Source organism: Pygocentrus nattereri, chromosome 2 (assembly GCF_015220715.1).
Source record: "Pygocentrus nattereri isolate fPygNat1 chromosome 2, fPygNat1.pri, whole genome shotgun sequence".
Classification (NCBI taxonomy): domain Eukaryota; kingdom Metazoa; phylum Chordata; class Actinopteri; order Characiformes; family Serrasalmidae; genus Pygocentrus; species Pygocentrus nattereri.
This window is the reverse complement of record NC_051212.1, coordinates 4,047,805-4,106,714: the sequence shown is the minus strand read 5'-3', so window position 1 is coordinate 4,106,714 and position 58,910 is coordinate 4,047,805. Positions and strand designations below refer to the sequence as shown.

The following is a 58,910-nucleotide window of genomic DNA, read 5'->3' as shown; positions in this document are numbered from 1 at the left end:
ATTGGTTGAACCTGGCGATATCCTCGACACATACACAGCAGAATATTGCGGTGTCATATTTATCTGTTTGTTTATTTATTCAATCGAAATTTATAGAATACCTTGTGCAGCTTACAACGTTATTTAAATAAACCGAACAGAAGAGTATTTCTGCTATAAAATACAGCAGATACACTTATGATAGAGAATAAAAATCCATAAATGAAAATGGATATAAAAAAAAAATAGCAAAAAGTATTATCATTACCCTTATCCTATTACCATTATAATGATCAGTAGTAAATATTATTATTACTACCAATAATAACAATATCCATAACATCATTATAATAGCAGTCATAACAAATAATTTACAAAAACTAATTCATAAGCCCATCCATCCATTTACTAACCGCCTCTCCGTCAGGGTCACGGGGGGATGCTGGAGCCTATCCCAGCAGTCTTCGGGCGGAAGGCAGGATACACCCTGGACAGGTCGCCAGTCCATCGCAGAACTAATTCATAAGTGAAATCTAAAATCAATAATAAAGGAAAACAACATAGTTTCAATGAATTCATACATTTGTCAACACTGTGAAACTTAATAGATGTACTTACTATTTTTGGGTTTACATTTGTTAAAATTACTAACACAAATCTAGTAACACTGTTTCTTGTCTAATCCTGAGTTACTGAGATAAATGTAGTTGAGACCAGTTCATTTGGATCAGTTCTACAGACTCAAGAGACTTAACAGTTCTATTGGTTCCTGTTAATTAACTCTTATTTTTCTAAATTATAAGTATGCTTATTTGTCAATCTCACATCACTGGTTGACTTTACATGTTTGTTATTCTCACCACGATGGAGTTTAGTGTTTATCAGTTTAGTCTGGAGCCATAAATGCTAACATCATGCATTAAGCTATTGGAGTCCTCAAAATGTCTGCATTATTAATTGGTTAAGATGTAAACAGAGTCATTCAGAGTGTTTTGGTGTGAAATGCACTGTTGTAGAGAAAATTACCAAGTCAGAATTGTTCACAGTGGTGGTGATAGGAACCAGACATCTACGTCACACTGCCTGATTTGTGAAACATTGTCATGATAACTTTGAGATACCATCATGGTCCACACAATGATCATCCCATCTTATTCAAGAACGCTTTGATCATTCCATCTGAAGATGCAAGAAGTCTAGGTGTGATTCTGGATGAACAGTTGCTCGTTCATTCTCACGTCATCTCAAGGCTCAATTGTTGCAACTCGCTCTTGGCTGGTCTTCTTAATGTGTGCCATCAAGCCTCTGCAACTCACCCAGAAGGCAGCAGCACAGCTCGTCTTCAATCTCCCTAAGCTCAGTCATGTCACTCCACTGCTGCGCTCCCTTCAGTGGCTTTTGTATATTATTAGAAATTAAGGTTCTGTGCAGGTACAGTTATTTCTTTATCAAGGTACAGACAATGTAAATGTGCCCTCAAAGGTTCTACGGTGATTATAAGGTCCAGTTATGAACGTTAAGTCAGTTTTTCCAGGTGAGAAGTTCGTATTTGTACCTTTTTGTAACCGAATGTTTTAAAATAGAACAGTAGAATAAAAGCCTGGAGGCGAGGCAGGGGGTGTGGAGTCAGTACAGCTTAGAAAACATCATTTTAGTGGATTATGGTTCAGTTATGTTCCCTGACTAAAGGTACTGAGATGGGCCCTTGAGGGAACCACCCCAGTGAGTTTACTACCTTTATTTCTAAGAGTGTAGATTTAAAACTCTGATGCCTACAAAGCCAAAAATGGAAATGCATACATGTATTGATGTTACAGTGTGGAGAGGAATAGAGATGTTCATCAGTTGGCAGGGCTGGGATGTAATCACATAAGGAAGAGTATTTAGTTTAAGTTAAACTGACTAATTTAAGAGGCGACAGAACAGGCGACAGAACAGCTGACTGTGAAGTGTCGTCCTCACTATCTGCCTCGTGAGTTTTCGGCGGTGTTTGTGATCGCTGTTTACATAGCACCGGATGCTAATGCTAACAACGCGCTGAAGGAGCTTTATGACAACATCAGCTCGCTTCAGAACAAGCATCCGGAGGCGTTCTACATGGTAGCGGGGGATTTTAACCACGTAGAACTGAAGAACACCCTGCCGAGGCTTTACCAACATGTCAACATCCCAACGCGAGGTAATAACACGCTGGACCGTGTTTACACCAATGTGAGGGACGTGAACAGAGCCTTCCCCCGCCCCCACCTCGGGCTCTCCGACCACATCTCCATCATGCTGGTCCCTGCATACCACCCCCCACTGCGTCGCTCCAAACCCACACAGAAGACCATCACTGTGTGGCCCAGTGACGGCGACGCTGTGCTGCAGGACTGCTTCGGCTGCACAGACTGGCAGGTCTTCAGGGAGGCTGCTGAGTGCGAGGGGGAGCTGGACCTGGAGGAGTACACATCTGCTGTTCTTGGGTACATCAGCAAGTGCACGGAGGATGTCACTACCACCAAGACTGTGACTTGCTACCCGAACCAGAAGCCCTGGCTGAACGCAGAGGTGCGTTTTCTGCTGAAAGCCAGGGATGCTGCCTTCAGGTCTGGGGACTCAGGTGAACTCAGGAGGGCTAGAAGAGAGCTGACTGTTGGAGTCAAGAGGGCAAAAGCTGCATATGCTCTGAAAATCCAGGGACACTTTTCCTCCCAGGATCCACAGAGTATGTGGAGGGGCATCAAGTGCATCACGGACTACAAATCCAACGTTGCACAAAGCTCCAAAGACCCATCCCTGTCTGAGGCTCTCAACAAGTTCTACGCCCGCTTTGAGAATCCTGACACCCCCCCCAGCACCAGACTCACACACTCACCAGGAGAGGAGCCCCTCAGCGTGACACCAGCAGAAGTAAGGAGGACGCTGAGGAGGATCAACCCCCGGAAAGCTGCTGGCCCGGACAACATCCCCGGACGGGTGCTAAGAGACTGCGCCGACCAGCTCTCGGACGTCCTGGCGGACACCTTTAACGCCTCCCTCATCCAGGCAGCAGTCCCCACTTGCATGAAGACTGCCACCATCATCCCGGTCCCCAAGAGCTCTGCAGTGACGGGTCTGAATGACTACCGGCCAGTAGCCCTCACGCCGATAGTAACAAAGTGCTTTGAAAGACTGGTTCAGACCCACATCAAAGCCACCATCAACGTCACTGTGGATCCACACCAGTATGCGTACAGGAGGAATCGATCCACAGAGGATGCCATCTCCTCTGTGGTCCACACTGCCCTCACCCACCTGGAGCAGAAGGATTCCTATGTTCGTATGCTCTTTGTGGACTTCACATCTGCTTTCAACACCATGATTCCTCAGACCCTGATAACAAAACTCTCCTCACTTGGACTGAGCTCTTCCATGTGCAACTGGGTCCTCGACTTCCTGACCAACAGGCCGCAGTCTGTGAGGATTCACAACATCTCCTCCCCCACCATAATCCTCAGCACTGGCTCCCCTCAGGGCTGTGTGTTGAGCCCCCTCCTGTTTACACTGCTTACATATGACTGCTCACCTATCCATCCAGGCTGTCATATTGTGAAGTTTGCGGACGACACAGCAGTGGTTGGATGCATCACAAACAGGGATGAGTCCAACTACAGGCAGGAGGTGGAACACCTGGAGGGTTGGTGCAGAGAGAACAACCTCTGCATCAACGTAAAGAAGACGAAGGAGATGATTGTGGACTTCAGAAGGGGCCATCATGACCACCTCCCTCTGCACATTGGAGGTTCTGAGGTGGAAGTGGTCGACAGCTACAGGTACTTGGGTGTGCACCTGAGCAGCAACCTCACCTGGAGCAACAACACTTCCACTCTGGTCAGGAAGGCACATCAGCGGCTCTACTTCCTCAGGAGGCTGAGACGAGCTAGACTCGGGAGGGCAGTCCTCACCTCCTTCTACAGATGTGTGGTGGAGAGCGTCGTGTGCTCCAGCATCAACGTGTGGCATGGAAGCTGCTCTGCTGCAGATAGGAAAGCTCTGCAGAGGGTGGTGAAGGCTGCACAGAGGATTGTTGGAGTCAGCCTCCCCAGCACCACAGACATTTACACCTCCAGATGCAGGAAAAGGGCTACCTGCATCAGGAAGTATCCCACCCACCCAGCACACGCACTTTTTGTCCCGCTCCCCTCAGGCAGGAGGCTGCGGAGCATCAAGTGCAAAACAACCAGACTCAGAAACAGCTTCATACCAGAAGCTGTAAGGCTCTTAAATTCCAACTAAACACACTGCACTGACACTTACAAGAACAATTACTGTTACAAACACTGTCACTGTCAAGCACTGAGACACTTTATCTAGACACTTTATCTACTGCTCTAATTCAATATCATGCTGCTATAGCAAACTTGCACTCTGGACTTCATATTGCTGCTAACTGCCTACTCTCCTACTCTCCCTCTCTTGTGTATTTACCTTATCTATTTTGTCTAGTCTTTATCTATTTTGCTCTATTCTATTTTGTGTTTTTTTTGTATCTATTTTGCTTATATTTATCTATTTTAATAACAGCTCTTGGGTGTAAACTGGACCATGAGATCTTAATTTCGTTCCACCTCATGTACCATGTGATGCGAATGACAATAAAATCTCCTTGAATCCTTGACTGGGCTGTTTGGGTTAAACTGGCTCACTGCAGAAGTGTAGATCACTGAACACTGGAAAGTAATACAACTTATATATAAAGATATTTAAGCTTGAATCTGTTAAGCAACTTTGCACAATTGTTTTAAGTGAAATAATTCAACTTTAAGTGTAGGTTGATGCATTTTTTTTGTTTCAATACACAAACCTGAACGATAAGTGGGGCAGATTAACACCTTGAGTAGATCACATGATCCTACATTTATTAATAATATTTTCCAAGAAGGCATAAAAGTTTAATGACATTATCTATCATAGATGCTCCAGAAACAAAAGCATTGCTTTTTTACTTTGTCGATCTGCTAAATGTGCTGTTGCCTCACATGCTATGTCATTAAAATCTCAGGTGATGATTTTTATCTAATATTGTACTTTTTTAAAATTTGGCCTTGTGATACCCTGCCTGTGAGGCATTAATCAATCCATAGGATACATATTATATACGCTAAAAACACTTCTTTGTGACTGTATTATTAGCTGGTATTTCAATTACGCATTTGGAGAATATTTCACAGTGAAGAACAGTAATGGAGCTTAGAGTAGATCAGTTTTCTTTCCAACATATTTTCTATTCTGAAATATTGTTTTATATCTTTTGTTTGAAATCTTCTGTGACTTAAATTTTGTTTTTTCTCTCAATGATATGGAGTTAAATTGCAGTCCCATTGAAAATGATCTACAGTGTGAAATGGCTCCCTCTGCCGGTGTGTTTGCTGAATGGACCCCCCCCAAAGGCACGCACACCAAGCCGTGCCAACCAAAAACAGAACACAGACACAAGGGACCAAAAACAAGGACAGAACCAAACTATACATGGACAACACACGGGACAGCACACGGGACAGGCACAGAAGCCGGAGCAGGAGAACTCAGAACAGGAACCAGGGGCACAGCAGAGGCAGAAATGGGCACAGGAGCGGAACACGGGAACAAACCAAAGGCACAGAAACAGAAGACACAGAGGCAGAAACAGGCACAGAAGCAGAAGAAGACACGGGAACAGAAATGGCAGACAGACACAGGAACAGACGAAACAGAATGAGAACAAAACACGGAGGGAGGATGAGGAGGCACAACACAAAATGACGCTGAACGAGAGATGACCAGAGAAACAGGACGAGGAAAACAAGAACGAATGACAGACCACACAAAAGACAGGGGAACAGGCACCAAGATAGAAACAGGCACAGAAACAAAAGGAGACACAGGAACAACAACAACAACAACAGGAACGGGAACAGACACAGATACAACAGTAGGAAACAAGACAACACCAGGGACAGCGGAAGGCAAAAAACAAAGGAACAGAGACAGCAGACATGGGAGGCACAGAAGGCCCACGAGGAAAAGATACAGGCGAGGGTGGGATGTGCGGGAACAAAGGGGCTGTAAGGTCCATGGGGGCAGACAGGCCCGCTACGACGTCCATGGGGTGCGGCCACGGGGTCAGGCTTGCCGCGGGGTGCGGCCACGGGATGCGGCCACGGGATCTGGAACTGCGGCTGAGGACAGCGGCTCCAACCTGGAGGAATACACAGACACGGACCCCATCGGAATGAGCCCACGGTACATCGGAACGAGCCGAGTACCACAGTACGGGTTTTCTGTATGTTGCTTCCGTCTGACCATGTCTTGCACTGCAGGTCGCTCCTCCCTGCAGTGGCGCTCAAGACGGGCAGACCCAAGGTGCTTACCTGAGGTCTCGTGGCCCGGACACAAGGCGTGAAGGTACTTCGCCCTTCTTACGGGACCAACGAGACGCTCGTGTTCCCTCAGCGCCAGGGGATTTGCTTGGTGGTGTTGGGACATGTCAAACACGGGCTACTTAGAAACAGCCGGAGTTTCATCCCAACGGAACAACCACTTACTGGAGTCTCGCTTACCTGCTGTATCCTGTGGGGGCCGGTCTTTCTGTAACGCGGAGCGATGAGGCGGACGCATGTGATGAGATAAGCGAGATTTATTAAGAGCAAATCCAGGGTCATGGTCAAGACTGTCTAGGTTCATAGAGCCAACACGGATAGATCTGGGTGCAGCCATGAAGAGAAACACAAACACCCTACAGATTCAAACAACACAGAGCTTCCAACAAAGACCAGTAAACACAAGGGGCAAACACAGGCCTTAAGTACACAGGGAAAACGAGGGACAGGTGCAAACAATCGGGGCGGAGTTACAAAACGAGGGGCAGGACTACAGATACCAAAAAACGCACATGGACTAAATCAAAACACAAACACATGGACAGGACTGGGAGGGGCCAATCGTGACAAGGATCCATCCATTCATCCATTTTCTAAGCCGCTTCTCCATCAGGGTCGCGGAGGGTTGTTGGAGCCTATCGCAGCAGTCTTCGGGCGGAAGGCAGTATACACCCTGGACAGGTCGCCAGTCCATCACAGGGCAGACAGACAGACACAGTCACTCACACCCAGGGGCAATTTAGCATGTCCAATTGGCCTGACTGCATGTCTTTGGACTGTGGGAGGAAACCGGAGAACCACGGAGGAAACCCACACTGTAAACCTTGACTGCTGAAGTATAAACGCTTCTAGGAAAATGACTCCTTGACTAAAGGTGATTTTCCTGCACAGAGTTCTGGTCAGGATGCTGTAATTATAAAATATTGCATGTTTGTATCGGTTTTCAACACTTTACTGCTGCTTGACGTTCTCCTGCAAAATGTTTGTGGTCGTGCTTTTTTTTCTTCAGGATTTCACAGCAAAATAAGTAAAAAGTAAAACAGTAAAACTGTCTTTAAATTCTGTCTGTCTGTCTGTCTATCTGTCTGTCTGTTTGTCTGCTGCAGTTTGTCCCCCTATCCCTTCATTAAACAGCTGGACAAGGCTTTGAAACCGCGTATTTCATGACTCATGAGAACAGAACATGTAGGCTATGCATGGATGCTCTCTGTATGAAAAGGCAAGTGTTTTCAGTGGGTGAAAAAAATGCCCCCGGCCCTTTTTTATTTTTTAAAGGAAACATTTACATTACATTTACATTTACAGCATTTAGCAGACGCTCTTATCCAGAGCGACTTACAAGAAGCGTCGGTCCAGTAGCCACGAAATATTTTCAGCGGCACTACAATGTTAAGAGGTTAATTTTGTGCCAAACAGTGTCAGTGACCACACAAACACTGTCATTACCTGTCTGTCTGATGCTGCGGTTCAGAGGAGAAGTGAGTGGCAGCGGTTTGACCTGGCGCTCAGCACTGCAGGGAGGAGGAGGAAGAGGAGTAGGAGGTGGAAGTGGAGGGCGGAGGGAAAGCTTGTACATGTAGCGGATCAGATCGGGGCAGAAGTCTTACAAGAACTCAAATAAATGCCTGTCAGATGTCAAAACACTTTTGGGGGGAAGTGATGACAGAGAGGGTAATTTCTATTTTTAAATACTGATGAATGAAGAAATAATTTGGGTTCCAGCAGAAACGGCACTTTTCTCATCCAGGGCAAAATGTCAGGTACTTGAGCACCACTAGGGGTCTATCTGTGCACGTGCCTGAGTGTAGCACATCCTAATAGGAAACTTGGTGGACAAAAATATCCAGAACGCCAGGTCTGTAGATCGGTTTCACTGTGTGGCCAGAAGAGGGAACTTAAAGCAATCAGTTGATATGCAGTTTGTTTCCAACTTCAAACATTACTAAATTAAATTATTAAATTAAAGCTTTATAAAGCATAATGTAATAAATAAATAGTACTATTGGTAAAACATAGTAAATATGTCAGTCACTTTGGTGTGATACAATAATAATAATAATAATAATAATAAACTATACACAAACACACACACACACACACACACACATATATATATATATATATATAATATATAAGATATATATATATATATATATTTTTTTTTTTTTACATTCCCTACTTTCCTAGCTTCCATGTTTTCTGGTATCTAGTTCATTATTTGTATCATATTTTATCATGGGTTCCAGTTTTGGGTGAGCTCTGACGTCTGGCTAAGAAAACTCCATGTAAAGACACAGTGCACCTACAATTATTTATTAAGTTTCTTAAGCAACGCCAAAAGAGATCATCCTTTTTGATGCAATTTGATTTTGCTTAAATAATAGGGTAATGATGTAACTACCATCATCACTGTACAGAAATGGCTGGATAGCAGGTCTTTAAGCAGAAAATACATGAGAAATATGAAATCAGATATCTCTACATATACATGACCTGAAACAAAAAAATGTTAATATGCTATCCTTGATTATCATTTTCAAAATTCTGGCTGAATAGCAATAGTTGCTTGGATGGCGTATCTTCTACTAAGTTTCAAAATAACAAAAAAGGAAAAAGGCAGGATGCAAAATTTTGGCTACCTTGTGTGGTCAGTCTCTCAGTGTAGTGCTGTATTCATTCAATACTGTTTTTGTTTGCATGTTAAATAGGAAGCATACACTCTACTTGGTAGGTGGTGGTAAGTACACATTGTGTAGCTGTAGTTCACATTATTTTTAAGCAAGAAGGAAAACATATTTATCAAGCTTCTGATTTGAGGCAGAGATTCTCCAATATAAGGGGCAGTGTCTCTGTTTGATAGCTGTGGCGGAAAAACGAACAACACAATGCTGCAAGCTTGGGTCTACCAAGATAGAGGAAGGTTTTACCACATTTCTTCAATATTACCTGCATAAGGAGAAAAAAACATCATTAACACAGTTAGTGGTAATGCAAAACTTAGTCCACTTAACGTAGATTCAGTCCACATTATTTTGACCAAGACATTTTCAATACAACAGAAATATTACTATTCTAACTATAATTTATAGTATGACCAAGATGGCGGCGCGTGAACAACGCGAGGCTCAGCGTCTCTCCAGAATCTGCTATTTAACATTTTTTTATCTACTTTTGACTGGACTATTCATCCCAAATTGCTCGGCGTTGCTGTTCTACAGCAGGCAAGAGCTTCTGGACATCAAAACTCAAACCTCCGACAGTTTTATCGCCGATCTCCGACTCATTCCAGAGATCTCCAGAACACCGGAGGCTGCACACTCTTCCAGGCCGGGCAGTAGTGCACGCAGACGGCGCCAAGAAGAGGCGGGGTAGGTGCGGAGGGCTACAAGCTAAGCTAAAGCTTATACCACACCGGCTGCCCTTACACAGCATTTTCCTCGCCAATGTCCATTCTCTGGTTAAGAAAATGGACGAAATACAGCTCTCCATCACCAACGACAGATGGATTATGGACTCAAACATCATGATTTTCACCGAAACATGGCTAAACAACGGCTGCCCGGACAACGCTATTGAGTTAGCAAGACCACACACACACCGACCTGATAGGATAGTAGAGGACTCCGGCAAGACCAGAGGTGGAGGTTTGTGCATTTATATTAACAAAGCTTGGTGCACAGACTGCTACTACCGAGAGACAATGCTCACCTAATGTGAAGTTTATAATGGTCAAATGCAGACCTCATTATCTCCCAAGAGAAATAAGTTCCATCATACTCACTGTCTGTGTTTTCAGTTCATCACTGCATTCACAAATGCAAGTAAAAACTCTAAATGCAAAGAAGAAACCATGTATAAATCGGATCCAGAAATGCTGCCACCTTCTCTGGGCCCAAGCTCATTTAAAATTGACTGAGGAGAAGTGGAAAAGTGTCCTGTGCTCCAAAAAAATCAAATTTTGAAATTATTTTTGGAAATTATGAATGAAGTTAAATTGAAGTTGACGAAGTTGAATTGACTTATTGCATTTGAATAGTTGTAGAATTAGGCTTGTAACATAAACCCTTAATGTTTTGGAGGTTTGGGTTGCATGTATGAATTTCCAGTGAAAAAAATGCTTTTGCAAATTAACCAGAGAACAATAGATTATACAATTTAAAAAGTAATATCTGCATAGCAAATCACCAGTAAGGTGTTTGTAAATATAAACAGAAAAAGTCAAAGACTAGTCTAGTCAAGATTCCTTGTTAGATGGAGTCTAGGCCAAAAAACAAAACAAAACAGAACATAAAAACTATCATGAAGTCATGTACTTTATTTTAAAAAACTACAGATAAAGCCATGTATTTATTACCATTTTTAAAAATATATGAAATAAAAAAGTATGTCATGGATAGGAGGTCTGTGTTGCACTCAGGTGAGAAGTGCAGTTGGGAATTAATAATGAATATCAGTTTATACAATAAATATGTGAATGTAAGATATAAACTGCTTTATAATATATTTCAACATAAAAAGGTCTAAAAAACTAGATATGCATTTCCTGTGTGTGTCTGTGTGGTGTGTGTACATGTGTGTGTGTGTGTCTGTGTGTGTGTATTTGTGTGTGTCTGTGTGTGTGTGTGTGTCTGTGTGTGTATGTCTGTGTCTGTGTGTGTGTCTCTGTGTGTCTGTGTGGTGTGTGTGTGTGTGTGTGTGTGTGTGTGTGTGTGTGTGTGTGTCTTTTTATCAGCTGCGATAACTGAAAAGGGTTAATACTCTGTGTTGGACCAAGAACACCAGTGTGATCAGAAAAGCACAACAGTTCTTTAAAGTGAAGGTCATAAGTGATGGTAATGCTGGAGCAGTTATTAGCGAGCATGCACATCTGTACCACTGAGAGTGTTTTAATGAAGTGCTTCTTAAGCACACGTTCCTACTTAAGCAGAGCAGTCAGAGCATGACCATCAAGGAGGTCCATTCATTAGGAACCTATTTGACCTAAAATTACCTTAATCAGCTTAAATCAATGTGCCAGATGCAGAACATGCTAGATGTCTTCTTCCAGTTATAAGCTGTTGCTGTCGGCGCTACCTTCATGTGCTGTCTGTATTATCATATATATCAGATTTCCCAGCTTAAGACCTGCACATGAACATCCCATCTGATTGGAATCAACTTCAGAGAGAATTGTGATACCAGAGTTTCTGACAGGACACTTTCAGTGGTGTGTGGTGTATGATTTTTACATGCAACTTTACTGTCATCAGCCACATTTACACAGCAGATGTTTACTTACATTGTAACCAAAGACACTGTTTGGTTGCCCCACATAAGCTCTATAAAATCAGCGCAGATGGGTTATTACGAAGTCAAAAGCAGAAATAGCAACACACAAAAGGCACCATTCAAAATCCGAAACCATGATGCCACATAAACGCTGTGCACTGAGTGAAAATGACTATAATTTAGCTGTGATGAGCTTCTGAATTATTCTAATTTAGACCAATAGATAGTACCTTTGTGGGTTCATTCAGGACACAGCAGCAGATACTGTCAGGATTAAGAAACGAATGGAATTAACAAACTGAGAAGACTTAAGACAATCATTTTACCAGCAGCTTCAGTCCCTTCATTTGCATTCAACAGGACCAATAATGCTTTCACAATAAATGTGTAAGGGGGAGCGAGGAGGCGGACGCACACGCTGAGATAAGCGAGATTTATTATGAGCAAATCCAGGGTCGTGGTCATAACAGTCCAGGGTCAATGAGCCGATACGTACAGAATGGGGAACAGACATGACAAAAACCAGAGCAACCAGTAAACAGACATCAAAAAAAGACCAAGTACAAAGATACAAAGACTGGCAAACGCAAGGGGCAAACACAGGGCTTAAATGCACGTAACAATGAAAACAATCAGGGGTGGAGTTACAAAACCAAAACAAGAACACATGGACAGGACTGGGAGGGGCCAACCGTGACAAAATGTCCCATATAATTCTACTGTTACATACAAGCTTAGTTGATGTAACTAAATAGAATTCTACTTCTATCACTACTAACATAAAAATAATAATATTAGTAAGAACTATTAGTAAAATAATAAAAATTAAAGTAAAAACTATACCATTAAAGTAAAGATACATGGCTGAGATAATGTGTGTGTAGAAACAGTAGTAGTAGTAATAATAGTAAGAGTAGTAGATGCTGTAGTAGAAATAATAGTAATTGTGGTAGTAGTAGCAGCAGCAGTAATAGTAGTGGTGAAAGTAATAGTAGTATTAGTGTAGTAATAATAGTAAAAGTAGTAGTGGTGAAAGTAATAGTAGTATTAGTAGTAGCAATAATAGTAGTGTGTGTGTGTGTGTGTGTGTGGTGTGTGGGTGTATGTGTCTGTGCGTGTGTGTGTGTATGTCTGTGTCTGTGTGTTTTGTGTGTGTCTGTGTGTGTGTGTGTGTGTGGTGTGTGGGTGTATGTCTGTGTCTGTGTGTGTGTGTGTTTTGTGTGTGTCTGTGTGTGTGTGTGTGTGTGTGGTGTGTGGGTGTATGTCTGTGTCTGTGTGTGTGTGTGTGTGAGCGCCGAGAACTTTGAAACGCAGTTTGAACGGAGTCTGTCTGCTAAGTGGTTAGGGCTTTATTAATCGCAGAAATGTGTGGAAGAAGAATAAGTATGAGAGATACTCTGATAAGTTCTAATAAGCACTCTAATAAGTTTAACCCCTAACCCATGACACAACACATATAATGTATTGTTACCATTCCATGAATAACACCGTAACAGTTGAGTCATAAACAATTCAATGCACCGCCCCTTTACATAAGTTCCTAAAGTGAGTCAATAAGCCCACCTTCTGCCCCTAAGGACACATATATTAGAGTGATCAACAGAAGACAGGCCTCGATCACAGACCACACTTCTGATCGGCGGCACTCGGCTTTTGAGAAAAAGAGCTGAACGAGAGACTCGGGATGTAAGCAAGTGTTTTTCCTCCAGTCAGAAACATGCTAGACTGAAAACAATCACACTGAATGTGTTCAGTTAGACCTACCCCCCCACGGAAAAGACAGAAGATACTTCAAGCATCGTAGTTTTGGAGGTATGAATGTAATTTTTTCACAAGATGTACTGTTGTCATACTGTCCTGAGCTTTTGTATGAATTAATCAGAACTTGCTTTGTTTGAATTATCGCTTTGTTGACTTTTTTAAGTGACATGGTTAGCATGTGTCGGGGTCGATGCCTCTAGTGTAGAAGTGATGATTCTTTGGATAAATTGGCTATAAATGCAGTAGATGTAAAAATCTACAGTTGTATGAATCTAAGACGCACTTACTTCTGGGTCGTTCAGCTCTTTGTCTGAAAAAGCAGAGTGCTGGTTAGCAAAAGTACTTAGTAGGTTAGGTGAAATGCTTTGTTCTAGTTTGTAATTTTCCTTTTCAGCGGTTTCATAAAAGCTTAATTTTCACACTTTTCATACTGCAGCAAGTTCTATTTTATCTGCAGAAATTACACAATTACTACTGTCCATGTTCATTTTCCCAGTTTATTTGCCTTAAATAAAAATATAATACAAAAAAACACAAGAAATGAGGCTTTACATGTGAAGGGTTTGACAAGATTCTTAGTCTGTGAACAAGCGTTGGTGACCAGTCATATGACATATAAAACATAAAGCATGTGCAAACCATATTCTGGTGAGTGGAGGATTGAGGAAGTTCGGCAGCCATGACAAACATCCCCTAAACAGCAAGCTCTGTGCATGATAAGAAAATGTGTGTCTGTGTGTGTTCCTGTTTTTTTTATACACTTATCTGTCAGCACACTGGTTATTTACTTCCCCAACTATTCTGTCCTTTCTTGGGAGCTCATCTCATTTATATATATATATATATATATATATATATATATATATATATATATATATATATATATATATTCTTTTTATCAATGTCTCTGAAAAGTGATTCATAGATTTTACTTAACTCTTAGATGTCCACTATATAATCAAAAGTCCTCTTTTGTCTCCCAAAGAAGACTCATTGTTGTTTATAACCATATAAAGTTGAAACAAAACATAGAACTCCTCATCCATATGACTTTTCCTCCTCACATTAATAGTATTAAAATTTTAATATACATTATTTAATATCTTCAGTATAACATGTTTCCCTTAAACTAGCAAAGTCCTTTGTGGGGCTCATATTCACTTTAACTAGTTTTAACTTTTTTTTTTCAGCAAAGTCCCCTACAAAGGCTCCTTAAATTTCAACTATATAAAGCAAATATCATTCCTTGTCAATCCTCAACTCGCATAAAGTTACTCTATAGACACACAGCAGGTCAGAGAACATAAACGCTTCACCCACAGAAAGAGAAGAGGGAGGGGTGGCGCTCAGACACACACACAGACCCAAATCTGCACACACACACACACACACACACACACACACAGACCCAAATCTGCGCACACACACACACACACACACACACACACACACACACACACACACAGACCCAAATCTGCGCACACACCCCAAATTTTATCAAGCCAAATCCGACTATTTCTCAAAGCCAATTTCCATGCAGTGACTAATGTACACATATCTTACCGTTAAGAAGCTATAGGCCTAGTACTTGTTCTACCCTTGCCAAGTCGTTACTTGTAGCCATTTGTGGCAGTGCTATATTATAACACTCCTGCGCTCCGATCTCTCCAGGGTGGTGTCTGTATGCAGGTATGTAGTGGGGGCTACATGGGTATTGTGTTTTTAGTATAGAGTGGCTAATGTCTGTGTCTATGTAGGTGTATGGTGGGCTGGTGCAACGGCTAACAGGTGGTGAGCCTATGCATAGCGGCAGTTAAAGGTATTCTCACGGTTCCTTGAAATAGGTAGTTGGGCCTGTGAAGCAACTGACCTCTAGTCGCTAACACTGTCCCTGTCCTGCATGTATGTTTGATGTGAGTGTCGCCATTGACCAGTCTAGGTGGTGCATAACCATTCAAACGTGCAGGCTCTGGAAGCAGCTGGCTCGCTGTTACCTTTTGGGTTTTTTATAATTGTTTTAATACCTACATAGTAATTTGTTTACTGCTGTTTAGTTTTCTCTTGTTTACATTTCAGTTTTGTTTATCTGGAGCTGTTTTTGTTTATCTTGACTTGTAGTAGTAGTAATAATAATAATAATAATAATAATAATAATAAATGTTTATATAGCACTTTATCAAGGACCCAAAGACACTTACAATTCAAAGTACATAAATAACACACTTAACACAGACAACAAGAGCACAATAATACAAACAAAAAGACAAGGCAGTATATGGGAGGGCACATGAAGGAGCATAACAGACTGAGGGCAGGTTGAGTTTGGTGAGGCAGACCAGTTTAGATAAGAAATGCTGTACAGTGGCAGGGTCAGACATTGAAGGCATGAGGGAGGTTATAGGCAAGTGCAAAAAGATAAGACCCAAATCTACACACACACATGTCTTACTCAGAAAAGGAGGGGCAGACACACAGACGAATTCCAGCTCCATGTACACACACACACACAATAAGCTGAGACACACACAACACACAGAGAGGGAAAGAGACAGAGAGAGAGAGAGAGAGACCAACCCCCCTTTCTCTTTTCTTTATTTTCCTCTAAGAACGAAAAACTTTACAACACACAGAACGAGCTCAGCATTTTCCTTAAAGTCGACTCATTCATACATTACTATAGCATGCCCTATATTACAGCCACCACTACTACACAACAGCTGTAGAGCAAAAAGACATACTGTATGTAGGCCTATATGAAAAGCTAATGGCTGGATTGACATCATGGAGACATTACAGCTACATTCATGTGGCCCATAGAATGATCCTTTTGCATTTTAACAAAAGCTTGAACTTTCCTTTAGAATCACTCTTATACCAAAATGCCAACAGTACACACATGACACTGACATTTTCCCCTTACTGTGTTGCAGTGTTAGAGAGTTGTTTAGTTTAGTCATAAGCTTCCCTTTCTGCCAACATTGCCGCAATTACACCATACATTTGTTTTCAGACTTTTATTTAACTGTGTGGCTGATTAAGTCAGTTGCAAAGCTATTTCTTCCTTTTCTTGTCTTTACTGTTCTGCTTGGTTCTGGGCTGGCCAAGTCCAAAGTGTTAACTGCAGTGGTCAGGCCAGTGACCACCCGTCTCACTTACTGACTGTCTTTAGTGTAATTTAGTTACTGATGGAAGCAAACACAGTGGATGGACTGACTCTAAGACAGAGTTATATTCTGCCTAGAACACTGCTTGTCCTTGCTGTCTAATAATCTAATCTGTCTAATGATAATGCCTGCATTATCATTTACTGTATGTAACCACGGGGCGGCACGGTGGCGTGGTGGGTAGCGCCGTCGCCTCACAGCGAGGAGGGCCTGGGTTCAATTCCCCTACTGGGTGACCAGGGTTCTCTCTGTGTGAAGTTTGCATGTTCTCCCTGTGTCTGTGTGGGTTTCCTCCAGGTTCTCCGGTTTCCTCCCACAGTCCAAAGACATGCAGTCAGGCCAGTTGGACGTGCTGAATTGCCCCAGTGTGTGAGTGGCTGTCTGTGTCTGTCTGTCTGCCCTGCGATGGACTGGCGACCTGTCCAGGGTGTATTCTGCTTTCCGCCCGATGACTGCTGGGATAGGCTCCAGCACCCCCTGCGACCCTGACGGAGAAGTGGCTTAGAAAACGGATGGATGGATGGATGTAACCAGCAGAGCCTTTGGCTGGCTGTGAGTGGCTTGTGAGCCCTGCCAGCCACCATAGTGAGAGGCACTGTGTTGTTTCCCCCTCCCCTCTCTGAAACACCAGGTGTTTACAATTAGCCATTAGCTTTAGCATATAAGCACAGCGGCACCTTGTGCATGGACAACTTCATTCTGTTTGGAAGTTGAATGGGGAAGTGGCTGGAGCTGACGGTCATCTGATGGGTGCTGGCATGCCAGTTTATGCAGTCCCCTCTTCTCCAGCACTCCTGGTGTATTAGGGATGAGCTATTGGAAACAGCATTGAATTATCATAGCCATTTGTGGCAGTGCTATATTATAACACTCCTGCGCTCCGATCTGTCCAGGGTGGTGTCTGTATGCAGGTACGTAGTGGGGGCTACATGGGTATTGTGTTTTTAGTATAGAGTGGCTAATGTCTGTGTCTATGTAGGTGTATGGTGCACTGGTGCAACGGCTAACAGGTGGTGAACCTATGCATAGCGGCAGTTAAAGGTATTCTCACGGTTCCTTGAAATAGGTAGTTGGGCCTGTCCACCCTGTCTCCAGCTCTGAAGGCCCTCTTCTTCTTGTTGAGGAGAGCCTTAATGTCCTTTGTTACCCACGGCTTGTTGTTTGGGTAACATTTTAACAGTCCTGGTTGGGACAGTGGAGTCCACACAGAAGTTAATGTAGTCCGTGATACACTCTGTGAGTCCGTCGATGTCCTCTCCGTGCGGCTCACAGAGTGCAGACCAATCAGTAGCCTCAAAGCAATCCTGCAGTGCCTCGTAAGTCTCCCCAGACCATCTACTCACGGTCCACTTGGTCACAGGCTGACTCTTCACCAGCGGCACATAACAGGAGCTGAGGTGTACCAAGTTGTGGTCTGACCTACCCAGAAGGGGGGAGCAGCTGTATGCGTCCTTAACATTAACATACAGCAGGTCCAGTGTTCTTTCCTCTCTGGTGGGACAGTCCACATACTGAGTGAAGTGTGGTAGTGCCTTGGCCATAGCGACATGGTTAAAGTCACCTGATATGGCGATAAAGGCACTCGGGTGTTGCGTTTGGAGACATGCTGTTGTTGAATAAATGACGTCACTTGCCGACGTCGGGTTGGCAGAGAGGGGAATGTAGACAGTCACGATGATGGCATGCGAATACTCACGTGGTAAATAATATGGCCTGAGTCCGACAGCCAACAGCTCAATGTCCGGGCAACAGGTACGTTCCTTGATGGTATTGTGACCAGCGAGCCCACCTCCTTTGCACTTACCGCTCTCGGTGCAGCCCCGGTCGGCCCAAACAGTCTGGAAGCCATTGATGGAAACATGGTCATCCAGGATGTCCTGGTGTAGCCATGTCTCCAAAAAGCACATTAGACTACACTCCCGGTACTCCCTCTGACTCCTGGCTAATGCTGTCAGCTCGTCCATCTTATTCGCCAGTGACCTCACGTTGCCCATGATGACGGAGGGGAGATGAGGCTTATATCCCTTCTTCTCCATAAGCCTCCGCCGTCTCTCCCTCGCTTTCCCCGTGCGCTGGTTAATTCCCCCTCTGCAACCCCTATGCATCCGTCTCCAAAGCTCTTCGGGGATGTTCTTTGTCCTGGTCGCCATGTCGACCGGCTGCAGCACAATCAGATGGTCCCGGGTGTAAACAAAGCGGGGAGTGAGTGAAAGTAGTGCTTTCACGGGGAAAAAACTCAGTGTTCTATAGAAAGTCCTTGTCAGTGTGTTTGGAACTGTTCAGTTCCCGTAAGGCTCTGGAGTAAAAACTGTTTGTAAGTCTGTTTGTCCGGGATGGGATAGACCTAAAACGCTTACCAGAGGGTAGCAGGTCGAAAAGATGATGTCGGGGATGACTGTGTTAAAAGCTGAGCTGAAGTCTACAAAGAGCATCCTCACATAGCTCCCCTGGCGCTCCAGGTGTGTGAGTGCTGTGTGGAGAGCAGTAGTGAATAATGTACATTTGAATCAAATGAACAACCATTAAAATTACTTGTCCTTAATAATTAATTTTTTGGAATAAAACATGTCTTGTAGCAGACTATTGCTATTGCTGTTTTGCTAAATCATATTAGAACTGGCAGCACATTTCACTTAAGTACAATAAGAATACGCTGCCCGAAAAAGTTTAACAGCTTACGTGTGAATACAGATAACCTCCCCTGTGTATCTATTAATGTAACTTTTTTCTGTCTACACCATCAAACATTTTAGGAGACTTTTGATAGTATCATCTATTTTGAAAAATAAACATTATCAATCTCTGTATTACACGACTATTATTATATTACACAGCATGAAAATGTAATAAATTCTCCATAATGTAAAAAGGCAATACAGTTTTACAGAATCAATAAAAACAGCTAGTTAAGAATTAAGGTTTCATAAAAACGTTAAGCAAAACAAAAAAAATCATTATATATCTGGAGTTAGAATATTTATTACAATATTAGAGAATTATATAATATTTTCCAGTATTAGGTTTTACAGGGCTACTGTGGCACAAATCACAGGAATGTTTAATGATAGTTATGGGAGGAATCTGTCACAGTGAGTGTCATCATACCCTGCTAATTATGGGGCTGCATAGCCCAAAGCCCTCCAAATTCCTAAGATCTCAATCTGTTCACACCTCTGTGGAATGTGCTGGAATAATAATGGAGAGTCCACCTGACTACTCATAGAACTTAAAGGAACTGATGGTCCTGCCTTGGTTTTGTAGATGGCGAAATGTTTAGTGACAAACATACGACCAACAACATATTAGGTGGCGTGTGTGTGTGTGTGTGTGTGTGTGTATATAGGACAGACCAAAGGAGCTAATAATTATAAGTGTACATTTGCATTTATGCAAAAGTGAATTTTACATATTACATGGGAAAAAACAATAAAAGATACAAATATTCACCATAAAATTATCCAAACCAGCTCTGTACATAAATTTACCCCATTAAAAAAGTAATAACTTTATAATTGAATGCTGTGAACAACACACAACATTAGGGTAACTGCATACCTGCAAGAAACAAATAAACAAAATTATTAGGACTCTGCAGGGAATGTGTAGTTCAGGAGTCAATACTTGTGTTGCTCTCTCTCCCAATGTTAAAATGCACATAGGGAGGAGCCGAGACGCCTGTCTCAAATAAAACTTGTAAGAAGGACCTTTCACTTTAGCTTTAAAGCTATGACATGTCTATGTGCTTACACCCTTGTAACATTTATAACCACATACTGCTTCTTTTGTGCTATCTTAGAAAGTGAAAAAAGGAGTTTTAGCCACCAGTTTTTAACTTGTTACCTTTGGCTGGACTTTTACAGAAAATTGCACTGAAATGTGTCTCTGGTAAATCTAACCAGGAGACAAGGACAGATTCCACTCTGCAATATTATACACTTTAAGTCTATGGCTCTTTGGTCTTTCTTGCACTAGGCGTGTAGATCTTTCTTGCCAAAACAATGGATTGCTAGCCATCCAGCATTGTTACTGATCAATATCACTTTATTTTGTGCATGTGCAGCAAGCAGTAGTAGCATGCACAAAGTTTACATTCACTTTCCTGTCACTACAGAAGGACACATTCATGTAGGCACTTTTGTGAGGCATAAGGATTGGAAATGTCCTCCTGACTCAGCACACAACACACGAACAGGTCTTGGCTCTTCTTTTGCCACAGAATAAATAAACCCCAAATGTAAATAACTTGGATTTTACTGAGCAGACAATTTCAGACAATTGCTAATTCTAGCAGAGCTTAAGTAATCCTGTGTGTTCTCATGTGGTCTTCATTATCAACTGTTTCATGTGGGCCATAATTAATACTTTTCTTGTGGTCTTTTGTTTCAGAATGGGCAATCAGGGAGGAAAAGTAACTGTTGAGAATAAAACTCCATACAAATGGACCGTCTGTCACGACAGTCGAGAGGGGATATTTCCTAACAAATATATAACGGTAATGCACATAATCAATACATTTGAATGTTGAGACAGTGTTATGCACCGTTTCTCAGACTGAAAAGATTTTTATCAAATCTCAGATACATCAAGTTTATGATATTTAATTCTTAATTCTTAGATAACTTTGCTTAGATACTCAGCTCCAAATCACAGGCTTTTTTCAGTATTTTGAGCTGAACTGAATTTCATTGTTCCATGGAAACAAACTTTTAACATGGGTGCTATGAGGAGCAACAGGCATTATTTGAGTCCATCCAAAAAAAAACAACATTTTTTGTTTTCTGTTCTATTTTGTACAACCTTCTATGTTAAAAGCCCAGCTACGCATTATTTACATTTTTGTGACCCCTTTATTTTAAATACAGAGCATCATACAAAGCCATACAATGTTTATATTGTTTTTACAAAAATAGTCACATATGCTTTTTTTGTTGCAAGGGCTCAATTATGTAAACGATAATTAACATTAATCAATGTAATCAATCAATTTCTCTGTTTTAGCATCAAATTGGTCCCTATGGAAGATCATGTGTGGAGCATATTATTCCTCTGAACTGGTTAATAACCTTCTACATTCATGTGAAGTATGGACACTGTTCAGAGACAGAGTGCTATACAAAACCAGACCTGTGGTACAAATTAAATCCAAGAGGTGACCCTCACTTCATTATTCGAGAGTGTGGAGATCAAATTTACCTCGACTGCAGCATAAATTACGAAGAGAAGAAATCAACATGCCCAAATTACGGTATGTGACCTGGTTTTATTACCTCTGTGTTTAGTAGCTGTAGTAGTTGTATCCCTTATTAAGGGCATGGCAACGTAATATTTATTTTCAATATATTTACTGTTTTTTGTGCATGAAAACTGAAGTTTAATTATTGTTAAGTTATTTCCCACATTAGATGTGTGAGGTTGCCCAGTAGGAAGCACAGCGTTATATTAGGGGTGGGAATCTCTTGATTCCTGATTCATTTCGATTATGATTCAGAGGGTGCGATGCGATTATAAAATGATTATCAATGCATCTTGATTCAACGTTTTATTTCTATACTGGATTTTTATTTTCTCACTGTGGAGGACCTTAAACTTTTAAAGAAAAGTACTTGTAATGATCCATAATGAATTTTCATCCATTTCCTTTATTAAAAAACAAATGGAAGTAAAATATGTGTCTGTAAAATATCTTTGAGACAGGACGCTGTATCTCGGCTCCAAAAGGCTCAACATACCGCAAAATCCCTGGTTCTCAACAACTGAGAACTGCCGTGCAGACTGTACATCGTATAGCAACACAGTCTCAACAACAAAAAGGCAAAGAGAGAGATTTAAGATGAACATTTGGAGAGGAACTGACTTATTCGCATTTATAAGCAGCACAGTTGGCTTCCTGGAACGTTAAACCTGCAACGAGACTGTCAAACACTAAAAAGTTGCGAAGATGAAGTGCCTTTCCACCTTAAATGGTGCCACATTAACATTTGGTGCCTCAGGCAGAATTTATTGTGGAACGGGAAAATTAAAAAAAAGAAGCTGGAGAATAAGAAGCGACTTCAGCCTCGTAAAAAGTTGAGAGGCATTTTACTTTTGAAGAAAAGTAAAAGCAGCTACAGTTAAAGCTTAAAGCAAAGAAAAGTAAGTCTGCATTTTTGTTTATATTTTTTAGTCTATATTAGAACATCAGCACACACAGACATACTGGACATTAAATGTTGTGGCTCCCAAGGTGGTTTGATTTTTGGTGAAAGGACAAAATGTCTCTTCTTAACATTTGGGTTGTGACTCCTCTCCTAACCTGGATTTTAATGTAGAGGGTGCCGGTCGGATTTCTCACTTATCCAGTTGTGTTTTTGTTATATCATACAGACTGTTCAGGCACTGCACTTCCATACTCCCAAGTTCCGACCTTTAACATTACATTATAAATTGAAATTGATTTTTTTACATTTGTGAATTGATTCAGAATTGTTCACGTCCACATCGCGATGCATCTAAGAATTCTCCCAAAATGTATATAATTATTTAAATAACTGTAATTTGCAATTGTAGAGATTATTTTCAGTACTTAAAAGCAGCCCCATCCCAGAGTCACAGTTCTATGTTGTTACATGTTAACACAACTCTTTAAAGAAAATTAAGCGATAAACTACATTATAGTGTGGTCATTATAAGTGGTCATTATAAATGGTATACATTATAAGTGGTCAAATATTAATCCATGTACAACAGAGAAACACAAATAGAGGAGGAAAATAAAACTATCACTACAGGCACAAAACTGATTTTGTTTTTTTCAGTCAGAACAGCACTGCACAGGCTCAGCAGAGAGTGAATGATGCTAGCGCTAATATTTCAGTAGTGTAGCATTGGCTATATTGTTGGGATGATTACTCAAAATAAGCAATCTATTACAAATAACTTATTATCCATCCATCCATCCATCCATCCATCCATCCATCCATCCATTATCTTCCGCGTCTCCGGGGTTCGGGTCGCGGGGGCAGCATCCTAAGCAATGAGGCCCAGACCTCCCTTTCCCCAGCCACTTCCACTAGCTCTCCAAAGGGGATTCCGAGGCGCTCCCAGGTCAGCTGGGCGATATAGTCTTCCCAGGGGTTTTCCTCCCAGGTGGACTTGCCTGTGACACCTCCCGAGGGAGGCGTCCAGGAGGCATCCTAACCAGATGCCCGAACCACCTCAGCTGGCGTGAAGAAGCAGCGGCTCTACTCCGAGTCCCTCCCGGATGACTGAACTTCTCACCCTATCTCTAAGGGAGAGTCCAGCCACCCTGCGGAGGAAACTCATTTCGGCCGCTTGTATTCGCGATCTTATTCTTTCGGTCATTACCCAAAGCTCATGACCATAGGTGAGAGTGGGAATGTAGATCGACCAGTAAATCGAAAGCCTCCTCAGCTCTTTATTTACCACAACAGACCAGTAAAGAGCCCGCATCACTGCTGACCCAGCACCAATCTGCCTGTCAATCTCCCGCTCCCTTGTACCATCACTCGTGAACAAGACCCCGAGATACTTGAACTCCTCCACTTGAGGCAAGAGGCTATCCCCGACCCAGAGAGGGCTCTCCACCCTTTTCCACCTGAGAACCATGGTCTCGGATTTAGAGGTACTGATTCTCATCCCGGCCGCTTCACACTTGGCTGCAAACCGATCCAGTGAAAGCTGAAGTTCGCGGCCTGATGTCCCCAATAGGACCACATCATCTGCAAACAGCAGCGATGTGACCCTGAGGTCACCAAACCGGAAGCACCTCCCACAGAATACCCCGGGGAACACAGTCAAATACCTTCTCCAGATCCACAAAGCACATGTGGACTGGTTGGGCAAACTCCCATGAACCCTCCAGAATCCTGGAGAGGGTGAAGAATTGGTCCAGTGTTCCACAACCAGGGTCGGAACCCGCACTGCTCCTCCTGGATCCGAGGTTCGACTATAAGCTGGACTCTCTTCTCCAGTACCCCTGCATAGACCTTACCAGGGAGGCTGAGGAGTGTGATTCTCCTGTAGTTGAAACACACCCTCCAGTCCCCTTTTTTAAAAAGAGGCACCACCACCCCATGACAGCCCCACAACATCCAGAGCCTTGAGGAACTCAGGGTGGATCTCATCCACCCCTGGAGCCTTGCCACCAAGGAGCTTCTTAACTACCTTAGCAACTTCGGCCTCAGTAATGGACAAGCCTATTCCCATGTCCCCAGACTCAGCCTCCTCACTGGAGAACGTGTTGGTGGGATTGAGAAGGTCCTCAAAGTATTCCTTCCACCGCCCAATGACGTCTTCAGTCGAAGTCAGCAGCACACCATCTCCACTATATACAGTGCTAGTGGCACACTGCTTTCCGACAACTGATGCCGCAGATCGCTTGGCCTGTCGATACCTGCCAGCTGCCTCTGGTGTCCCACAGGCCAACCATGCCTGGTAGGACTCCTTCTTCAACTTGACGGCATCTCTCCCCTGGGGTTTCCGCCACCAGGTTCGAGGATTGCCACCCCGACAGGCACCAACTACCTTACGGCCACAGCTACAGTCAGCCGCTTCAACAATGGAGGAACGGAACATGGCCCATTCTGAGTCAATGTCCCCCACCTCCCGCCGATATCTGGTCAAAGTTCTGACGGAGGTGTGAGTTGAAGATCAATCTGACAGGTTCTTCTGCCAGACGTTCCCAGCAAACCCTCACTATACGTTTGGGTTTGCCTGGTCTGACCGGCATGTTCCCCCACCACATGATCCAACTCACCACCAGGTGGTGATCAGTTGACAGCTCAGCTCCTATCTTTACCCGAGTGTCCAAAACACATGGCCGCAAGTCCGATGACACAACTACAAAGTCAATCATTGAACTGCAGCCTAGGGTGTCCTGGTGCCATGTGCACTTATGGACATCCTTGTGTTCAAACATGGTGTTCGTGATGGACAAACTGTGGTTTGCACAGAAGTCCAAAAACTGAACACCACTCTGGTTCAGATCAGAGAGGCCATTCCTCCCAATCACACCCCTCCAGGTCTCACTGTCATTGCCCACGTGAGCTATGAAGTCCCCCAGTAGGACAATAGAGTCTCCAGGAGGAGCTCTTTCAAGCACCCTTCCCAAGGACTCTAAGAAGGCTGGGTACTCTGAACTGCTGTTTGGTGCATAAGCACAGACAGCAATCAGGACCCGTTCCCCAACCTGAAGGCGTAGGGAAGCTACCCTCTTGTCCACCGGAGAAAACCCCAACATGGATATAATGTGCTGCTAACTTCGACTGAAGATGTCATTGGGTGGTGGAAAGAAAGAATACTAGGACTAATGAGGACCTTCTCAATCCCACTGGCACGTTCTCCAGTGAGGGGGCAGAGTCTGGGGACATGGGAATAGGCTTGTCTATTACTGAGGCCGAAGTCGCTAAGGTAGTTAAAAAGCTCTTTGGTGGCAAGGCTCCAGGGGTGGATGAGATCCACCCTGAGTTCCTCAAGGCTCTGGATGTTGTGGGGCTGTCTTGGCTGACACGCCTTTTCAACATTGCCTGGGCATTGAGGGCGGTGCCACTGGACTGGCAGACTGGTGTGGTGGTGCCTCTTCTTAAAAAGGGGGACCGGAGGGTGTGAGTTTCCTCCGCAGAGTGTCTGGACTCTCCGTTAGAGATAGGGTGAGAAATTTGGTCATCCGGGAGTGACTCGGAATAGAGCCACTGCTTCTCCATGTTGAGAGGAGCCAGCTGAGGTGGTTTGGGCATGCCTCCTGGACGCCTCCCTCAGGAGGTGTCACAGGCAAGTCCACCTGGGAGGAGACCCCGGGGCAGACCCAGGACACGCTGGCGTGACTATATTGCCCAGCTGGCCTGGGAGCGCACTCGGAATCCCCCCCAGCAAGCTGGTGGAAGTGGCTGGGGAAAGGCAGTTCTGAGCCTCATTGCTTAGGATGCTGCCCCCTGTGACCCGAACCCCAGGAAAGCGGAAGATAATGGATGGATGGATGGATGGATGGGTGTTGAGGTCCACCCAGGAATTTGGTCTCCACCATTGCTAGATTTGGAGCTATAGATAACCAGATGTCAAGATAGGCTAACCATTGGGGGGTCGTTACATGACAAAGAACCGCTCTCCACAGCCCCCACACATCACTCAAGAAAAGACATACAAAATGCAAATGCAATTAACCTAAATGGCAAGGGAAACAAAGGGAAAAGAAGTTACAAAATTTATAAAAACAAATAAAATAAAATAAAGTAAAATAATATGGAACACTTCCCCCTATTGACCATACAGAAGTATGGTCAACATAGGTTCATTATTCATATACCCATCTGGACATCAGGTATAGGCATTTTAACTTAAATGTAATCGTTTGTCACCTCCGAGATATCTCTTATTATGGTAAGTTCTACATCTGTACTGTAGCAACTGTAACTGTAACTACTACTATAACTGTACAGATACAACAACGTATCATGGAATAAATTATCAGTACAATAATACAAAATGTGACAAAGATAAGTAAAATTTCACAACAGTACAGCCACCATGAATCCAACCACCCACTCAGCCAATCTCCTCTGTTTTGATTTAATTGGGTAACAAGATTACGTAGATCTCTTAGATCATTAATATACCCATTAAATTCTGCAGTGGCATTCAGGGCCAACTATCGCACAAGCACCTCCTTGTTGAGCCAAAACATAATCTAATGCAAATTTATTTTGTAAAATCATGATTCTATGAGACTGAAGGGTGTTAGAAATAATACCTAAAGAGTAAGTGGTGTCATTTGCTAACCTCACAATTGCATGAGATAATTCCCTTATTTGATCTAAAGCAATCATGACTCCTTAATTTGGAATGAGTGCACCTAAAAAAAAATGAGACCAGAAAGTTTGAGTGCAAGTAAACTGCTCAATGCATGGATTTGACAAGAATAAATGTTGCACTGATGTCTACTAAAGAAGACATTATGGATGACAACTCAGGAGTTAATGTTATGTTGTGTCTCTGAAATTTTTGCAGCATAAGCTGAACTCCTTTATAAGGAGAAAAAAGATCTAGGGTACCATTCTTATGAACTGACATTGAAATCATGTGTTACATGACTGCGATACTATATGTATCACAGTCAGAAATAGCATGTCAAGACCATGCTAGTTCTGTGGATACACTTACCGGCTGCAAGGTACAAACATTGTCCTGGAAACAACATTTGTCTTTTTAGATTTAAATGTGTTTTTGCTGTCTATATTATAGACAGGACTGCCTATGAATGGGGTGTGTAGTGAACAACATGAAAGTCCTAATAACAAAGTTCAGGTTTTTGTTGATCTTGGTCATCTGTGAGTTGGTGAGATTTCTGCCTTTGAACTTGATCACTGATGATATCATCTCCTGGTGAACACTCAGATGGTCATCTGTCAGTGGAACTAGACGTATTCTTGGCTTGGTTCAGGTTGTGTGGTTCTTTGAGGTTTTTCCCACTTCTGGTATCTGTAAAAGAAAAATACTACCAGCATTATCTTGTTGTCATAGTACGAACAACATGGAACATACTTGTGGATGTTTGTTCTAACATTGTATTCTGTGCCACCAGTCTGACCCTACCTCACTTTTCAGGTTCTAAGGTCCTAACTGGAAGTGTGCAGACGCTCATCAGTCGTCATTTAGGGGTATGGGTAGTCTTCACTTTGGGGATCATCACTGCAGCCTACAAGCCAACAGTTCTGCCCCAAAGCCCTTCCAATTAGGCCACCCATGTGTCCCTAAGTGAGGTGTTGGTACAATTTTACAATGTGAAGCATGTGACCATGCTTTTCAACCTTGACATAGAACTGCTTCAATTTTATTACATCCCCCTTACATCTCGGCTGCACCGAGAGTGGTAAGCACAAAAGATGAGTATTCGCATGCCATTATCCCCCCTCTGCCAACCCAACGTCGGCAAGTGATGTCATTTACTCAACTACAGCATGTCTCCAAACGCAACACCCGAGTGCCTTTATCACCATATCAAGTGACTTTAACCATGTAGTTATGGCTAAGGCATTACCACACTTCATTCAATATGCGGACTGTCCCACCAGAGAGGAAAGGACACTGGACCTGCTGTATGCTAATGTTAAGGACGCATACAGCTGCTCAGACCACAACTTGGTACACCTCAGCTCCTGTTACATGCCGCTGGTGAAGTCAACCTGTGACCAAGTGGACAATGAGTAGATGGTCTGGGGAGACCTATGAGGCACTGCAGGATTGCTTTGAGGCTACTGATTGGTCTGCACTCTATGAGCCGCACGGAGAGGACATTGACGGGCTCACAGAGTGTATCATGAACTACATTAACTTCTGTGTGGACTCCACTGTCCCAAGCAGGACTGTTAAATGTTACCCAAGCAACAAGCCGTGGGTAACAAAGGACATTAAGGCTCTCCTCAACAAGAAGAAGAGGGCCTTCAGAGCTGGAGACAGAGTGGAGGTGAGAACGATCCAGAGGGAACTGAAGACGGCTAGGAGGCGAAGGACAAATATCAGAGGAAGCAGGAGTGGAAACTCCAGCAGAACAACATGAGGGAGGTCTGGAATGGAATGAGGACCATCACCAGCTTCAGGTCCAGCAACAACGGAGGAGTAGAGATCAGTGTTGACGGGGCCAACGAGTTAAATCTGTTCTTTAACAGATTTGACATGGCAGGCTCTGTCCCCCCCCAGCCTGACTCCTCTGCTGCTGGTCCTCAGCAGCCCATTCCACTCCCCCTCCTCCCCCTCCTGATACCCTGCCCCTCTCTCGTGACAGCCCATCTCACACCTCCATCCCTCCCCCACCCATCACCTCTACAGTGTGTCTCACTGCTGACCAGGTGAAAAGACAACTGAAGAGACTCCACACAAACAAGGCTGCAGGCCCTGATGGGATTCCACCCAGGGTGCTTAAAGCCTGTGCCGCCCAGCTTTGTGGAGTACTTCAACATGTCTTCAACATGAGCCTGAGTTTCTAGAGAGTCCCCATGATGTGGAAGACATCCTGCATTGTTCCTGTTCCAAAGACGCCATGACCCAGTGACGCCAAGGACTACAGGCCAGTGGCACTGACGTCTCATGTCATGAAGACCATGGAGAGGCTCGTCTTGGATCAGCTCTGACCCACAGTCCAGCCTTTTCTAGATCCCCTCCAGTTTGCCTATCAGCCCCGCCAGGGAGTTGAAGACGCCATCATCTACCTGCTCAACCGTGTATATGCTCACCTGGATAAGCCAGCCAGCTCTGTGAGGATCATGTTTTTTGACTTCTCCAGTGCATTTAACACCGTCTGGCCTGCTCTTCTGGGTGATAAACATTGATGCAAGTAGATGCCCCCCTTGTGTCCTGGATTGTTGACTACTTGACTGGTAGACCACAGTATGTACACCTGCAGCACTGTGTGTCAGACAGAGTGGTCAGCAACACTGGAGTTCCACAAGCAACTGTCCTCTCTCCCTTCCTCTTCACCCTCTACACCACAGACTTCAGCTACTGCACAGAGACTTGCCACCTTCAGAAGTTTTCTGATGACTCTGCAATAGTTGGATGTATCAGCAAGGGAGTTGAGGATGAATGCAGGGCGACGGTGAAGGACTTTGTCGCATGGTGCAAGTGGAACCACCTGCAGCTCAATGTGACAAAGACAAAGGAACTGGTGGTGGACCTGAGGATGGACAAGGCATCGGTGACCCCTGTGTCCATCAGGGGGTCAGTGTGGACACTGTGGACGATTACAAATATCTGGGTGTGTATATTGACAATAAACCGGACTGGGCTAAGAACACTCACGCCCTCTACAGGAAGGGCCAAGGTTGTCTCTATTTTCTGAGGTGCCTGAGGTCCTTCAACATCTGCCGGACTATGCTCAGGATCTTCTATGAGTCTATGGTGGCGAGTGCTATCCTCTTTGCTGTTGCATGCTGGGGAAGCAGGCTGAGGGTGGCAGATGCCAACAGACTCAACAAATTGATCTGCAAGGCCGGTGATGCTGTGGGTGTGGAGTTGGACTCACTGACGGCCGTGTCGGAGAGGAGGACGCTGTCTAAGCTGCAGGCCATTATGGACAATGGCTACCACCCACTCTATGACACGGTGATGAGACACAGGAGCTCATTCAGCTCAAGACTCATTCTACCAAAATGCACCACAGAGCGCCACAGGAAGTCATTCTTACCTGTGGCCATCAAACTCTATAACTCCTCCCTCTGTGTGTGATTCACAAAACTCAATACGAAACTGTTCATATGTGCAATGATAACAATTGTGTGTGCAATAACTCAGAGGGACACTAACTTAATTTAAATAATTTAAATAGTTGAACTGCTTTATACCAGATGTTTCATATTTATTATCACAATCACTGTCACTTTACTGTATTCATAAGTACTTAAATCTCATGTACATTATGCAAATTCTTCTATATTGTTTTAAATTATTAAAGTGTTTATTCTTTTATATAAATGGCTGCAACTGTAACAACTGCAATTTCCCACTGGGATCAATAAAGGAATCTGAATTCTTGGTATCTGTGGTGGCCAGTCACAGTTAACCTGTAGAAATGTTCTGGTTTCACATCCAGTAGGATTTTAGTTCTCAAATCCAGATCTGGCTGGATTTTCCGAACTTTAATATCAAAGCCTTGAACCAAAAGCCCAGTCAAAAAGATGCAAGTAGTCAAAAATCAGAAATGCAAAACTGAGCAAAAGGTCCAGGAAAAAAGGAGTTGAAAACGAGAAACAGGTCATACACAAAAAGGGGAAAACAGACATCAAAGAACCACTCAGTATGCTCAATATGGAGATGATACTTCACAATAAGTCTTTGCAAACAGGTTTTTTATATATATAAAGAAACAGATGTGTGTAATCAGAAGTCTGGTGATACTGAGGAGTGATAGGTGGATCGGTTGGCATCCTGAGTCATTTGATGAAGTGAGGGGTTCTGGGAATTGTAGTCAGAGGCGGCAAGTGTCAACTGAGGTTTCAGCTGGGCCGGAGGGAGACGTGACAAATAAGAACTGTTAACAATTTGGCACTTGATGAGGTGCCTGAATAGAAGTAGCCTAAATGCACATATAGAGTAATGATCCTGGTTTGAAAGTGTGGTGAAAATAATTTTTTTCTGTTGAATTGTGGTGAATAAAAGTAAAATATATGAAGTGACGGAAATACGGATAAATTAAAGCACAGATACTTAAAGATTTTACCTTAACACAGCTGCTTTGGTAATTCCCAGCCCAGTGTCTTTAAATAGAGAGATATGTATTATTCTTATAAAATGTTAGTTTTAACTATTAAAGTTTTCAAAAATTTTAGAATGAACACTACAGTGTGTAAACTCAGGTTTATGTATAATCCCTTTAGATTCTCCTGTCATGGTCATGCCATGAATGATATAGGACCTCATTCCCCAACAGTTCTTAAAACCTACTTACGCAGTTTTGATGAAGATTCTGATGTTCACCAGTGTTTTCCTATCTGGGGTTTGTTCTTAGGTGAGAACAGAACCTACACACAGTCAAGAACACAAAGATAAAAAAAATCAAATTTATCTGTATAGCGCTTTTTACAACAGATGTTGTCACAAAGCAGCTTCACAGAATTTCAGAAAAGACAGTTTTAACAAGAGTGTAAAAATGTAAAAATGTAACCCCCCCCAACGGGCAAGCCAGGGGCAACAGTGGCAAGGAAAAACTCCCTCAGAACTGAGGAAGAAACCTTGGGAGGAACTAGGCTCACCAGGGGGGACCCATCCTCCTCTGGTCAAACTACCTACAAGTGATTATACTACTAATATTAATAGCAGTAGTATTGGTAGTAATGTGAACATTTACAGAGTGTGGCTAACAACTCCGGCAGATCTGACTATGACAGCTTAACTAAAAGGAGAGAACCAGAAGGACACACAGACACGAAAGCACTCTGAAACAGTTTGGCATCCCTCCGCTCAACCGTCCACAAACCTGAGTGACCACGTGCGAGCAGCGGGACGAAAGCACCAGCGTCTAAGTTTACTATAATTCCCTGTGTCCATGGACCCCTGGATCTGCTGCCTTTATCTAAGGGGGAACATTACCTACCAAAAGCTAAGCGATGCTGCCTATGTGTTGATCGAATGATAAATCTGAATCAATTATGATGCCGAGATATTTTGCTGCTAAGCCAGGTGTAACTGGAGAGTCGGCGAGATTTAAAGTTAAATCTGGTAGTTTATTTCTTGCTAATTTGGGACCCAGAAGGAGAAACTCTGTTTTGTTACTGTTTAGTAGGAGGAAGTTCCGTGACATCCAGCATTTGACATCTTTTACACAGTCCTCCATTTTATTTAATCTGTATTTGTCATCAGGCTTGGCTGATATGTACAGTTGCGTATCGTTTGCATAACAATGAAAGTTAATACCATGGTTACTTATAACTGTGTCTAATGGTAACATGTATAGAGTATATAATAAAGGTTCTAATATAGACCCCTGCGGAATTTCAAATCTCACTTTTGAATAACTGGAAGATAAATTGTTTACACTGACAAACTAATAACATTCTGATAGGTAAGATTAGAACCATGATAGGGCCGTCCCTGTGATTCCAATCATGTTTTCTAACCTTTCTATGAGAATATTGTGGTCTATTGTATCAAAAGCTGTGCTGAGGTCAAGTAGCACTAACAAGGATATGTAGCCTTGATCAGATGCAAGAAGAAGATCATTAGTTATCTTAACTAGAGCTGTCTCAGTGCTGTGGTGTGGCCTGAATCCAGTTTGGAATTTTTCATATATATGGTTCTTATGTAGATATGAACTAAGTTGTTGGGCAACATCTTTTTCTAAGATCTTTGATATAAATGGTAAATTAGAAATAGGCCTGTAATTAGACAATATGCTAACATCAAGATTTGGTTTCTTGATCAGAGGTTTGATAACTCCTAGTTTAAAAGGTTTGAGTACATGGCCCAGACTTAGGGACGAGTTTACTATAGTTAAGTATAACTTAAGTATAGTTAGGGTTTATAATAACTGGCAGTACTTCTTTGAGTAATTTTGAGAGAATTGCATCAAATATGCAGGTTGTGAAATTTGCAGAAGAGATAATCCTCTCTAGTTCTAGCTGTGGGAGTGGGTAAAAAGTTTCCAGGCTCTTTTTTACAACTGTGTTTTGTTTTATATCAGCCAAGTCAGATGACAGCCAAGCTGGATTTAATACTGTGGGTTGAATTTGTTGTCTAATATTTTCAATTTTATTATTAAAGAAGTCCATGATAACTTCACTGGTGAGAGTTGTTGGGATTTCTGGTTCAGTACCTGCCTGATTTTTTGTGATTCTGGAAATCACACTAAACGGTACTCTAGGATTATATTTATTATTCTCGATCAGCGAGGCCAGATATGCTGAGCAAGCTTTAGTGAGAGCATTTCTATACTCTATAATGTTAGACCGCCGAGTCGTCACCCATTCGCCCCGCTGTGAGGGCTCTAACGCCGGAGTCAAGGGGGTGCTAACTCTCCCTAGGGCACCCGGAGATGCTAATGCTGAATCTTGCTGCCTATCCCTTAATAACCCCCAGATGTGCACCTCTAACTGGTCCACTTTCTCTGCCAGAGAGCTAACTAGCTGGCACTTAGCACAAACACAGCCAATATCATCACAAGAGGTGGAAAAGGGGGTTAAACTAAACATGCCACACTCTGAGCAGACGAAACAACCAGCAGAAGCCATGTTATTTCAGGTACTTACCACTTTTGGTTGATTTAGAAGCTAATAGCACAAAACGTTGCCACAGAGACGCGTTCTCTCAGTTGCTCGCAGTGACGTGCTCTCTCAGTCACTCGCAAAGATGTGAACACTTCTGTGCTTTAAGAATATGAAATTTATCTGTTCTTAGGATCTTTCTCATATTTAAGAACATATTTAAGACTAAATTGAGAACAATATGTTTCAGGAGTATAGAAACAAAGAACACTGAGTAAATGTATTTGTATCTGAATATTTTGTGTGTGTTGAAGTTTGCAGGGCTCTTAGAGTACAGTGCACTAAAATGTATCTCTGGTAAAGAATATTTTGTAATCAGTTTACAGTAACATATCGATAGGTACAACAATAAACTTGCTGCACTGAAAGCTGTGAAACAGAAACCTGAATTTTGTGTTTACTTGGTGGTATGGTGGTGTTTAGTGAGTGACTGAAGGAATTTATTCTTGTGACAGTTGGAGTGCTTGTTGGAGAACTTTGCTTTGTTTTGTCTTGTCTGTTTTGTAAAGAAAATGCATTATTTTGGCCAGCTGGTTAGTATTGTGTGTTAACTGTTCTGAGAATATGATTTATGTATGAACAAAATGTTCAGGCAATGGAGAAAAACCAACAGGCAACTTCACCCAATCACCACCTAAACATAACTGACTCAATTATTTGAGTCCAGTTTTGTCTATTAAATGTGACAGTTTGTTATGCCTCACTAGCTTCAGGTGCAAACATGAATGCATTCTGCCCACTTGTAAATGTCAATAACATGTCTTATTTTCTCCAAACAGGTAAACTTGAAGATGATGCCCAACAGAGAGAGGCAGAGCGAAGACGGGAGAAAGAGGAAGTGGAAAAGCGACGGCAGGCACAGCGTCAGCTGGAAAGAAGAATTGAAGAACAGATTAAAAGAGAAAGTGAAATATCTGCTAAGAGGCTTTCTCAGGCCAATGAGAGACTGAAGCAGAAAGAAATCCTAAGAGGCCAGGAGTTCCACCAGCAAACTTGGAAGCCACTGGAAGTCTATACAGTAGAAAGAGACGAGGTACCTGTGATAATGTTTTCTTGTTTACAGGCAAATGTACTTACAAGCGTTATTATAGGTTAGCAATGTTCTGTCAAGGGTGCCATAAAATGAAGGCAATAAAAAAAATGAGTTTGTGCAACTGTTTGATTAGCCTTCATGAAAGTTAGTATATTTCAAATAGTATCTAGTTTTTCAGGTTCACAGCATGTTGTAAACTTACACATTGATTTGTGAAAATATTAAGAACATATAGTTTCTTATTCAGGTGTTGATTATTAGAGTTTCTGTTTTTCATGTATGACAAGCAGCTTTGTCCCAAAACCCATCATTTAAAACTGGATGTAATAAATTAACTCACACATAATTACATTATGCTCATTTACGTTGCATGTAGTACTGTGTAAATGAGCTATTAAATTGTTTAAAGCTGTTTATTTCATCAGCATGTATCATTTGGCCTGTGAGAACAATATAACATTAGAACAAATACAAATAAACACAAATGCAGTTATAATTAACAATTTGTTGGATTCAGTGAAGTTAGGAATATATTGTTCCCACACACACACACTTTCAGGCAGAACACACCCTGGACAGGGCAAAATGTTGTTCAGATGGATACAATTAGAACAACACTAGTTTGTTTCCTGACACCTTACAGCAGAGTACTTTGTTTCCTTATTTATATTTCCTCAATTTATTTATTTATTTTTCCTTTCCTACAGGTTGCAGAAACAGAAAAGAAATTCAGTGAACTTATGTTCAGTTATAAAATCACTGAAATCAAAGACTCAGGAGAGCCATTAGCTGACAGAATGAAATGCCTCCAAAATGAGATAATGGTTGACTTCTGTAAGAAACACAACCTGTCCAGCAGCTGCATGTTTTCGTTTGATGCTGCAGTTGATTATGACACTCTGCCTCTCAGTGACAGACTGTCAGTCCTGGAAGCAGTACTGCAAATAGTTTTTGAGGAGACCGAGGATGACTACAAACATCAATATGACCGGGATGTTTTACTCAGCATGCTTGAACAGCTGATTGACACTCATCCATCACTTGCAGGGAAACTTCTGCAGAACGTTTTTTATACAGATGTGCAGCTCTCCATGCAGAGTAAAGAAATTCTGTGTCAGATCTTGTTCAACAACATGTGGACACCAGGAGAAATAACTGATTTTATGCGCAACATCACTGGGAAATCCACTGAACAAGTGTTCTCATTACTTCACATGGCACAGACCTACAAGCTAAAGTACTGCAATGTATTCAAAGCTTTGTGTACATCTGATCCTCTCAGAATATTACGAAACCATGTTTACAATGAGAGACACAAAGACGCTAAAACCATTTTAAGTGAAATGCATGATGAAAACATCCCTGAGAATGTGTTAACTATCCTGGAGGATGTCCTGTTATATCTGGAAAAGGAGCTTCCAAAAACTGCAACAGCTTATCTCAGTGAAAATGAAGTTGAAGATTTGAAGAAGATGCTTAAATCATTGGATTTCAATGATCCAGACAGAGATGTCCTCAAACAAGTGCTGATTAAGATGTCAGTTGCAGTAAAAATGTGCTCGACTATCATCTTTCAGAAGGGTGAAAAGAAAACAGTTATTGAAGGATATCTTCCAAGATTAACTCAGCTTGCATCACTGGTAATTTTCCTTCTTTCAAAATCAAAAACAAATACAGGATGTCTTCTTGAAATCGGGACAGGTGAAGGAAAGTCCTGTATTTTAGCCATGCTTGCTGCAATTCATGCAATTCGTGGTGTAAATGTGGATCTTGTAACAAGCTCGCCAGTCCTTTCCTGCCGTGATTTAGAAGAATGGAAGGAACTGTATAACATGTTTGGCATCACATCATCTGTCGTTCCTCCACCTTTAAATGATTCCCCACCTGAAAAACATGAAGAACTGATCCAGGATGCATATAGTAAACAAGTTGTTTACAGTACTGTAGGAACATTTGCAGCAGATACACTGAGACAAGAGTTTGAGAAGAAAACGACTCGAGGAGAAAGGAATTTTGAGATGGTCCTTGTGGATGAAGTTGATTATATGACCTTGGATAATGGAGTTCAGATTACATTTCTCTCTCATGAGTCCAGAGGTCTACAGCATTTGGAGCAAGTCCTTGCAAGCATTTGGGCTGTGACTTCAGCATGTAGACCTATTCAAATGGAAGAAACTGGAGAGACCATGTGGGCAACAAGAGTCCAGAATTTTCATACGGCTGCATTGCTCGCAATGATAGGTTCTGACACATCTGATACATTTTCACCACTGGACATTTTGCTGCCAGGCATTGAATTGGGTTTTTACTCAGAGGACGACTTTGAAAATCTAAAGGCGTCTGTTAGTGCAGGTGAAGGGAAAGAGGAAAATGCAACCTTGCATGATGACACATGGAAGTCTCTCATGGCAAAAACTGGAGTGGAACAACAATATGACCTGCTTAGTGTCCTTGAAATTGGAATGGAAAACAAGGTGGCATTTAACTGTTATGTATATCAATCAGAAACCAGGAAAGCTGCATTTTTTGGAGAGCAAAAACCTGAAACTGACCAAAACATCAACATGCTGCTACTTGACAATGGAAAAGCTTCTGAGATCATGTCTGAAAAAGATCTTGTTGAAGCCACTGTTACAGAGCTGACATCCAAAATTAAATATTCCAAGCAATGTCACTTAAATGAAGACACGGAGAAAAACACGCTTGTGATCCCTCCTTTCATGGAGGAATACTTGCAAAAGCAACTGCCAGTGTTTGTTGAGAATGCCCTGAAGGCCATTCAAATGACAAAAGGTAGAGAGTACATGATTGAGAAATCACTCAGAGCTCAAGGAATGGATATTAGTGAAGAAGACCAACACATTTATCACACAGTAATTCCAGTGGACTTTCAGGCCAGTGGAATGTTGGAGAAAAGCAAACGCTGGGGAGATGGACTGCAACAGTTTTTGGAGATGAAGCATCAGTTAGCTTTATCACCTTTATCAAATGTGACTAACTACATGTCGAATCGGAGTTTCTTCAAGAGATATCTCAGAGGGAAAGGAATATGTGGTCTTTCTGGAACGTTGGGAGGAGATGCAGACAAGTGTTTCCTGACAAGGCACTACAAAACAGACTGTTATGTCATACCAGCTCATCAGCGTAAAAAAGTTACTGAGCTGCCTGCAGTGCAAGTGAGGGGAGGCACTGATGAATGGATTCAGATGCTTTGTGACACAGTTTCAAAGGTCTCTGACAGGGGTCAGGTTGTGTTGGTTGTATGTGAAGATGTCAACACAGCAAACGCCCTTAATGAAAAAATAACAGCAGGCACTAAGCATCCAGTTACCATGTACACAAACAGTGAAAGCCACAGCATTGAGAATCAGGAGTTCACTGATGGACAGATCATCATTACCACCAACCTTGGAGGACGTGGGACTGATATTAAGGTTACAAAGCAAGTTAATCAACATGGTGGTCTTTTCGTGATACTCACCTACTTTCCTAACAACCGCCGAGTGGAACAGCAGGTGTTTGGGCGCACAGGTCGAAAAGGTACACCAGGCATGGTCCAACTAATACTGAACCATGAGCGTCTCATCCAAGCTTATCAGGGCCATTCTATTGAAATCATGCGGGAACTCAGAGAATCGTTTGAGTGTGAACGTATTAAAGACATTGAGAAAGAGAAACTGGTTGAAATTGAGATGAAGGAAGAGCTTTTCTCCACATTTTGTCACTTCCTTAATGACTTTGACCAGCATTACAGCACAGAGGAAAAGACGGATCTCTTTGAAGTGAAAGTAAAAGATGTTCCTCGTTACTTTGAGTCCCGTTGTACTAAGATGGACTATCACCCAGCTCTGAATGCTTTGAAAGAATCATGGGGTTTATGGCTGATTCTTCACACAGATCAGATCAACACACAGAATGACATCAAGAAACTGAAAGAAGACCTCATCCAGCATTTGCAGAACACGAGTCACAAACTTTTACAAGGTAACAGTGAAAATTTCTACGATCACATCCAGCAGGCTTTGGGACGAACTGCCTTGCACTTTCAGAAAAAAACCAAATGTGACTATGAAGCAAAGTTCTATTGGGAAAAAGCATCTGACTCAGACAACTACTACCGAGCTGTTGCACTGTATAACCAAGCTTACATTACTATTAACATGGCTAAGAAGAACTACAAAAACGAGGCACGTGCCTTACTCGAGGAGGCAGAGAAAGCTATTGATGTTTATGTGTTAGAAACAGCAAATACACTGAGTTTAGTTTCCATGTCTGTTACTGGTTATTTTGAACCACACCACAGTGGCAGCTGTAACCTCCAAATACAAATGCAGGCTAGGATGAATATTTTTGAGTCTTGGAAGAGAAATATTACAAAAATACTCGAAGTCCTTGCACAAGATGAAGGAGATGTTACAACTGTGGACTCCGCACTCTACAGCTTATCATCTTGTGAGGATTTTGTCTCTAGTAATGAATTCAGCCTCTTCCATAATTATGGTCTTGCAGTTGTGTTTGAGGTGAAAAACAAGCCCCGGTTCTCATTTGATGCTCTGATCTGTTGCTGTTTTGGCGTGGCCCAGGTGGTAACAGGAGTTCTGATATGTGCCTTATCAGTGGGTTCCCTGTCCTATTTTGGCCTTGGCTTGATATCTGAAGGTGTGTCTGACATGATCACTGGAGTCATAGGTATGATAAATGGAACGTTTGACTGGGCATCATGGGCAATAACTAAAGCCATCAGCATGGGTATTTCTCTGGTTTGTGGTGGACTCAGTGGATTCAAAAAAACAGTCACTTCTGTGACAAATGCTGCCAAGAATATCCTCAACGGCACCAGATCCCTAAGAAGTGTTGCATGTAGTGCCCTCAAATCAGGAAAACAACTTTTTGTGTCTGCTTGTACATCAGTAAAATCAGTAGTATCAACAGTAAGTACGCAGACCTTCAGTACCCTGTGTACATCAAATATGGTCAAATTAAATTTAAAAAATGCAAGTATGTATGCTGTCCAAGAAATAGCTATTCAAGGAGTAAACACAGCACTGAACAAAGGCATTGATGCTACACTTCAAAAGAGCTTCAAACTAGCATTCCAACAGACTTTCAATGATTCTGTCTATTCAGCTCTGAAAGAGAATAAAGACTTTGTCAGTGCAGTCACAGAGTTTATAAGCTCAGCAATTCCAAAGGCTATCCTGGAAATACAACCAGCTACCTACAAGATTGACAAAAACTTGGAGAATGATATTAAAGATCATGTTAATCTGAAAACGAATTCTACTGTGAGCAACCTACTGAAAAACTGTAACGAAGTACATCAGACCATTAATGCACTCTCACAGGTCTGGGACAAATCAGCAGAGTTTGTTGCAGATCGACCTCACATCTGTATTAAGGTACTGTTTACTACAGCAAAAATCTCTACCAGTATTTATGAAATGTTTTCAGCCATTCCTACAAAAAAGACCATTGACAGTAAGTTTGTTCCAGCATTTTTACAGTCTTTGGCTGAAGAACCATTATATGCATCATGTAAAAGGGATGGAAGAGAGAAGCTGCAGGATGTGAAACGACTTACAGATGAACTTATTATCTCCATTTCAAAAGGTCTATCACAAGCCATGATTGACCATTTTTCAGGTTCTGGCTCATCAATTTTGACAACAACATTCATTCAAAAGCTAAACACCGCCACTGGAAAAGCAGTTGGCAATTTGGTCGCGAGGCACAAAACTCAAAGTTTCTTTGACAACCAGCAGCATCATTACGATCTAAAATCAGCTAAAGAGCGCAAAGATGAGTCTTTGTCTGAGAGAAAAAGAAATGAAACGGAGTCCTATGCCAATAAAATAACTGATGAACAACATCCAGCCACAGCTTTGGAGCTCCATGTCCTGACAAAGAGTAACTTACTGGAAGGAAAAGGAATTTGTGTAACTGTGGTAGATTCTAAAGGGAAGCTTCTCTCAGAGGAGACTTACACAGGAAGTAAGCCAGCAGCTGGTACCATCACACTCCGACTGACAAAAACACCACAGAATCCTCCAAGGTGAGTAAAACTGTTTAACAAGTTTGAGCCATTTTGTTTGCCTGGTAAATCCTCCTTATAGTAATAAAACAAACAGACAAAACAATATAAATTACTATATACAGTAAAAAATGGCTCATTGGATCGGACTAAAAAGTACTTCATGTGGTAACAATCAATCAGACTGGTTTTAATCAAATAAAAAAATTACTGAATGAATGAATCATTGATTCATTCAAAATATTTATTTCAATTGACTTAAACTAGTTCATTAATTTTATCACATCATATGAAGTCATTGTTTTAGGTTCAACTGATGAGCCATTTTTACAGACATTTACCAGCTTTGATATTATTTAATTATTGCTTTTACAGTGAAAGAGGAAAATGGGAAAAATTTAAAAGTTGGATTAAGGGTGAAATGACCCCACACAGCGGTCACTTTGAAATTGTACGCTCTGATGGTTCAACACTAGCGGTGAATTCAGAAAATCAGAACTGCCTGTTTCACGCTGTCATCCAAGCAACAACTAATGCCCCCGACCATGTTGTGAAAGAAAAGGCTCAAGAGCTCAGAAGTGAAGTCAGTGAGGAGGTAAGTGATGATTTATGGTGAAGGTTTACATTGATAATGTGTCAATGTTAATATGTTATTAATATTAATATTATATATATAATATATATAGGCAGTTACTTCAATAGTGCTTTCTGTTACAGATTCGCTCAAAGCCGGGCAAATATGTGAACGCTGTGAAGATCCAGAACATGTTTAATAAAACAAGCAGCTGCAACAAATTTAAAATAGAAGGTGGCACGACAGGAGAAGATAAGAAAAAATACAAGGAGTATACTGAAAACAAGAGGCCACAGGAAATTATCAATGAATACAAATTAGGAGAAGTTGGAGAATATGAAGGGTAATTTTATTCATTATTATAACATCTAACACATTCCTTGCTGAGGAAAAAAAACATTTGAAGTAGTCAGCACATAACTCAGATCTGCAGGTTTTATAATATTGCAATATAAGAGTAATACTGTAATAAGAGTTTTGGGCAGCATGTTTATGGTACAGTAATACCTAATATTGGATAAATATTTAAAAATATGAAATAACCATGTGGTAATTGCAATTATCCGGTAAGTGCCAGGTAAGTACAGCAGTATTTAGCCTGAATGTAATGGTAAATGTGTAGTGTTTACAAGGAATAAATATTTGCTGCATATTTAGCAAGTTTAATAAATGACCACAATGAATGTAAGAAGAAAGCAAGTACTGTCGATCTGCTTCAGGATGTACAGATCTTTGATGCCTATGTGATGGAGAACAGTAAGCTACAGAAACAGGAAATATTGATATAAGAATTGTACGATACCTATGACTGAATATTCTAAATATCTATATACCCCCTTTCCAGTACAGTAATTAATTTCATAGTAATTACTCTTTATTTTACAATCCTGTTTCTATCACTTTACAGAAAACATGCCAGTATGTATCTGGTGGTTTGCCTAGTTCCTTTCTGCATATAATGACAATAAGAGTCTAGTACCTATGTAAATACTATGAACAAAGTTGCACTTTATTTTAGTCTTGTTACTATGTTATTACCACAGTATACCACAGAGAACTTACTTACATGTTACAAGCGCAAACCACACTAATGTTCACCTGTTTAGCTGAGTGTCTGAGTTATGGACGTTTCAGTCATGCTTCATGTGAAAAGCAAAACAGAGCAGGCGCTAAATCACCTCCCACGGTCCTCTTCGTTTTTGAAGTACAGGACATAAAGGAATGGGTGGTCTTTTGGGGTTAGCATTAGCTTAAACTGACTCAATGAGCTGTGTGCAATAATCTGTAGACCAGCTGGTACTGCAGCATGAATGAGTGTAATGTTCAGTAGCACTTTATTATAGTCATATTACAGCATGTATTATGGTAAATATTAAGTAGCTACACATGTAGTACTTAATAATTAATTGTATTAATAATAAGAAATGAGTTTCTGAATTCATTCTTTAAATGTACACAGTACATGCCAAGTGTATACAGCAGTCCAAATGCAAAACTTAATTCTTAATTTGCAGTATTTACAAATAGTACTTGGTGCATACTTTGTAAGTCCAATATAGAAGTAACTGAGAAATACAGGGATCTTCTGAGCCTTGAGTGTTAAGAAGCTGCATGCAATTAGTACCAAACTGCATAAGGAAACACATGCCTTTGTGCAAGTGAAGTGTAGGTTACAGGTGTAAAACATTTAGGGTATCTAAGTATTTTTTTCAGTGCTGCAGTTCATCCATCCATCCATCCATCCATCCATCCAACATCTTCCACTTCTCCGGGGTTCGGGTCACGGGGGCAGCTGGGCAATATAGTCACGCCAGCGTGTTCTGGGTCTTCCCCGGGGTCTCCTCCCTGGCGTCCAGGATGCATCCTAACCAGATGCCTGAACCACCTCAACTGGCTCCTCTCGACGTAAAGAAGCAGCGGCTCTACTCCGAGTTCCTCCCGGATGACCGAACTTCTCACCGTATCTCTAAGGGAGAGTCCAGAAACCCTGCGGAGAAAACTCATTTCGGCTGCTTGTATTCGCGATCTTATTCACTTATTCACTTTTACACTTTCATTCTTAGTAAAACATCTGTTTTCAGACCGTAGACTCATTTTAAACCAAAGATATCAAGACAGCTGAGAGAGAAGGCTGGCTCTAAGCCAGTTTTTTCCACCTCCGTCGTGCAAACATTCTGACAAACTGATGTTGCTACGATGGCGCTAACTGCAAGCTCTTCCCAGTCGGAGAGTACTTCCCTCAGGCCTTCTTCCCCTGATGACCCCAGCACAACGAATCCCTCGAATTATCTTGCACTCACACGGTTTAATATATGAACATGGTGATAAAGGCAGTCGATTATTTGCTCATCAGCTTAGGAGACTTACCGCTTCTAAGCTAACCCCTCAGATTTTGACTGTTAGACTCTACAGGCAATTTGACCTCCCATCCCAAGGAAAGCTTTGGTATAGAGTTTTATAAAAAGTTCAAGGATAAACTGTCGCCACGTCTTCTGGAAGTGTTCAACGAGTTGCAAGACAGTGGCTGCTTACCCCCAACTTTTACTCAGGCAACAATCTGACTTAACCTGAAAAAAGACAAAGACCCAACCTTATGTAGCTCTTACCAATTAGTTTACTCTGCAATGAGCATAAAATTCTAGCAACAATGATAGCTACACATTTAGACCCCATCCTTCCTTCAATCGTCTCAGATGACCAAACTGGGTTAATTAAACGGTGGTACCTATTCTCAAATATCCATATCCGACTTTTGAACATTTTATTTATTACTAGCTTCTCCCCTATCCCTGAGGAAGTTATATCTTTAGATGTGGAAAAAGCTTTTGACCGCTTAGAGTGGGACTACCTTTTTTGCTGTTCTTGACAAACTTGGCTTTGGAAAAAATAGATTTCTTGGATTAAGCTTCTGTACTCTTCACCCTCTGCCTGAGTTTCTACTAATTCAGTTTTTTCTTCTTGTTTTCCTTTACAGTGTGGTACTCGACAGGGTTGTCCTTTAAGTCCTGCCTTGTTCATTTTAGCCTTGGAGCTCTTATCAGTTTCCCTCAAAGCATTGTCACAGATTCAGGGTATATCACACCATGGTGTAGAGCAAAGAGTTTTGCTATACGCAGACAATCTTCTATTATTCATCAGTCATCCCCGATCCTCAGTTTCAGCAATCCAATCCATTTTAAAGGAATTCGGCTCTTTTTCAGGGTATAAATTACATTTTGAAAAAAATGAATGTTTCCCTCTAAATTTACTCTCATGTCCAGTAGATTGGACCATTATTCCTTTTCATTTGGCCCCGGATGGCTTTAGGTATCTTGGTATTAATAGAATATCACTCATTCTTTATCTTCTATTCAAGAGACTAACTATATTCCCCTGATGTCATCCATGAAAGATGACTTTCAGAGATGGAGCAATCTTCCTCTATCGCTTACTGGCCAAATCCAATTTATTTCCCCTCCATTGTTCACCTCTCAACATTCTTCTAACCCTTTAATTGTAGCTATGTTGAAGATTTGGGTGCAGTTTCGTAGACAGTTTAATTTTAGAATAGCTTCAACCCTCAGTCCTATAGGTAGAAACCACCTGTTCACGCTGTACACCCTGGATCATAACTTTAGCGCCTGGAATACACTGGGAATATGCACTTTTAGGGACTTATGATGATACCTTCTCTAGCTTTGCTTCACTGTGTTCAAGATTTAATCTTCCATGCACTAATATGTTTTTTTACTTTAAGGTTCGCCACTGTGCCCAGACCCCCTTTTTGTCCCATTCCCTGGACGACCCCCTGATTTGGCTTGGGAGAAGTTTTTTACTCTGCCTGCTAGCTCAAGAGGGATAAACTTGTGTATCTATAACAGCATCTTGTCTCTTATTGATCGGCCCTTGACAAACAGGTCTGGGTGGGAATTGGAGCTTGGTAGCGGGTTGGCAGAGGACCGTTGGCCCAAAACTTTAAAAAAGATTAATTATTCCTATCCTTGTCTGAATTTGATACAGTTCAAACTGGTCCACAGCGTGTACATTTGCAATGCTAGATTGGCAGGCATTTACCCAGGGGTAGACCCGTGATGCCTTCGTTATGGTGGAACACCTACCAACTTGTTACACATGTTTTGGGCCTGCACAAAGCTTAATGAGCTCTGGTCAGCAGTTTTTACTTCACTAACTGAGGCCTTTAAATGCAACATAACCCCCTGCCCATTGCTTACATTAATTGGGATCCTGGCAGAATCTCTTTCTTGCAAGCCCCAAGTAGCTGATGCAGCTGTTTTTGCCCTCAGCTAAGAGAAGAATCCTTTTGGCATGGAAATCCACCACTCCACCCTCAAATGCTCTATGGCTAACCGATGTCATTTTTTTCTAAATATAATGATTAATAAAGATTAAATATAAATGATAAATATTTTTGCCCTCTGTTATTCTTCAGTGTTTTGTAGGACATGTACAAAACACTGAAGAATCGGATAGAACAAGAATACATACCCTGTTTTGTCTTTCTGGGTGTGACTGTAGCTGTCTGTATGTGACTGGTAATCAGACACAGAGAGAAATTTCTGTGGCTTTGTTGTTGTTTTCTTGGTGTAAGTTAGCTTGACACTGAAAAAAACAAGTAGTTTGGAGTGGTCTTTCTGCTGTCTGTGGGTCTGACCTAAACCCAATATTCCAGTTAGCTGTGTAATGTACTTCATTACTTTAGTACATTTCCACTATTGCCACATTTCATACTACAATATAGACACCAATTACCATTGGCGATGCTTTACCCTGGATGATATAATGTATAATTGTAAACCTACATATGTTTACACTTTGCATACCACAAAGGCAAGAAAAAAAATAGTTACTGTGTAAATACTGTGCAAAAAATTGCACTTATTTTACAGTCCTGTTTCCATCATATTACAGATATCCTACCAGTATGTACCTGTTACAATGTCTTCTTAATATCTGCATATGATGACAAGAGAACAAGGAGTAACTATGTAACTATTGTGTTGGAATATAGGTACTTATTTTAGTTTACTCCATAATTCTCTCTCACATATGCATGCATAAATATTTAACCCAGACACAATAAATGACACAAATTTTAATTATACTGTGATGTTCATTTTTGACCATACCATTGTTTACTAATTAACAGTAAGGAATATTAACAGGTTTTGCTTCTTGATTGGTTTGTTTGTTGTTTTCTTTTTTGTCAAGGCTTATAAATATGAAGAAGCCCAGCCTACGTATGGTTGAGGCAGACCACATTCCACCAAAGAGCGTATTGAGGGACCTCTGTGACTTGATTGACAAAAAGCATACCTCTGTCACCTCACTGAAAGAAAACAAGGAATTCTGTGAGCAGGTCATGAAGATGAAGAATGACCAGAATGGAAAAAACCAGACCTGCATGAACGCACTGTATTATGACCACAGACGTGCGCTGACCACTGGTAGGAGTACCGAGTCCAATGCATGCAGGTGAGCACTCAACACATGCTGAATCAGTCAGTACTATCAATAAATGCAATAAACCCGAAAACGTTATTGTATTAATAATAAAACTTCAGGACTGCAACAAATGCCATCCATCCAGACCTCCCTTTCCCCAGCCACTTCCACTAGCTTCCTGGGAGGGTTTCCGAGGCGCTCCCAGGCCAGCTGGGCAATATAGTCACGCCAATGTGTCCAGGGTCTTCCCCGGGGTCTCCTCCCCGGTGGACTTGCCTGTGACACCTCCCAAGGGAGGTGTCCAGGAGGCATCCTAACAAGATGCCCGAACCACCTCAACTGGCTCCTCTCGACGTGAAGAAGCAGCAGCTCTACTCCGAGTCCCTCCCTGATGACCGAACTTCTCACCCTATCTCTAAGGGAGAGTCCAGCCACCCTGCAGAGGAAACTCATTTCGGCCGCTTGTATTCGCGATCTCGTTCTTTCGGTCATTACCCAAAGCTCATGACCATAGGTGAGGGTGGGAACGTAGATCGACCAGTAAATCGAGAGCCTTGCCTTATGGCTCAGCTCTTTCTTTACCACAACAGACCGGTAAAGAGCCCGCATCACTGCTGACCCAGCACCAATCCGCCTGTCAATCTCCCGCTCCCTTGTACCATCACTCGTGAACAAGACCCCGAGATACTTGAACTCCTCCACTTGAGGCAAGAGCTCATCCCCGACACAGAGAGGGCTCTCCACCCTTTCCCGCGTGAGAACCATGGCCTCGGATTTAGAGGTACTGATCCTCATCCCGGCCGCTTCACACTCAGCTGCAAACCGATCCAAGGAAAGCTGAAGTTCACGGCCTGATGTCCCCAATAGGACCACATCATCTGCAAACAGCAGCGATGTGACTCTGAGGTCACCAAACCGGACACCCTCCATCCCCTGACTGCGCCTAGAAATTCTATCCATAAAAATTATGAATAGAATCGGTGACAAAGGGCAGCCCTGACGGAGTCCAACTCTCACTGGGAAAAAGTCTGACTTACTGCCGGCCATGCGAACCAAACTCCTGCTTTGTTTGTACAGGGCCTGAATGGCTCGTAGCATAGAGCCATTTACCCCCTACTCCCGAAGCACCTCCCACAGAATACCCTGGGGAACACAGTCGAATGCCTTCTCCAAATCCACAAAGCACATGTGGACTGGTTGGGCAAACTCCCATGAACCCTCCAGAATCCTGGAGAGGGTAAATAGCTGGTCCAGTGTTCCACGACCAGGGCGGAACCCGCACTGCTCCTCCTGAATCCGAGGTTCGACTATAAGCCGGACTCTCTTCTCCAGTACCCTTGCATAGACCTTACCAGGGAGGCTGAGGAGTGTGATTCCCCTGTAGTTGGAACACACCCTCCGGTCCCCCTTTTTAAAAAGAGGCACCACCACCGATGTCCACGCAATGTTGAAAAGGCGTGTCAGCCAAGACAGCCCCACAACATCCAGAGCCTTGAGGAACTCGGGACGGATCTCATCCACCCCTGGAGCCCTGCCGCCAAGGAGCTTTTTAACTACCTTAGCGACTTCGGCCTCAGTAATGGACAAGCCTATTCCCGTGTCCCCAGACTCTGCCTCCTCACTGGAGAACATGTTGGTGGGATTGAGAAGGTCCTCAAAGTATTCCTTCCACCGCCCAATGACGTCTTCAGTCGAAGTCAGCAGCACACCATCTCCACTATATACAGTGCTAGTGGCACACTGCTTTCCCCTTCTGAGTCGCCTGACGGTTTGCCAGAATCTTTTCGGAGCCAACTTAGTCACTTTCCAAGGCCTCACCGAACTCTTCCCAAACCTGGGTTTTTGCCTTGGCAATGACTGAAGCCGCAGATCGCTTGGCCTGTCGATACCTGCCAGCTGCCTCTGGTGTCCTACAGGCCAACCATGCCCGGTAGGACTCCTTCTTCAGCTTGACGGCATCTCTCACCTGGGGTGTCCACCACTGGGTTCGAGGATTACCGCCCCGACAGGCACCAACTACCTTGCGACCACAGCTACAGTCAGCCGCTTCAACAATGGAGGAGCGGAACATGGCCCATTCTGAGTCAATGTCCCTCACCTCCCGCGATATCTGGTCAAAGTTCTGACGGAGGTGTGAGTTGAAGATCAATCTGACAGGTTCTTCTGCCAGACATTCCCAGCAAACCCTCACTATACGTTTGGGTTTGCCTGGTCTGACTGGCATCTTCCCCCACCACCTGATCCAACTCATCACCAGGTGGTGATCAGTTGACAGCTCAGCTCCTCTCTTTACCCGAGTGTCCAATACACATGGCCGCAAGCCCGATGACACGACTATAAAGTCAATCATTGAACAGCGGCCTAGGGTGTCCTGGTGCCATGTGCACTTATGGACATCCTTGTGTTCAAACATGGTGTTTGTTATGGACAAACTGTGGTTTGCACAGAAGTCCAAAAACTGAACACCACTCTGGTTCAGATCAGAGAGACCATTCCTCCCAATCACACCCCTCCAGGTCTCACTGTCATTGCCCACGTGAGCTATGAAGTCCCCCAGTAGGACAATAGAGTCTCCAGGAGGAGCACTTTCAAGCACCCCTCCCAAGGACTCTAAGAAGGCTGGGTACTCTGAACTGCTGTTCGGTGCATAAGCACAGACAACAGTCAGGACCCGTTTCCCAACCCGAAGGCGTAGGGAAGCTACCCTCTCGTCCACCGGGGAAAACCCCAACATACAGGCGCTGAGTCGAGGGGCTATAAGAAAGCCCACACCTGCCCGCCGCCTCTCACCATGGGCAACTCCAGAAAAGAAAAAAGTCCAGCCCCTCTCAAGGAGATTGGACCCAGAGCCCAAGCTGTGTGTTGAGGTGAGCCCGACTATATCTAGCCGGTATCTCTCAACCTAGCGCAGCAACTCAGGCTCCTTTCCCGCCAGTGAGGTAACGTTCCAAGTTCCAAAAGCCAGTTTCAGCAACCGAGGATCAGAACGCCAAGGCCCATGCCTTCGGACACTGCCCGATCCACAATGCACCGCACCCCTACTACTGCCCCTCCCATCGGTGGTGGTTCGATGGGAGGGGGGACTCATGTAGCTCCTTCGGGCTGGGCCTAGCCGGGCACCATGAGTGAATGCCCGGCCACCAGACGCTCGCTGGCGAGCCCCTCCCCCAGGCCTGGCTCCAGGGTGGGGCCCCGGTAACCCTGATCCGGGCAGGGTACACATGTCCTGCTTTCTTGTTCTTGTCCTCATAGGGGTGGTTATGGACCTCTCCATGGATCACCACCTTATCGTGGTGGAGAGGTTTGTGTGCTTGAAGGACCCTAGGAGCTATGTTGTCTGGAGCAAAAGCTCCTGGTAGGGTCTCCCATGGCAAACTGGTCCTAGGTGACAGGCCAGACAAAGTGTGATCCATAACCACCCCTATGAGGACTGCAACAAATGATTTGGAGAAATTAAAAGGGAATTGCAAACATTTTCTAAAAGTTCTCCATAATAGTGGATGAGATGTAAACAAGTCATTTATATGAAAAGGTTTGATGTGAAATGAACCACTGCAGAGAAAGGTACTGACCCAGATGTCTGAACAGTGGTGGTGATGGGAACCAGACGTCGCCATGACTACAATAGAGATAGAGACATTTTATTTACCATGCAGAACCAGCAGAGAACCTACACGAGTCTCCTGAGTTTATATGGAATGTTGATGATTGTAAGTTTTCCTGTAAGTTTCATTCTGGAGGCAGCTGCCTAACTCTCTCTTGGCAGGCATTGCATTCGGGACGGAGCTTCAGAGCCATCATATAACTTTCACTGCTCTGTAGAAGTTTTTTCTGTTTACTCTCAGTCACTGGTTAACTTACACTCACCTCAGTGAGTACATCTGACTCCAGAACCTTCAGCAGCTGTTTTCCTGCATTGACAGTGTTGGACATTTACTGTACATGCAGAACAGGCTGATTTAAGGAGTCACATCTTTCATTATAAACTCGACTCGGCGCCCCAGATAAATACAGATAATTGTGGCTTTTGGTTTATGAATCCTTTCAAGTTATTCATCCTCATCCATGTTAATGAACCTGCTTTATTTTTAACACACAAAGGATAAAAACTAAAATTTTGTGCAAAATGCACTCAGAAAAAAAGGATAATATTTTAAACGGCTCTCTCGTTTTGAAGAGCCAGCACATTTATCTAGCAAGCCCACTGCCAGAATTTTACCACAGGAACAATTTCTACAAACACAACAATCAATCGAAGCAGTAAAGAAAGAAGTCAAGAAAAACTTACAGAAGACGTCCACTTCGTCCACCACGTTTATCAGACTGAAGCGAAGGAACAGGTGACCGGTATTGTGGGACTGCCTTTGCTGAGGATACATGCAATCCTGCCTTCACATTTCGTCAAAATAAGGCAACTTAGGAAGCAGCTGCCTTCCAAATGGGACAGCCTTCATCTCGGGAATGCAAATGCTGCCTTAGAATGCTGCCTCCCAATTGCAACGCAGCAATAGTCTCAGACATCAGGCAGTGAATTCATAACCATTTAATGTATGTCTGTGAGGAGCTTTTAGAGGTGGACGTCTGGTTCCTATCACCACCATTGTGAACTGTTCTGACTCAGTAAGTTTCTCTAGAACAGAGCATTTCACACCAAACTGCTCTGTTCACATCTGAGCCATTATAATATGCCGAGATCTTGAAAAAAATATTTTGAATTCCCATTTAAAGCTTCTGGTATTGAGTTTGTGTTGACCAGAGCAATAAGCTTGTCTTCTGTTTATGTTCCCCAGAGATTTACTGAAAGAAACCTTTAAAAGTGGAAATATAGTGGAAGGTCTGAAGCTCTCATTAATGACGGCACACCCAGAAGTTTCAGACAACATCCGAAGTGAGCTAGGTAAGCTACTAGTGGTTTATTCCTGAATCTGGGATGTTGCCTGTTGTTTCTTAAAACTCACATACTTTCAAACATAATTCTATGCCTTAATAAAGGGAAATTCATAAAGGATGTTCTGTTAATTCTTATCTTGTTTATATTACAAATTTATATACATTTTACATATAAAATATACTTTGATGAAAATGCAGCCAGTGCAGGGTTTTAGTTAAATCTACAGTTTTTACACCTGCTTAAAACACAAATAACAAACTAATAAATATTAACTGGGGTTGCTTTATTTTGCTTTTTCATATCATAAAGGCTTTATGGGGCTTTTATCCTAAAATTTTAAGCTTAAATTAATCTGTATTTTATGGTACTGCAGCCCAGTTTAACGTAACAACATTACTAAAAGGCTACAACCACTAAAATGTACATTTACTATCCTCTCAGATGATCTTTAGTATTCTGTCCCCCATTCAAGTTCAGTTATTCAGGTTCATTAGCATCACCTCATGGTCATTTTTGGTAGTGCAGGGAATTATTTGTTTCAGGCAAAGCAGCCTCCATTATGTTTTCAGTCTAGCTTCAGTAGAGCTGCAGTGCACAAGGACTCACATTCTCCTTTTCTGCTTGAGTCTACGGAAATATATGCCTGTAAGTTCAAAAATCTTAGAACTTAATTGCTGTTAGCACTTTTAAGAAGCATAAAACTTAGGTTTTGTATTTCTTTGGTGGTGGATGCTTTGGATGTTTTATGTTTGATCCATGCTGTATCTGTTCATTGGTTAGCTAGCTAGTCTAGGCTGCTGCACTACAATTCTATGCAAGCTTCGGTAGCTCTTACCTCACTTTAGTTATTTTAATGTTAATTAGCATCTGTACATATTTACACAACCAGAATGGCTAACTATTTACATAGGCAGCTGATGATAAAGGTGTAACGTCCATTTCATTTGTGCTTATGGTAAAAATATATTTTGTGTTTGTGTTGGTATTTACAGTTTTACATGTACGAATGAAAGGAAGGAATCAGTTGAACAACAAACGGTGTGAATAAACCTGAAGTCCTCAGTAAAGCCACTCCTTTTACAAAGTTTGATTCTTCTTGGAATTCCTGTTAGCTATCTGTCTAGCTTTTGCTCACACACGCATCTGCGAGGGCAGAAAATTTAGGCTAATCTTCTCATTTTAGGGAAAATCTGTTTAGTTCCAATGCATTCTAGACATACTGATTACATTTGACAAGAATGATAAGATCCGGTGGTGTAATTACTCATCTAAAGGGTGCATATCCTAGTAGAATACTGCGGTGTCCCAGTACAGTCAAGAATAATGATCAGTCAGTAAGTCACGGTGCCTCTTGGGCTAAATTACATTTTACAAACTTCAAGACAGTGCAGATTTACTGACGCACTGACATTTCCATTACAGCAGGATGTTTTCCATTACGCTTCAAATGTCTAGCAGCTGGTGAAGTTACCGAAGTGTAGGTTAGAAAGACATCCAACAATATAAAACCTATAGTGTAATAATAATACTGACAGAGTGACTGACTGAAAATGATAGTTGGGGACGAACCCACAGCTTCAAAGCTTATTCAGAAGCCTGACGGCCTGTGGGTAGAGACTGTTCATTAGCTGGGCTGTTCTAGCCTGGATGCTGTGGAATCTCCTGCCTAATGGCAGGATGGTGAACAGGTCGTGTGCTAGGTGACCCCTGTCTGACCGGCTCTTTTTGATGTTCCTGAGGCAGCGGGACTGGTAGATGTCCTGTAAGGCGTGCAGTTTAACACTCTGTGAAGGCACCATTAATGCTGAATGATATATAAAGGTTTCAGTGCAACATATGCTGCCATCCAGATGACATCCTTTTCAGGGAACGTCTTGATTATTTCAGCAAGGCAATCTTACAAAAGCATACTTCCATAGAAAGGAACCTGCCTGCAATGCAGATCTGTTACACACTAAAAACATTTGTTTGCTTTAAAATTTGAAAAATACGACAAAGGAGACCCTAAACTTTTGAGCAGCTGAAATCCTGTATCAAACAAGAACAGGAAAACTTTTTATTCTCAAATCTACTGCAGCGTCTCCTCAGTTCCCAAATGCTTACAGAGTGTTGTTAGACATGAAGAGGTGATGAAACACAGTGGTAAAAAGGCTCCTGTCCCAACATTTTTGGAATGAAATGAAAAATGAAATGAAATGAACCTTTATTGTCATTGTACTTGTACATTTGTGCAACAAAATTGGTTTACAGCCCCCCCTCCCCTCTTGGTGCAATAGAAATAGAAAGTTTAAATATAAAATAGAAAAGTTTTAAAATATAAAAAAAATTAAATAACAGATTAGAGCTACGGTTAACTATACAGGCGTAAGCATAAATTTTCTAAGCTCTCCTATTTACACACTAAGCTTTCCTATATACACAAGTGATTTCCTATATACACAGTGAAGAAATTGACATATGCAGCATCAATTATTGCACATTATATTTTGTTTTTAGCAGCATGGGTCATTGCACTTATCCCTGTAGGCAGACAGAAACATCTGCCCACTGGTGAACTGTATAGTTTTTGTTTAACAGGGATATGGCCCTGTTATAAAAACTGTCCCTCAAACGGGTTGTCCTTGTTTTGGGGTGTCTGTAACATCTGCCTGAGGGCAGCAGTTCAAACATCCTATGTCCTGGGTGTGTACTGTCCTTGATGATTGTGTAAGCCCTCGTGAGACTTCTGAACTACAGAGTTCTGTAGTCTTCCAGGGAGTGGAGGGCGTGTCCAAGAACCTTCTGTGCCGTGTTGATGACCCTTTGTATGGTCTTTTTGTGTGCTATGGTACAACTGGAGAACCACACAGCGATACAGTACGTCAAAACACTCTCAACAGAGCAGTGGTAGAAGACAGTCAACAGTTTCTTTTCCAGATTCAGCTTCTTAAGGGTTCTTAGGAAATAGAGACGCTGCTGGGCCTTTTTCACTACTGCTGAGGTGTTAGAACCCATTGGAGATCTGCATCCATATACACCCCCAGGAGCTTGAAGCTGGACACCCGCTCCACACACTGTCCATCAATGTAGATTGGCTGCAAGTTGGACTTCCTCCTTCTGAAGTCTACAATCAGTTCTTTGGTCTTAGAGGTGTTGATGACCAAGTTGTTCTCTGAGCACCACTCCACTAGCCTTTGAACCTCCTCCCTGTATGCCGTTTCATTGCCATCAGAGATCAGTCCGACTAGAGTGGTGTCATCAGCGAACTTGATTGTGACTTTGCCCGAGTGGCTGCTGACACAGTCATAGGTGTACAGAGTGTAGAGGAGTGGGCTCAGCACACAGCCCTGAGGAGAGCCAGTATCAAGGCTGAGAGCTGTGGAGAGATGTGAGCCAACTCGAACTCTCTGTACACGGTCTGAGAGGAAGTTTCTTATCCAACTGCAGATGGTGTAAGGAAGACCAATGTCTATTAGTTTGACAATCAGTCTGTCTGGTAGTATGGTGTTGAAAGCAGAGCTAAAATCAACGAAGAGCAGCCTGGCATAGTGCCCCTGCAGTTCCAGGTGGGAGATGGTGGCATGGAGCGCTGTTGCTATGGCATCTTCTGTTGATCTGTTTGCTCGGTATGCAAACTGAAGTGGGTCGAGGGTAACTGTGAGGCAAGACCTGATGTGGTGTCTCACCAGTTTCTCAAAACACTTCATGACGACTGTTGTCAGGGCGACTGGTCTGAAGTCATTTAGGCCGCCGATGCTGGCCTGTTTTGGGATCGGCATGATTGTGGCTGATTTCAGACATAGCGGGATGAAGGACTAGGATAGGGATGCGTTGAAGATCTTGGTAAAGACTCCAGCCAGCTGGTCTGCACAGTTTCTGAGGACCCATCCAGTGACTCCGTCTGGTCCAGCAGCCTTCCTGGGGTTCACCGCCTTCAATGTTCTCCTCACCTCATGTTCCTCCACCGTGAAGCTATAACCACTGCAGTCAAATGGTGGAACTGCTGCTGTTTCTGACACACAAAAGTTGATGTAGGAAAGCACAGAATTGATATACATTTCCAGATCCTCACGCTCGAATACAGTCCAGTCTGTACTGTCAAGACCAGCTTGTAGCTGCAGCAGTGCTCCAGTGTGTTGGCATCAAATTCAAAATAGGCAAATATTTTTCAAAACAAATTTCCCAGTTTCAGCATTTGTTATGTTGTCTTTGTACTTTTTCATTTTGCACAGCATCCCAAACAGGGGTGTATTTTTTTAGGAAAATGATCCAATATTTCAAATCTGAGTGGCAAAAGTATGGGAACCTTTGCTTTTAGTGTCTGGTGTGGCACCCTTGTGCAGCAATGACTGTAACTAAACGTTTCGAGTAGCTCTTGATTAGTCCTGCACATCGACTCAGTGGAGTTTTAGCCCCTCTGTAAAAAATCAGCTTCAGCTCTGTTATGTTAGTGGGTTTCGTCCTATGAACTGCTGCTTCAGATCCTTCCACAATAGTTCGGTAGGATTAAGGTCAGGACTTTGACTCGGCCATCACAAACATTCTTCTTTATTTTTTATAATACACTGAAACAGTTAAGGCAGAGAGACTGCACATCTTTAAACTGCTTCTTATTCTTGTAAAACAAGTTGTGGAATTCAGACATGTATTACATTCATTGGCAGGACAATGTAACTACTTTATATTCATCAATTAACTATAGGTACACTGTAAAAACACCAGTGAAATAAATATTCACATAGGAGAGTATATGACTGATATTATTGGTGTTAATAAATGTGTTAGTGAGTGAGGTCTCAAAATTATTTAAACTTGGCTCTCAAATCTTAGAAATAGTGATGCTTAGTCCTGAGTGTATTTCTGATTTAACCCAAATTATTCTCTCTGTTATCTTCTCTGGCAGGTATCAACCGTAATTTCCAGACCTTTGAAGCTGGACTTACACAGAACCAAAGGAACCAGTACTACAAGGATGGCTATATGAAGCTGGCTGAAGCATACAGTAGCAAGAACATAATTGACCAAAACCAAAAGACAGAGCTGATGGGCTGGATAGAACAAGACCGATTTCTTACTGATGAGTCTTTGAAAAACAAAATGAAAGCAGTGATTAAAAAAAGAAGCAGAGATCCTTAAACAGCTTGGTTGCATGTCAACTTTGCCGGCGTTTATCCAAGTCCATGCTTGATTTTATAAGACATTTGCATTTAAAACTGAGAATGTTTATTCAGAACAAATACAGTATAAAATTCAAGTACATTTTGTACGTAGCACCCCAGGGCTCCTAGTTTGGGGAATGAAAATGAAACCAGAAACAAACTGCATTTACTAGGAACAACCTCACCATTGCCATCGTCAATATACTTAACAATTCATGTTCCTGACTGTCCTTATTCTGAATCTAATATCAGTAAACAATATTTTCTAGAAATACCATATTTTTAAGACTGTATGAGCACATTCATAACACACTATAATCCCTTCATAACACACTATACATATAAATACAAAGAGTGTTTATACCTGTTTATATCGTAAGTGTGAAACAAAGTTTTAGCTTGCGCAGTGTGTTATAACCTGGCTTGTCGTGAAGACGCACCAATCTATGCCAAGATTACTTTTAACATCTTAGAAACATAGTTATCTAGAACAGAATAAAGTTATTTCTAACGTATTTTAAGGTGTATTTGCATGTTTCAATTTTAGTGACAGAACATATATACCTGTTATTTTGGGTATAGATTTTAATGATATAAATATTGACTTTATAATCCCATTATAAGAACTTATATGTGAACTCTATATAAAAAACATACTTTGGGGGCACTCATGGGCTTTGGGGGGCACTCATGGGCTGGAGGTTAGGGAACCAGCCTCATGACTGGAAGGTCGTCGGGTTCGATCCCCAGAGCCGACATCACATGACTGAGGTGTCCTTGAGCAAGACACCCAACCCCCCCCAACTGCTCCCGGGGACCCATGGATACGGCAGTCCACTGCTTTGGGCAAGTGTGCTCACTGCCCCCTAGTGTGTGTGCTCACATGTGGTGTTTCAGTTCACAGACGGGTTAAATGCAGAGATGGAATTTCCCTGTTCTGGGACTAATAAGGGTCTCTTAATATTTTAGGCTTTAACATTTTTAATGAACTTTAGTTTTACATCATGGCAACCCTACTACCCATCATTCCCCTCTCCCTTCTGGAGCTACCCTAACCATGAAGTTGCGGATGAGTGAAGGCAGTGGAGAGCAATCACCACCAGTTTTTATTACATGCTACATTTCTAGTTAGTGCCTCTACCTCTACTTCTTTCTTTGCTAAGAGGCTCCTCCAAAAATAAACATTTTAGGTTTTACATTAAATTACTGACTGAAGGATTCACTGAAAGACTGCAATATAAAATATGAAGCATGTCTTACAAGCTTCGGATATCACTGTTTAAACCAGTGGCACCATAAGAATATGAAATCCAATGTGGGAAAGTCAGTATATGGAACTGTTAGCTTCATGCTAATGTAACATTGCAAATTAACATTATCGTTGTGATGATAATTAGAAAGCGTAAGGAACGGTGAGGGAGTAAATAATTATGACTAAAAATATTGGTTCTCACACTCAGGTGTGTTTACAGTAGCTTTATGGTGTGGGGGGGTCTCTTGGTGTG

At 42.4% G+C, this 58,910-nt stretch overlaps 1 protein-coding gene across 1 annotated transcript; it reads left to right on the top strand.

The window, feature by feature from the left end:
* The first annotated feature begins 13,263 nt into the window (after positions 1-13,263).
* On the top strand, positions 13,264-57,920 carry LOC108443267. The gene is made up of 10 exons (XM_037535229.1): positions 13,264-13,439; positions 20,939-21,044; positions 21,551-21,797; positions 35,076-35,329; positions 36,037-41,381; positions 41,736-41,955; positions 42,078-42,277; positions 47,143-47,406; positions 52,167-52,273; positions 57,150-57,920. Exons 2-10 carry the CDS (start codon positions 20,940-20,942, stop codon positions 57,380-57,382), a joined length of 6,975 nt encoding a protein of 2,324 aa, XP_037391126.1. The 5' UTR covers positions 13,264-13,439; position 20,939; the 3' UTR covers positions 57,383-57,920.
* Positions 57,921-58,910: the final 990 nt, after the last annotated feature.

What these genes read in the sequence shown, in the direction of transcription:
- LOC108443267 (XM_037535229.1), top strand. Translation starts at nt 20,940, where the DNA reads ATGGGCAATCAGGGAGGAAAAGTAACTGTTGAGAATAAAACTCCATAC. An exon ending in ATACAGTAGAAAGAGACGAG is followed by an intron (nt 35,330 to 36,036) that starts GTACCTGTGATA and finishes CCTTTCCTACAG; the next exon opens with GTTGCAGAAACAGAAAAGAA. An exon ending in ACACCACAGAATCCTCCAAG is followed by an intron (nt 41,382 to 41,735) that starts GTGAGTAAAACT and finishes TTGCTTTTACAG; the next exon opens with TGAAAGAGGAAAATGGGAAA.